The 71,613-nt window shown below is 40.4% G+C and overlaps 1 protein-coding gene across 2 annotated transcripts; it reads right to left on the bottom strand.

The window, feature by feature from the left end:
- Window positions 1-14,516: 14,516 nt before the first annotated feature.
- rlim (ring finger protein, LIM domain interacting) lies at window positions 14,517-69,970 on the bottom strand. Of its 2 annotated transcripts, none has more exons than XM_072595433.1 (4): window positions 69,837-69,970; window positions 48,238-48,443; window positions 37,891-37,998; window positions 14,517-18,269 (listed from the first exon to the last, which is right to left on the bottom strand). In XM_072595433.1, the coding sequence occupies exons 2-4, from the start codon at window positions 48,419-48,421 to the stop codon at window positions 16,570-16,572; spliced, it is 1,992 nt and encodes a 663-aa protein (XP_072451534.1). In that variant the 5' UTR covers window positions 48,422-48,443; window positions 69,837-69,970; the 3' UTR covers window positions 14,517-16,569. The 2 variants fall into 2 exon arrangements, with proteins under 2 accessions (XP_072451534.1, XP_072451535.1); XM_072595434.1 differs by lacking the exon at window positions 69,837-69,970 and adding an exon at window positions 68,986-69,072.
- Between the last annotated feature and the right edge of the window lie 1,643 nt (window positions 69,971-71,613).

Raw genomic sequence — 71,613 nt, 5'->3', positions numbered from 1 at the left:
TAACCCTCTGATTATTTTATATGTCTCTATTAAGTCACCTCTCAACTTTCTCTCTAACAAAAAACAGCCTCAAGTCCCTCAGCCTTTCTTCATAAAACCTTCCCTCAATACCAGGCAACATCCTAGTAAATCTCCTCCGCACCCTTTCCAAAGCTTCCACATCCTTCTTATAATGCGGTGACCAGAACTGTACACTATACTCTAAGTGTGGCCGCACCAGAGTTTTGTACAGCTGTAGCATAACCTCATGGTTCCAGAACTTATCCCTCTATTAATAAAAGCTAAAACACTGTATGCCTTCTTAACAACCCTGTCAACCTGGGTGGCAACTTTCAAGGATCTGTGTACCTGGACACCGAGATCTCTCTGTTCATCTACACTACCAAGAATCTTACCATTAACCCAGTACTTGGCATTGCAGTTACTCCGACCAAAGTAAATCACCTCACACTTGTCCGCTTAAACTCCATTTGCCACCTCTCAGCCCAGCTCTGCAGCTTATCTATGTCTCTCTGTAACCTACAACATCCTTCGTCATTATCCACAACTCCACCGACCTTAGTGTTATCTGCAAATTCACTAACCCACCCTTCTACGCCCTCATCCAGGTTGTTTATAAAAATGATGAACAGCAGTGGACCCAATACCGAGCCTTGCGGTACACCACTTGTAACTGGACAACAGGATGAACATTTCCCATCAACCACCACCCTCTGTCTTCTTTCAGCAAGCCAATTACTGATCCAAACTGCTATATCTCCCACAATCCCATTCTTCCGTATTTTGTGCAATAGCCTACTGTGGGGAATCTTATTGAATGCCTTGCTGAAATCCATATACACCACATCAACCAGTTTACTCTCATCTACCTGTTTGGTCACCTTCTCAAAGAATTCAATAAGGTTTGTGAGGCAAAATCGTGCTGACTGTCCCTAACCAAATTATTCTTTTCTAGAGGATTATAAATCCTATCGCTTATAACCATTTCCAACACTTTACCAACAACTGAAGTAAGGCTCACTGGTCTATAATTACCTGGGTTGTCTCTACTCCCCTTCTTGAATAGGGGAACCACATTTGCTATCCTCAAGTCTTCTGGCACTATTCCTGTAGACAATGATTTAAAGATCAATGCCAAAGGCTCGGCAATCTCCTCCCTGGCTTCCCAAAGGATCCTAGGATAAATCCCATCTGGCCCAGGGGACTTATCTATTTTTATACTCTGCAGGATTTCTAATACCTCTTCCTTGTGAACCTCAATCACACCTAGTCTAGTAGCCTGTATCTCAGTAATCTCCTCGAAAACATTGTCGTTTTCTGGAGTGAATACTGTCGAAAAATATTCATCAAGTGCTTCCCCTATCTCCTCCGACTTCACACAACTTCCCACTACTATCCTTGATTGGCCCTCATCTTACTCTCATCATTCTTTTATTCCAGTTGTAGGTAAACACTTTGGAGACAGTGACCATATTTCAGTTACGCTTAGTTTAGCGATGGACAGTGATAGGTACATGCCACAGGTCAAAAGTTATCGATGGGGCAAGGGCAATTATAATGTGATTAGGCAAGAATTAAGATGCATAAAATGGAGTAGCAAAATGCAGGGGATGCAGACAATGGAAATGTGGGTTGGTTTAAGGAACAGATATTGGGTGCCCTTGATAGGTATGTCCCTGTCAGGCAGGGAAGAAGTGATAAGTTAAGGGAACCGTGGTTTACTACAGAAATTGTATCTCTTGTTAAGCGGAAGGAGGTGGCTTATGGAGTTACAGATCAGCTGGGAAGGATTTAAAGAGAGAGTTAAGTAGAGCAAAGAGCGGACACGAGCAGTCTTTAGCAAATAGAATAAAGGAGAACCCTAAAGCTTTCCATAGGTATGTGGGGAATAAAAGGATGACTAGGGTAGGAATAGGGCAGTCAAATACAGAAGTGGGAATTGGGTGTAGACACTGTGGAGATCGGAGAGGTGCTAAATAAACATTTCAGGAAAAGGAGAATATTGTGGAGGAGAAGAATGAGATAGGAGATATTAGACTAGAAAGGATCGAGGTTTGTTACAAAGAGGTGTTATCAATTCTAGAGGGAATGAAAGTAGACAAGTCCCCTGGGCTGGATGGGATTTATCTGAGGATTCTCTGGGAAGCTAGGGAGTAGATAGCAGAGCTATTGGCTTTGATATTTGAGTTATCATTGTCTACAGGTTTAATACCAGACGACTGGAGGATTGCAAATGTTGTGCCCTTGTTCAAGAAGGGCAGTAGAGATGACCCAGGTAATTATAGACCAGTGAGCCTTACTTCTGTTGTAGGAAAGGATTATAAAAGTTAGGATTTATAATCATTCAGCAAGCAACAATTTGATTTCAGATAGTCAACATGGTTTCATCAAGGGCAGGTCGTGTCTCACAAATGTCATTGAGCTTTTGAAAAGGTGACCAAGCATGTAGATGAGGGTAGGGCAGTTGACGTGGTATACATGGACTTCAGTAAAGCCTTTGATAAGGTTCCACATGGTAGGCTGTTGGAGAAATTGCAGAGGCATGGAATTGAGGGTGATTTAGCAGTTTGGATTAGAAACTAGCTTTCAGAAAGAAGGCAGCGAGTGGTGGTTGACGGAAAATATTCAGCCTGGAGCCAAGTTACTAGTGGTGTGCCACGAGAATCTGTTTTGGGACCACTGCTGTTTGTCATTTTTATAAGTGACTTAGATGCAGGCATAGGTGGATGGATTAGTACATTTGCAGATGATAATAAAGTCGGTGGAGTAGTGGAAGAATGTTACAAGTTGCAGGGGTACTTGGATAAACTGCAGAGTTGGGCTGAGAGGTGGCAAATGGAGTTCAATGCAGTTAAATGTGAGGTGATGCACTTTGGCAAGAATAACAGGAAGGCAGAGTACTGGGTCAATGGAAAGATTCTTGGTAGTGCGGATATGCAGAGCGATCTTGCAGTCCATGTACATAGATCGCTGAGAGTTGCCACCCAGGTTGATAGTGCTGTTAAGAAGGCATACGGTGTGTTAGGTTTTATTGGTAGAGGGATTGAGTTCCGGAGGTGCAATATCATGCTGCAACTATACAAAACGCTAGTGCGGCCGCACTTGGAATATTGTGTACAGTTCTGGTCGCCATAGTTTGGAAGGATGTGAAAGCATTGGAAAAGGTGCAGAAGAGGTTTACCAGGATGTTGCTTGGTCTGGAGGGAAGGACATATGAGGAAAGGCTGAGAGACTTAGGCTTCTTCTTTCCAATGAGAACAGACCTAAAAGGGGATTTGATAGAGACATACAAGATGATCAGAGGATTAGACAGGGTAGACAGTGAAAGTCTTTTTCCTAGGCTGATGACATCAGCTTGTACAAGGGGACATAACGACAAGTTGAAGGGTGATAGATCTAAGACAAATGTCAGAGGCAGGTTCTTCACTCAGAGTGGTAAGGGCGTGGAATGCCCTGCCTGCCAATGTAGTTAACTCAGCCACATTAGGAAGATTTAAACAATCCTTGGATAAGCACATGGATGATGATGGGATAGTGCAGGGGGACGAGCTGAAAATAGTCCTAATACCATAGCTGGTCACTGAGTGAGTAGATTGGTCTCTTAAGCTAATGCCCACTCTGCTCTGCCCATACTTTGGAACACTTGTGCCATTTCCAGATCATTTCTTCATTACTGCCCAACAAAGCATGAGGGGATAAATAGAATTTCACTGATTGAAAGATGATTTGTGCTTTATTCTGTATCTGTTACAGGCTCCAAGTTAAAGGAATGTAAATCAATAAACTAAATGTTTTAACTTGGCTACACTGATGCTCACTTCAAGGGCAAAACTGTTTTTTTGTCAAATGTAATCTTCTGCTTTTTAAAGATTTGAATATTTTATCTAGTTAACTATCTAAAATGATTGTGGATAGAGGTCCTATCCCTATACTTTACAATAAAAAAGTTTTGTTAAATAATGTTCATGAACTGCCCTGGGTTTTGGACTACACAAAGGGAACTGTATAAGCTATCAATATTGTCAGCCATATTAATTACTTGCATTTACCTGCAATAAAACTAACTTGTTATTTCTGAGGCCATCAGCGGAATTGGTGCCACTTAATTTGAATGTTGGCTTCACTTAAACATCAAGTCACACAGCTTAAGATAATGATTCTGAAGGAATTAAATGTTCTTGTTACAGTGAATTCCACCATCTGCAAAAAGAGACAGTGATGTATATTCTAGATTTGGGAGGCAGCAAATGTATCTGTAACACGACCATAAAAAGGTCCTTGTACTTCTGCTCAACTAAATATAGTTGCACTTACTACCATCATGCAATAATTCTTCCTGTTATCTAAGAACAGTGCCTCTTTTTTATGTATCCTCTGTTGGTTTATCTTCTACCTTAATCATTAGACAAACCCATGATAAAGCAAAGACAAAGATGGATTGGTGGCAGCAAACTGCCTCAAATAATGACCACCCAGTACCACATACTGGCATCGATGGCAATTCCACAAGGTGGTATTCCCAGTTATCATTTGGAAAATAAGTGACTGCAATGGTTAGGATCTGATCCACACCATGAGAATAAATCCAGAAGACCTAGGAGAAAATAATAACTCAAGCAAGTGAGCTTAACATTCTATGAACATTACCATTTTAAGAGTACACAGCTTAGTCAGCAGTTGAATTGAATTAGGCAGATGCTAGAAACCAGAGTTTAGATCAGAGTGGTGCTGGAAAAACACAGCAGGTCAGGCAGCATCCGAGGAACAGAAAAAAAAAATCGACATTTCGGGGAAAAGAGATAAATGGTTGTTGGTGGGGGGGGGGTGCGCGCTGGGGAGAAGGTAGCGAAGGGTAAAATAGGTGAATGGGGGTGGGGATGGAAGTGATAGGTCAGAGGAGAGTGTGGAGTGGATGGATGGGAAGGGAGATTGGCAGGTATCCCCACCTCCATTCACCCATTGTACTCTTTGCTACCTTCCCCCACCCTCCTCTCTGACCTATCACCTCCATCCTGACCCCCCCATTCACCGATTGTACACTTTGCTACCTTCTCCCCAGCCAACCCTCCCCCGCCCCCCCCATTTATCTCTCCACCCTGGAGGCTTCCTGCCTCTATTCCCGATGAAAGGTTTTTGCCCGAAACTTCGATTTTCCTGCTCCTCTGATGCTGCCTGACCTGCTGTGCTTTTCCAGCACCACATTTGAATTGAATTATCTACAGTGAAATTGCAGCAATAAGCTCAAAACTCCAAAGACAAACCTTCACCAAAAAAGCTAAGACATACTTGAAAAATTGTAGGGTCTAGGGTAAGAGCAAAAAGTTAGCCACACTTAGGAAAACACAAAGGCTTTAGGGAAGGAACAGCAAGAAGGACACTGGCATAAAGTTAGATATCCCTAATGGAAAAGCAGAAACATTTCTGAAAACAGCATAAAGATTAGAATGAGAAGGCAACAAAGTGGAGGGGAACAAAAAAGTGTTTTCATCTCTCACAATAAGCATTATTGCCATCCAAATTAAGTTCCACAGACACATCTGTAAGAGACCAGCAAATAAGCTTATACTGGGGCTACAGAGTCAGGAAAATAAGCCTCAAACTTCATTTAAAAATTGATTAAGTTAAAGTTAGAAAAATCTAGTGAAAAGAGTCTGGAAGAAAAAAAAATCAGGAAAAACTAATGATTTAAGAAAAGATCTGGGACTCAGTCATGCAACTTCTGTGGGAAAATTTATAAAGGGCACAGCCAGTTAAGTTTAAAATCATTGTGTGTTATGGACTGTGAAAAGCACAGAAAATGTTTGTTTTGTCTGGAAAGAAATGGGGAAACTCCACTTTGGTTGCAGAAGGTGGGTAAAGCCTCAAAAAGTCAGAGTTTTGACCATGAAGAAGGTGGGAAAGCAGTGACAGTGAGAAAAATATACTGTAATGAAAAGGATCAGATTTTACAAAGCTTGGAAGCAGTAAATCACTACCAAACAGGTAGTTAATAGAACTTTAAACTTTAATGAATTTATTCCAGTATTACAGCGTTTAAAAGACTTCCAGACAAATAAACTACTGAAACATTGCTGTGGTACAAAGGGTGCCAAATAGTAAAAGTATATGCTATTCAAAATCAAGACTTCCCTCAAAGGTGACTTTTCAGCCAGCTCTGGATTTGAAATGAACATTTCATTATTACTGTGGTACCCAACCAAAGTCAAATGGGGAAACCTAATGTGGGGGGGGGGGGGGGCAGATGTTTAAGTCCCTTCTGAAGAAAAATGCAGATTATTACATAGTCTTGTTAAATTACTGGTTGACCACACTCCAAGTGTGGTTTGTAGAATCACTGATGAGGAGAGACTCAATGCCCCATTCTATCAAAGACGTCAACTCCACAGTTCAATCCAATGAACTACAAAAAGATAAAGGTTTTATTTGGAGCCGTAGGCTACTTGTTATATAGAAGACACCATGCATGATTGTTGTGCCATGGGCAATGGGTACAAATAAGGGCCTTCAACAGGAATAATTTGGTCAATGATCCATATATCGATTGTTCATTTTCCATAAAGCTGAAGGGAGTTGTACAGAACTATTGCTATCTAGTTACCCAAGTACTCTACAGTGCTCTATCCTCTACATATCATCACCAGATGAGCCCAAGGTAAAGACAAGGAAGCATCACTGACCATGAACTACCTTAACAACTGTTACCCAATATAACAGACCGGGAGAGGTGATAAATACCGTAAGGTGCCAACTGTGGCCAGCTGAGAAAACACCACATGAGTGGAAAATAGACATTACAATGAGCATTCTTTGCCACATGGAGACTAGGTGATCTGGGATATTACACAATCAGGTAATGTTTCAAAAGTTGAAGAGAATTTCAAGAGTACCTGACTCTCTGGAATAGGCATGGCTTGGTGGGATGTTTTTCCGAGCTTCATTAATGCTCAGATCGTAAACTTCAATGGGATTCTCCCGCTTTACTGTCATAACCAGAAACTTTGATGGAGCAACAGTCCAACCTTTAGCTGTCAATATATTCCCAGGAGGGACTTGTGCCAAAAATATAGCAACTCAGTTGAGCCTATACACGGAGTGTCATTTGACAAGAAGTAATTTGAGATTTGTAGGACTGTAGGGACTCCAACTGTAACATGATCTTAGAATTAAAATCTATGATCACCACAGTCCATTGAAGGAATTCACTCAATACTTCAAATACTGTTTGTTATTATGCTCATGATTGTACATAGATGTTGTATAGAATTAAAATCTAAATCACCCACCTTTGCCCATGCAACAAGGAATGCACAAACCACGGCAAGTATGGGAGACTGTAATGACGAAGATGTCTGCAACAGCAGTTGGCAAAAACCAACACATTGGTTTTCTTTTTCAAGCAGTTTTCGATCCACAGCAGAAGAATACCAGCTGCACTGTAACATGCAACCTTCTGAGGCATCTCCTATACGGCATTCTTTCAAATGTTTCACTGAGAATTAAACATCCTCTGCACCTGTGTTCATGTGGGCAGCCGCTATGAGATACATTTGCAATGCTGGAGTCTTGACCATGGGACCACATGGAATTCTGTCTCCAAGAAACTAAAATTATGCTAATAAAAGAGTAATCTTTCAGCTATTTGATTCTGAAGTTTGTGTCTTTGAAACTGAATGCACCATTAGCATTGTCAGGACTCCATCTTGTGGCACAACCTTGCTTAACTGGAACCAAATTGTTGGAAAAGCTCAGCAGGTCTGGCAGTATCTTTGGAAAGAACTCAGTGAACATTTATAGTCCAGTAACCCTTCCTCAGAAATGGAGAGATCCAAAGGACCCAAAACATTAACTCGGATTTCTCTCCAGAAATGTTACCAGAACTGCTGAGCTTTTCCATCAATTTTTGTTTTCGTTTCTGATTTCCGGCATCCGCAATTCTTTGGGGTTTTTATCTTGTCTAACAGGAACTGTACAATGGTTGCTATTTACAAATTGTAGCTGCTTTCCTAGCCAGGAGGTCTTTTATTTATTTTTGTTTTACGTGTCTGAGGAACGCTCCGTGGCTTGGAACCAGCAAGCATACATTCAACTGTGACCATGGCAACAACAGCATCATATCAGCAGCAACAATATAAGTAGCATTAGGATGAAGTACAAGGCACTGCACACACAAAAAAATTAACACAAGTTTGCTTGGTAATTACTGAATGTCACACCCAGTCAGTGCTGGATTCACATTCACATTGCATGTTATTTGCAAAGCACAGGCTACCAGTCACAGTAACGTCCATTTCGAGAGGATTTGAAGCATTATAACTAACCCCTTCGCCCATTGCTCCTTAACTATTAGCTCTTCTATGACCAGTCTTGGACCGAAGGGTCTGTTTCGGTGCTGTACATCGCTATGACTATGACTCAGTCGTCAGGAACATCGTGCCTGCGACTGCGCTGTCCAGTCCTGTTAGCAATTTTTGTGCTTCTATGAGACACCTCATTCTGCTCCAGTGAATATAGTTCCACTCCCAGCTATCTTCCACCCATCCCCAACCCCTCCCATTTATCTCCCCACCCCCGCCAAGGCTCATTCCTGATGAAGGGCTTTTGCCTGAAACGTCAATTTTCCTGCTCCTCGGATGCTGCCTGACCTGTTGTGCTTTTCCAGCACCACACTCTCGACACTGATTATAGTCCTAATCATGAAGTCTTTCCATATCAGTCCTGCCATCCTAGGAATCAACCTGATAACATTCCAAGTCTATGTTGTCAGCACCATTTAGTTACCCTCAATCACCTAATGAGGTACAGCCCAAGCTTCTGAACAAAGCAAATCATTTAAGTGGAAATAATCTACAGAATTTAAAAAAAACAAAACAAATTTACAAAAGCAATACATAATGAGCAAGTCAGGGCAACATGTGAATCATCTTATGCAGCAATCGCAGTTTCTTTCTAGTGACCATCAGGGTAGGATACAATGCATATCCAAATTGAGTTAATTGTTTGGTGTTACTTCTAAATGATACAAAACAATTTCCCCATCTTTGGGAGAAAAGCTCAATTTTAAAAAAAATCACAAACAACACTCAATTTCCCTCATTATAAATTATCCTTAAGTCATGATCTTTCCTCAAAGGGCCATTAAAATCTTGCTCCTGACGTCACAAGATCAAGCAGTGGTGCTTGCTTAATTTTTAAAATCTCATCAATATTTCACTCATGCATGAACATGTTACTGATTCACAATAAACCTTTGCCCGCCATGGTTGAAGGTTCTGTTCAACAATTGATTTCATCAGACGAACACTTATGCTAATTAACCCGCTCAGACATACTATCACTCATGCCTGGGGCAGATAAGCTCTTAAGTCTTCTGGCCTATCATCACACCACAAAAGCCTCAAGTTTGGCACATGGACACTGCTCTTAGTTCTATTGGGCTGGAAAGTAAAACACTAGTATGGTTTATAGTGAGAGGTATAGATAAATAGCAGCTGTCTTTTCCCCAGGATGGGGCTTTTAAAACTAGGGGGCACTTTTGTAAAGTGAGAGGAGATAGATTTAAAATAGACCAGTGAAGCAATTTTTTTTTTTTTTACAGAGGGTGGTTCACATGTTATTATGAACATCCTTAGAAAGTGGTGGATGCAAATGCAATTACAACATTTAAAAGACATTTGGATAGGTACATGAATAGGTACTTTCACCCTCACCTTCATCTGCCTATCGCATTCTCAGCTACCACCTCCTCTCAGCCCCCTTAGCCCACAAGCCTCATTCATGATGCAGGACTTATGCCCAAAACACCGATTTGCCTACTCCTTGGATGCTGCCTGATCGGCTGTGCTTTTCCAGCAACACAGTCTTCGACTCTGATCTCCAGCATCTGCAGTCCGCGCTTTCACCTGGGTACGTGAATTGCAAAAATTTGGTGGGAGATGGGTCAACAGCAGGCAGGTGGGACTAGTTTAGTTTACGATTATGGATTGGTTGGTACGAAAGGTGTTGCAAAACCCTGTGTTACTCCTTCCCAGTGTTGATTGCCCAAAATCTTGAGGGAGAAACATTTCAGTTAAACATGCGGTTCCAAACATGCCTTTATACTTCACTCTCAAAGGGTGGAATACACAACTTTTAAAAAATTATTTGCATTCCAGATTATACAGCATCCTGTAAAAAGTTTTTTTTTGCCTATGGATCAAATTAACCGTATGAATGTGAACTCTTTTGGACACTGCAAACAGATTTTGAAAACAAGAGTCAGTTTCACTTCTAAAAAAATTTGCAGTTTTACGAGAGTATTCCTACAGTGTGCAAAACAGACCACTGACCTGTGTGACTGCAATGCCAAATGATATTCTGTACATCTGAAAAAATAGCTTGAGTTTATTTACATGCTCAGAGGCTTCTTTTACTGTATGTAGCAATCTATAATTTTTTTTTGAATTAAAACAGTCAACATTCGTGATGAAATATTTAAGAATGTAATACTGAAAATAAAAGAATTCCCAGAGCACACTGGAAGCAATTAGTTCAAAGAACAGACCTGAGAACAGATTTCAAATACAATGCTGAGAACAACTCTGATCTGTCAGTTTAGACAATGTGTCGACTCGGAATGCAAGTGTTACTAATGCAATCAAGAGGCAAGTACAAATGCACAGCAAATGAAGTTAAAATAAAGGGGTGAATCGTGAAGCATGACTAATTACGAAAGAGGATCTAATAAATGAGGCGAGAGCGCAAGGAAACAGACAGACAGCCTAGAGAGATCACAGACACCATTGCTAATCACAACACCATCATCCAAATGATAGTAGTGGACCTTGGCCGTGTGTGTATTATATTTACTTAAATCTGAGTACTAGCACAACATATGAACAAGTATATAGATAATGTATATTTCTGAACTTAGCACCTTAATGCAAAAGTTTTTAAAATTTTAAAAAATACAAATTTTAAAATAAATTAACTTAATAGCTTATAAGCAGTACATGAGCATATTGGGAAGTCTTAGTCCACAAGAACCGATCTATATCTGCTACATTACAATCATACATTTCTGTGCATACCCTAGCAATATTTTGTGCATATTTTTAACGGACATTTGTGTACGCTTATAATAGATACTGCTGTAAACATCCCACATGCCACAGTACCTTCCCCAATGGAGATATTGCGCATATATTTACAATGACAGCTGTTATAAATGCAGAGATAAATTTAAAAATGAAAAATATCCATATCTGTCACTTTAAAACAAAATTTCTGTAAATGTTATATCACTATTCCCCTTTATCAATGATTTGCAGACTCTGACTGTATAAGATTTCACAAGACCTTTTTCTAACTTCATTGCCATATTCTAATTTAAAATGAGCATTTATTTTAGAACATTTGGATCATGAGTGCAGCCATTTTCTAGTTAAGATTACATTGATCATTATGTTATAGTGGGTCACTACATAAGCATTCCAGCCAAGCTTCTTTGGGAAATAGCATTGCAAACTTACTAAATGCCATTTTCTATTTAATACCTTTGTTCTCCCAATTGTGTAAAACCAATGTTTTTTGTCTGAGATACTTCTAATTTTTAAAATATGAGGTGCTTTCTTCCACCAACATATTCATCGTTCAATAAGTTATACTACAATCTTTCCAGTATATTACCATTAACAGCTTTTGCTTTGAAGTATCAAAGACCTTTAATCACATGGACAATGCTGCTACAGCTAAACTGACAAAATATACCGACTAGCAATTTTGAATGAATTACGGTGGTTCAGAACAAAGTCAGGATTAGAGATTAATACCTCACATTACTTCTATAATCAAATCTCACTGGACAAGAGAAAAATACATTATGGGATACACTTTGATTTAAAAAAATCACTAAACGTGCCGTTCAAGATAGGCTAGTCTGCACAAGACATCTTGCCCTTTTCACCCAATTGAATTTAATAACTTCCAAGACAAAAGACGACATTTTAAAAAATCACATTTAATTAAATTCAAATCTTCTCAGACTGAAGAATTTAAGATGTTCCTAATTCAATCTCATTTATACATGCAGACAATTAAAAAAATGCAATTTTATTAAAATGGGGAAAAACTTTGTCTTTTCCTTGCCATTAACCTAATTTGTCTTTTTTAGATTTTATTTCTCAATAATTCACTCTCCCAGTGATTCTTGTTCTCTCAATATTTAAATTCCACTGTTTCAGAAGATATCCTTTGTTATTGATATTCCGCTGCTTTTCACGGTGACATGATTAACTTTTCCAGCAAGTTACATCACAAATCAAGTAGAAATGGTAATACCCCTGGGCTCTAATCCAGACAGTAACTTTCTCAATGTCAACAGACAAAACTAAAGAAAGATGCACAATGTACCCATTCATTCTTTCTCCTGCTCTGTAATCCTAATTCAATTGCAGATGTTCAAGTAAAATACTTCCTACACAGACAGGGAATTTGAATAAATGCAACTATTTAGCACCTTTCATAAATTACACTAACCTGTAGAGTTAAACCACATTAAGCGAAAGAATTCACCATTTTTCTGAACACTTGAATCAACGTTGGCACTGCTGAATGTGCAAAGCTATGATCCAAAGCTATTTTTTTACTGAAGATAATGAGAACTTTATTGACATATATACAGTATGAATGTGTTCATTAAAAGGAATACTTGATATTTTTTATTGTTGTGTTTCAGACTATCCAGAATCACGTACAAGCAAATTTCACCACTTAGTGCAGTACATTTGAGCTTTACTGAGTGATTTACGAAGTTAACCACCACCAAATGGATTTTCCTCTAACACTGGATCTCTACACAGATGTAATTTACATTAGTTTAATATCAGGCAGGCTTACAAGGCAACTTCACCAAAATGGATGCAGCATAATGTCTGCTAACTTCATGCAAGACATGATTAATTAATCTATTACAAAGGAGGTAGAAACAAATTTGAGGCAACAATTAGCACAAAAATGCTCCATCATACATTCACACCTATACCTTTTATTTCCCCTCAGTTGCTCTATTTTTATAATACGTAGCCATCTTTATTTTAAAAGAAAATATTACCTGGAATAATTTAAAAAAACTTAAAGGCAGATTTGAAAATGTTTAGAATTTGAAATTATTGCCTTGCACTGTAATTTGCAAAAACACCAATAAATAGATTCTGGAATTGTTTACACAGTTCAAAATTGCATCTTTGAATGAGGACCCCCACATCCATTGCATAAAGGCGGCATGGGAACAGTACCATGTGCAAGTTTGCCTCCAAGTCACATACCATTCAGATATGGAACTATTTCAAGTGTCAACATTTTGAAACTTACATCTTAAAGCACTGTAGGTGTAGCTACACGTGATGGTCTATAGCAGCTCAAGAAGGCAGAATATTTATTTATTTATTTATTCTTTCATCAAATAAATACCAGCTTGCCAGCAACACATTCAACCCACTAATGATTAAAAACACTGAAGAAACTCTATAAATCGCCTTTACTTCCAACTGTTCTAGTAAATTGTGGTTAATTGTCACAATGTCTGCCTTCTAACAACTAGGCATGTAACAGGCAGAGGATGACATTCGCACTTCAGTTAAAAACTCAAACATTAATCCAATTGAGATATACAAAATTATGAACAGCATAGAATGAGTATAAACCTTTCCCCTGAACACAGGGAACAATTATCGGAGGGCACAGATTTAAGATAACAGACAAGAGATTTGGAAGAATTTTAGGAGAATTTCTTTTCTCTGATGTGGTAGGTATTTTGGACTCAAAGGATGGTAGACGCAGGAATCATTATGACATTTAGATAAAGACTTGAAACATCATAGCATACAGGATCCTCGACCAAGGGCTGGGAAATGCAACCAGAGTAGTTAGGTGCTCCATTAGTAGCACGAATGCAATGGGCTGTAGGTCCTGTTTCCATGTTGTAATACTCTATGGCTATTTTGATGTCTCTCTTCTTGCATGATTTGGAGATGCCAGTGTTGGACTATGGGTGCACAAAGTTAAAAATGACAACACCAGGTTATAGTCCAACAGGTTTAATTGGAAGCACACTCGCTTTCGGAGCGCCGCTCCTTCATCAGATGATCACTTGATGAAGGAACGTCGCTCTGAAAGCTAGCGTGCTTCCAATTAAACCTGTTGGATTATAACCTGGTGTTGAGAGATTTTTAACTCTCTCTTTGCAGTTAGCTTAGTGTATCTTAACGTTAATCTTGTAAGATGAAAAAAAAGCATTGCAATAAAATTGCTCAGTTGATGATTAATGTTGATCTCACAAAAACCTTAAAAAAGGTTCTTTAATTAACGCATAAATGCAAAGATTAAATGTGCAATGTTCTGGAACATGAATAGTGTTGAGAGATTTAACAACAGTAATATTGAGACAAATTAGTTCATGAATAACTGGTGATCCAAACAGAAGTCCAAAATCAAAAGAAGCAAGAAAGCAAAAAGAATAAATCTCAGACAAACCATGCCAGTTGTTTTCTCGTGCAATATTTTATTAACATTTATGAATAACCCAACTCTTCAAAATGGTCAATGTCAAAAGATAATGCCTATTTGCATTTGATGTTTCTTCTCCCAGAAAAGTTCAATGATGACTGGATAATAAAACTTGCAATTTTGCATGAAAACTCAGTTACTAATTTACAAAAATTGGTACAACAGATTACATAAATAAACTAAATCACTTTAAACAAGCCCTGTACAGTAAACCAAAGTATATGCACTTTGGTAGGACTCCTGCAGCTGAAGGAAGAACTCTCCCTGGACTTCTTAAAGCATATGTCTCCTAATTTGCTTTGAATCTTTATTATACAGTTCGCCTTATGCAGGATTGATCACAGTCTGTGGGATTCCTATTTTGTATCATAGCATCATTCTTTTCTAATAACATTTGTTCTGTGGAACTAAACTATTTTGGTAATGCAAATGCACATTACAATATTGGCATTTAAAATTTATACAGGACACCATTAATATCTTGTCATTTTTGTACAAAAATGGGTCTTCAATACACATCAGGATAGGCAACACAATAAGTAAGGACATTACTTTCCATTATCCTGTGCATACGTATCCAAGAAAAACAGCTATCCTCCCTAAAAAAAAAGCCCTATGATTCTTCAATTCAGTTACATCAGTTATATTACAACTGCAATATTTTAATTTCATGGTTACAAAACTGCAATTTCCAGTGTGTCTTATCACACTGCAACATCCTTCCCCATACATCCTATAAATGCAACATTTTCATCTGACTGAACACTGGAGCTTACACTGCTTGCAGACCAGATCTGCAAGTACAGAAGTCACCAATATTCCATCAGGATTTCAGAGCAGTGCCACACAGCCTGCCCACAGACATACTGCTTTAGGGTTGCAATAATACCAAAATGTCATTTAAGCGGCAAGCTGTGAAGTCACAGGTCTTTTATTAGGCACAGATTACATAGCTCAGTTTCGGAAAGTGGCAGAAATGCGGCCAGCGGCTAGCGCATCCACAGTTCTGCTGCTATTCCAATTGACTGTAGAGAAATCAAAAACAGCCAGTTTCCCAAAGGCAAAAGTGCAAGCCTGCATCATTGGACTAGTGGGCCATTCCACACTTTAAAATATTCTTAAAAACCTGGAGATGAAAGGTGGAAAGGCAAAAATCAATAAAAGGGAGGCCCAGAGTAACTCCATAAAAAGGTGGAAATACATTTGAGTTTTTTTAAAAAAAAAGGATAATAAATAACTCCACTGCACCGAAGACTTAACTGTATGTCTCCAATTTGTCCCATAGACTTGATATATATTGTAGAATAAGGCAATCTGTCCATTAAAGATGTTCAGTAAATTAGACAGTTTTTTACGAGTAGTGACAATTTACATTGCAAATTTTTTATTTTAAAGTGACCAATTTCTTCGTAAGTACACAAATCCTGCAATGAACCGTGAACAAATATCCTGAATTGCTAAAATACACTAAGTGTGCACATAAATCATACATCAGAAAAGGAAATGTCATTGATCAAAAAATTACAAAAAATGAAAACCTTGAAAGTCAATATAGCTAACCCAAATGAAGCACAAACATGAAAGAAATCAGGGCAAGAATTTAACTTTTAGAAAACGAGTGAAGGATGCAGCAAAGCATTAAAGGTTAAGTTACTTATTTACCATGCTAAGAACACATCCTTAAAATAGGTTACACCAACACACACACAAATATCAGAAGCTGTGTCCTAAATGCAGGATCGCTAGTTAGTTTCGAAGCATGGTAAAATTTCCTGTCTTTAAACAGTGCAATGTTGCACACTCACAAATGAAGGAATTTAAGAAGTGCCCAAATCCTCACTAAAGATTAGCAAAAAGAGAAAAGCCTTTCCTTACACAAAGGATAGACCAGGTAAACGTATTAGGTATGGCTATTTTGAATTTCCCCACTACATTCTGAAGTACAATTTTATATGGTTCACTGTTTGGTACAGCTAGCTAATTCTACGTTACATCAATACTGGAGCACAAACCGATGGAGGTTGTACCCTAGCCAACACTTTCACCAGTGGTGCGAACTAAAACAGCCTGACGGCAAATGGGACATGTGGAGTTTTCGGACAGCCAGCGATCGATACAATGAACGTGATATTCGTGAGAGCAGGGTAGCTTGCGCAGCTTGTTTCCTGCTGTGTATTCACTAATACACACACTGCAGGTTTTAATCGCATCACTTTCTCCAAAATTTCTCGTGGACAGGTTATCAATCTGCTCTTTAGTCAGTCCCCTGGGCTGATCGTCCTCATCTTCATCATTGAGCAGAAAGAAATGAGCAAGCCTAAGTATGGGCAAAGTACCACTTTCTTCAAGACCAAATAAGCCTCGAGATTGCTGACCTTCTCTTCTCCTAGCTCCAGTTATGCTATCTGTTTCACTGCCATTCCGCTGCTCCCCTGCCTGTTGCTCACCCGTTCTGCCTTCAGAAGCCATGCCTGGGGATTCATTTATACTGTCTTGCGATTCAGAAACATCCTGCACTTGACTTTGGCCCCTGTTGCTAGATTCAGAATCGCTGTCACTGTCCACAAAGGAACTCAGTTCCCCACCCATCATTATCCGGCGTAGTATTGTTTGGAGGGCAACTGAGGCAGCCTCTCCAAGACCTGAATCAGATATCCTGCGAAAAGGAATACGAATGGTGCTGACATAAGTTCGCACCCCTGCTCGTTCAGAGCGGGAGAATGTGCGCCTGAGGCCACCCCGCTCACTTTCATATACAACAGTGTTGTCGGATGTTTGGGATCGTGACCGGGTCCTGTTAGCTATGCTATCTCTATCTGCATTTTCACCAGGTCTCACCCTTCTCACTTGCAGGTCTAACATAATGGTCGGTGGTCGGCGCCCAGCTACAGAGGGATCACTGACGACGGCTTCTGAAGAGTCAGCAGCTTCCTGGGAAGTCTCTCTAGGTTCATTTGGCTCAAGAACAGGAACATGATTTGTTATTTCAGACTGCACCCCATCTCCAACCCGACTCTGTCTGGACATGACATGCTGTCTAGTTCTGGAACTTCCTTCTGTTCCACTTTCTGAAACAGATCTATCAGACCTCTGGGAAAGTCCCTGACGTCGTGATCTACTCGTCCCCTCACTGACTTGATGCAAGGGTGACCGACTTCGATTGCTCCTCGTTCTAGATGACCTCCGGCGCTCTGGACTCCTACTTCTACCACTTCTTGGGCGACCTTGATGTTGAGCTTGGGTTTCAAGCTCATGTCTCAAAAGTTCATATCTGTTTTCATAAGATAGCTCTCCACTTGGTCCTCGACTTCGTCTTGTTCCAGTGGAAGCAGATCTTTCAGGTTCACTCTGAACATCATCTTCTGCCATAGCCATTGGTGGATCTGTTACAGGTGGTGATGGTTGCGTTGCTGTTGGTGAGGGTGCACTTGTATTTCCGGATGGTACTGGTGTCACTGCTTCTTCTGCCGCAGGTACTGTCGCTTCCACATTTGAAGTGTCCATAGGTTGCTCACTTTCCATTTCAGCACTTTGGTCAATTCTACTCCGACTGACATTAATTTCCAAGCTGAATCTAAAATCACCACTTGTTGGGTTTGTACGACTGACTGCTCTCCAGGAACGATTCCCACTTTGACCACTTCTCGTTGTGTTCCCAGTTTGCCTAAAAGCATTCAACCACTCGAGAAGAGAATCTCCACTTGATCCTTCTTCTGAACCCTCAGTACCTATGGTGCAAAACAAAAAAAAAATTCATTAGTAACTAAACAATTTAGTACACCCCTCTTGCAGGATCCTTTTGATACTCTGAATGGTGTGAACCCTCCACACTGTTGGAATAAAATCTAGCATGATTGTTTAGAATTGTACAGAAAGATTACGTCATCTGTACAAACTTTCTCAAACAGTTTTCTGATCAATTCCATTGCTACATATTATTCACTTTCCACATCCACGAGCCCTTTAAGGATTGTGCCTCCAATATTAGTTATGTAATTTACTGACACGCTTGTAAAAATAAATAATTCATTTACTTCTTCATTCTTTTGGTAAATGCCTTCTATTTATCCCTTCCAGTTATCAAGGTACTGCCCAATTAAGAGGATTCCTCCCAATTTATCACCACTCCTCTTCCACCAATTCAGAAATGCCTGCTCACAAGAAACCTCAGGTTTCGTACACTTCAAACGAATGAACAAATTTCTAAAATAAAAACCGGAAGAACTGCAGATGCCGTAAAACTAGAAACAAAAACAGAAGTATTGGAAAAGCTCAGCAGATCTGTGAAGAGAAATCAGTTAATGTTTTGGGCCTGGTGACCCTTCCTCAGAACTGATGGTAGCTAGGAAAATGTTGGTTTATATGCAGAAGGTAGGGTGGGGAAGGGGGTAAGGAGTAAATGATAAGTAAGGACAGAAACCAAAGAGAGAACAACAGTTGGACAAAGGGGTCGGTACCAATCTGGCTGGGAGGGTTAATAGCTGTTAACAGAGACTGTTTGTGGCTAACAATAGGTAGTGTGCAATGACAGACTATGTAATGACAAAAACCTGGTGTGTGGGGTAGGGGGCTGGGACATGAGGGGAGTTCAGGTCCTAAAATTATTGAACTCCATATAGAATCTGGAGGGCTGCAGAGTCCCCAAGCGGAAAATGAGGTGTTGTTTTTCCAGCTTGCAGCAAACCAGAGACACAGATGCTGGCCACCGAACAGGGTGGTGTGTTAAAGTGGCAGGCAACTGGAGGCTCAGGGTCTTTTCTGCAGGCAGAATGTGGATGCTCTGCTAAGCGATCATCCAGTCTACACTTAGTTTTCCCAATATAGAGAAGACCACATTGTGAGCAGTGAATGCAGTTGACTAGATTGTGAGAAGTGCTGCTTCACCTGAAAGGTATGTTTGGACTCTTGGACACAGAGGTGGTAAATTGGTAGGTATTACACCTTCAGCGGTTGCAGGGGAAGGTGTCGTGGGGTTTTTTTTTAAGGAGTGAAGGAAGAATAGACCAGTTGTGCCAGAGGGAACAGCCCCTGCAGAAGATGGATATGGGAGGAGAATACGTGTCTAGTCGTGGCATCTTGCTGGAGGTGGCGGAAAAGGCAGCTGATGATCCTCTGGATGTGGATGCTGATGGAATAGTAAGTACAAGGGGAACCATATCGCTATTGCAGAAGAGAAGACAGGGGCATGGGGTTAAAGTGCAGGAGATGGGTCAGATTCTGGCTGAGGACCCTATCGATAATGGGGCTGGGGAGCCCACGGTTGAGGAAAAAAAGTGAACATTTCGGAGGCTCCCTTGTCAAAGTTGCCCTCATCTGAATATACGTGACGGAGATGAAGGAACTGGGAGAATGAAATGGAGTCTTTACAGGAAACAGGTTGCGAGGGTGTATAGTCCAGGTAGCTGTGGGAGTCGGTATGTTTATAGTGCTTACTAGTGGCTAATCTATCCCCAGAAATGGAAATGGAGGGGTTAAGGAATGGAAGGGAGGAGTCAGAGGTAGACCAAGTGAAAGTGAAGGCATGGTGGAAATTGGAAGCAAAATTGATTAACCTTTCCAATTCCAGATGGGAAGGGGAAGCAGGACCAACGTTATCATCAACATAATGAAGCAAGAGTTGTGGGTGGGAGCCAGAACAGGACTGGAACAAAGAATGTTCCACGTACCAAAAAGAGACGTGCATAACTGGGGCCTATGCCAACCCTTTAAGACCTTTGGCCAACCCTCTGACCTGAAGAAAATGACAGTAGTTAAAAGAGAAGCTGTTCAGGGTGAGGATGAGCTCAGTCAAGCGGAGGAAGGTGGTGGTAGGTGGGGCCAATTCAGGCCTTTGCTCCAGGAAGCAGCAGAGAGCCCTGAGACCATCCTAGTGGGGTAAAGGGACTACACATCCATGGTAAAGCGGCAGCTGCTGGAGCCCGCAAACTGGAAATTCCAAAACTGGCAGAAAGCATCAGAGGAATTACGGATATATGTGGGCAGGGATGCGACCAGGGAGAAAACACTAGAGTCAAGGTATGAAGAGATGAGTTCTGTGACTGTGGGGCAGGAGCAGGCTGAAACAACGGGTTTGCCTGGGGAGTCCTGTTTGTGGATTTTCAGGAGGTAGAAGCGAGTTGTTCAGGGCTGGGGGACTATCAGCTTGGAGGTCGGGGAGGGGGGTGAAAGAAGTTGCTAGATTAAATGAGGTCAGTGACTGACGTGGAAGATAGGTGGTGGTAGTATCAGAGAGCTGATGCTCAGCTTCTGCAATGTAGAGATCAATACGCAAATATCTAATTTTGAAAGTCTACATTATTACAGGGATGGCTGAAGTTAAAAAAACAGAAAAGATGATTCAGGGGCCTTTATGGAACAGCATAATACAGTGAGAACTGTCCAGAAAGCGGCCATGAATGGAAGCATTTACCTTTGGATTCTCCTCTGTAACATTACCTATTAGTAAACTACAATCAATTATCAAACTATCCACCGTCAAACTCTCTTGACCTTGGGTCTTTGCATTACAGGTTACAATTAGAAATTGTTCTGCAGCACAGTAGTTTGGGACCTTCTTAGCACTTAGAAAATACAAACACATCCTTTCGATTGGCACGTCAACAATAAAAACCTCTTTAAAATAAAAACTTAAGGAGCAACTGATAGCAAACCCAAAAGAGTGCAAAAATTCCTTAATTAGGATACAAAGCAGATTTCTTTTCTTTTCAGTTTACCTACAGGATGTGTGCATTGTTGGCTAAGTCAGCAATTATTGCACATCCCAATTGCCCTTGAGGTGGTGATAACAAACTTGCAATCCAGGAAAGTCAGGTACACATGTAATACTGTTAGGACAGGAGTCCCATGATTTTTAACCTGTGATAAAGAGTCAGAACAGTAGTGGCTTGGAGGAGAACTTGCAGGTGGTACTGCACACATCTCTGCTGCCCTTGTCTTTTAAGGTGGTACCGATCACGTTTGGAAGGTCTTGTCAAATGAACCGTAGCAGGTTTCTGCATCAATGGTGAAGAGAATGAATGTTAAAGGTAATGGATGGGGTCTCGGCTCTTTGTCCTGGGTGGTGTGCTACAACCATCCCGGAAATGGAAAGTGTTCCATCACTCTCCTGATCTGTGCCTTTTAAATGGTGGACAGGGTATGGGAAGTCATTTGTCCTGGAAATCCTAGCCTCCACCTGGTTTTTACATCCACGGCACTCATATGGCCAAACCAGTTCAGTTTCTGGTCAATGGTAATGCATAGAATGCTAATTATGAGGAATTCAACAATGGCAATACAACTGAATGTTCAAGGCTGATGGATAGATTCTCTCATTGAAGATGATGGTTGCTTGGTACTTCTATGGCACAAATATTACCAAACTATGCCCGGATATTTTTCAGGTCCTGCTGAATATGGACATGGACAGCTTCAGCATGATCGTTTGCAACTGAACAATTTACAGCCACCAGTGAACATCCCAACTTCTGACCTTATGGTGGAAGGATGTTCATTGAAGAAGCAGACATTTGGACCTTGGATACTTACCTGAAAGGTTTCTGCAGCAATGACTGGAATTGGGGTGATTAACCTCCAATAACCACAATGATTTCCTTCCTTCCCTGACCTCTTCACAAAGTATTATTCCAAACGAACCAACAGTTTTCAGAGCTGTCCCACTGATACCCATTTATACCAGTTTTGCTAGGGCTCCTTGATGTCACAGTCTGTAAAATGTTGCCTTACTGTGAAGGATATTCTCACCTCATCTCTTCATTGGGAGTTCAGCTATACTTGCATCTATGCTGTAATGATGTGACCGTAGTGGAATGCAAACTAAATGCCAATGAACAGGCTACTGCTGAGCAAGTGATAGGGGGAGGTGGGCTAGCGCATGAGATTACAGATTTGTAGTTGAATACAAATCTACTTCTGATAGTTCACAGTGCCTCAGAATTGTGTTTTTTTTGAGTTCTTAAATAGAAATCTGTCCCATTTACCTCAGTGGTCCTACATGACGGAAGAGTATATTGAATATAAAAATGGGATAATCTCTACAAGAAGTGTGCAATGTTACTCCTGTTATGGACAGATGTATCTATGAAAGGTAGATCAGTAAGGATGAGATCATGCTAAGATTTTTCCTCTTGTTGGTTTTTTCACCACTTACCTGGATACACTTTTAGGATTTGGCCAACTCCTATGTATAGCTGAAATGTAAAATTTGCCCTTCAATGGTCAGTTCTTGTGATAAAAGACAGCATTCCATTAGCTTTCTTTAGTTATTTGCTGGTACTTCATTACATCCTGTTTACAATATAATTTCCTTATCTTTGTGTCATCTTCAAATAGTTGCTACTGAACCAACCCCAATGATAAACATTGATGTCCTCAACCCAGAGTACATGCTGTGCCCTTGTCACCCTCACACTCTTTCCAGTTGTTTTCAATATGGAGACTCATTAGCCGAAGGTAGATGGTGGGTGGTATCCAGCAGGTTTTCATGCCCCAGTGCTATGTAACTTCATGGGGCCTGGTGTCAATGTTGAGGACTCTTGTGGCAAAGCCCTTTTGACTGAACATGTCTTCAATTCTGATGGGTTATACTGGCGGCAGGACAGTTGCAGGGACGGCCATGATGTTTTGGATACAATCACACACAAGGAATCCCATCCTACAGATAACATCAAGCTGCTGTTTGATTGCTCTGTAGGACAGCTCAACCAATTCTGGCACAAGTCCCAAACGTTAGTCAGAAAAGATAGCCAAGGGCTTGCTGCTACCATTTCCTGTTCACCTGGAATAATGCCAGTCAGTGTGGCCATTTTCATTCCTTTCTTTCAGGCCTTCTACCAGTTTGATACAGCTGACTAGCTTGCTAGACAATTTTAGGGGGCTTTCAGAGGCAACCACATTACTGTGGGTCTGGAGTCACATGTGAACCATCCAGATAGGAAAGCAGAATTCACTTTGTTGCAAGAACCCATTGGATAACTAATCTACAGATTCACAGTTGGCATTAGATTAGACTTCAATTCCAGATTTATTAATTTACCTTCCAGCATCTGCCTGGACCTCTGGATTATTAATCCAATAACATTACCTGCTAACTACCACTTTACACCTGCAGTTAAAGAGGGGAGCGAAGGCATGGCAACTATTTGAAGATGACACAAAGATAAGGAAATTATATTGTAAACAGGATGTAATGAAGTACCAGCAAATAACTAAAGAAAGCTAATGGAATGCTGTCTTTTATCACAAGAACTGACCATTGAAGGGCAAATTTTACATTTCAGCTATACATAGGATATTGGTGAGATGACACATTGAATACAGTGTGTACTTTTGGTGCCTTTATTTAAGGAAGGATAAATTGGTGTAGGTTCAAAAGAATTTTATCACATTTATACCTGGAATGAATAGGTTGTTTTACGAGGAAAGGGTGGACAGATTGCGATAGCATTCACTGACATGAAGAGTGACAGGTGACCACAGTCTCAAAAAGGTGGATATTGAAACAGTGTTTTCTTTGTGGGAGCAAGCCCAGAACTAGGAGTTTTGCTTATCATCCTTTCAGGAGAGATTAATAAAATGCCTTTTTTCTCTCAGAAGGTTCTGTGAATTTGGAACTATCTATCGTAGAAAAAATGAGAGTGGGATCATTGAATATTCTTAAGGGAGTAGATAGATTTTTGTTAGGTGAGTGAATCAAAGGTTACTTGGTGTAGATGGGAATATGGAATTTGAGTCACAAACTAATCAGGCATGATCTTGTTGAAAGGTGGTGCAGGTTTGAAAAGGCAAATCATTTATTTCTGCTCCTAATTTGGGCATTCATATTAACACTGCAGAACTGTAAAAGAACGTTCTAATTATTAAAAGGAGCAAGCATAGTCATTGATAAGGCAGTTGAAGATGGTCAGACCTAAGACACTACTCAGAGGAATTCCTGCAGTTTTACACTAAGGCTGAGATGACTGGCTTCCAACAACCACAAACATCTTCTTTTGGGCTCGATATGCCTACAGCCAGTGGAGGGTTCCCCACCCTGCAATTTCCATTTACTTCAATTTTGCTAGGCTTAAGAGGGGTCACGTTTGGTCAAATATTGCCTTGAGTGTATGCAAAACCAAGTTTGGTAAGGAAGTCAGATGAGGAGAGGAGTGAAGTGCTCTGTTCCTTTTCTAACTTTATCAGCATTAAGGAAAACGACTGTCTGCACAGGGGGTGTCAGAGAACCTGCAGGAGGTCAGGTCTGAGCACACCAAACCTCAAATTGTATTATAGTAATAACATTTGGAGACATCATTTGAAACAGATAATTGGCGACTTGGCAATATTATGTGCAATCACCTTATCTTTTAAAATCCAGGACATTTATTGCAAAATGTAAAGTTTCATTACTATCAGTACAGTTTGAGTAGCAGTATTTATTTATTAAAAATTAATAAGTTGAGACTACACAAGCCGCACCATTGCTAGTTCCTAGGATATTGATAGTGAAAGATTCAATGATGGCAATGCCACTGAATGTCAAAGGACAATGGCTAGATTCTCTCTTGTTGGAGATGGTCATTGTCATTTATGCAGTGTGAATGTGACTTGCCACTTTTCAGCCCAAGCCTGGATGTTGCCCAGGTCTTGCTGGATTTGAACACATTGCGTCAGCACAAGTCATCATGAATGGTGCTGGACGTTGCGCAATCATCAATGAACATCCCCATTTCTATCCTTACGACGGACAGAAGGTCATTGATGAAGCAGCTGAAGATGGTTGCGCCGAAGACATTACTTTGAGGAAGATGCAGAGATGTCGTGGAGCAACAAATCTCCACAAAGGAAGATGGGAGTTTTTGTTGTTGTTGCTGAGCATGATTGCCAACAGCAGTTTCTTTAATTCCCATTGATTGTAATTTTGCTATGGCTCCTTGATCCCACACTTGTTCAAACATGGCCTGTCAAGGATAGTCACGTTCATCTCATCTCTGGAATTTTGTCCATGCTTGGACTAAGCTGTAATAAGACCATGAGCTGACTGGCGCTGGCAGAATCCATCTGCCCATCAGTACATAAGTTGTTGTTAAGCAAGTACTGTTTGATAGTAGAGTCAATAAATCCTTTCATCATTTTACTGATCAAAACGTGATTGATGAGGCAGCCATTACGCTGATTGAATTTTTCCTCCTTTGTGGAGACAGGATGTATCTGAACAAATTTGCCAGGTTGATGCTAGCGTTGTAGCTGTATCAGAAAACTCAGCAAATGGGGTGTGGAAGGTTCAAGAGCACAAGTGTTCATTATTGCTGAAATATTGTCAGGGTACACAGAGTTTGTAGTATCTAGTGCCTTCAGTAGTTTCTTGATATCATGTAGAGTGAATTAAATTGGCTGAAGACTGACAGCTGTGATGCTGGGAACCTCTGGTAGTTGCCAACATGACTCACTTGGCATTTCCAGCTGAAGATTGTTGTAAATGCTTCAGCCTTCTCTTTTGCACTGATTGCTGGGCTCCCACATTCCTGAGGTTAAGAATATCTGTGAAGCCCCCTCCTCCAGTGAACTGTTCAATTGCCCACCATCATTCACAAGTGGACGTGTTAGGGCAGGATGCAGAATTTAGATCTGATCCATTGATGACAGACATCCTCCAAGCAGTGTTCAGTTGGAGGACTACTGATTAATCAACTAAGGGATGGCAACACTTGGTAATCAAGAGATTCCATTGACAACGTTTGACCTGGTGCCATGAAGTTTTACAGGGATTGAAGTCAATGTTGAAGGCTCCCAAAGAAACTCCTTCCCAACTGTATACTACTACGCTGTCACCTCTGCTGGGTCTCTCCTGACAGTGGGACAAAGCATATCCAGGGATGGCAATGGTGATGACTAGGACATAATCACAGTCATGGAATCATATCTTAGTCAATTTTAAGGTGTTGCTTACTAGACAGAGATAGCTTTCCCAATTTTGGCACTAACCCTCAGATGTTAGCAGGACTTTGGATCAATATCGCTGAACTTGCTGCTGTCATTTCTAATGTTTAAATCAATATGAGGCACTCTGCCCGGTTTCTTCCTTTTGAGGTTTTGCAATGGCTTGATACAACTGAGTGGGCTGAGAGGTCATTTTACAGGGCAGTTGAAAGACAATTACATTGCTGTGGGTCTGGAGTCACATGCAGGCCATATCAGATAAGGACAGCAGATTTCCTTCCCTAAAAGGGCATTAATGAATCAGATGGGGTTTTAAAACAATCAAAAACAGTTTCACCATCATCATTAATCTCTCTCATTAATCTTGCTTCTCAAGTGGGAGATATTACTCGACTCCAAATTAAAAAGTGGAACTCAAAGAAAAGAATCTCTGAATGATTACCTGAGCCACGAGCAACTGGGGTAGATGAAATAAGGTTAGAGAAATAAATGCATGACTCAAACACTGGTGGGGGAGACATAGGTTAAGGTTCGTGGGGTCTGGGCACAGAGGATCTGCAGATCTAGGCAATCTGTAACTTAATTGTGCTGGGACAGGTGCTCTAGCAAGCATCATAACGAGGTCAGTAGGGAGGGCGTAAAACAAAATAGTGAGGACGAGGGATCAAATCTGGGAAGATTTGGTAAACCAAAGAATAAAGGAGAGAGAGAGCAAGGTATTAACATGGGAAATTTAGAGTGTGATGGAAAATTAGTGAGTATATATCTTAATGTAAATCAAAAGCCAGGTGATAAAAATAATAAAAATAGCAAAATTAAAGGCTCAATATCTCACTAACAGCATTCAAAATGAGACAGAAGAACTAATTGTACTTATTTCTGTTGTGCTATCAGATATCCATCGCACAGAGTTGACTGCATGATGGTATAGAAGGAGACCTGAAGCTTGATGGGTACAGGACATTTAGAAAGAACAGGAGGCTAAAAAACAATATAGGGATGGTTATATTAATTATTGGTGGCACGAGCTCAATAGAGATAAATGATCCAAGTTCAGAAAATATATCAGGTAGAGGTGAGAAATTATAAGAACAGCATTAATGATTAAAGTACAAAATATTAGAAGTGCATGGTAAAAATCGGTTGAGTCAGCATGGCATCATCAAGGGGAGGTCACGTCTGACAACTCTGTTAGGAGGTGGTAATGAGCAAGTTTGACAAAGGAGAGCCAGTGGAAGTGATCTATTTGAATTTCCAGAAGGCCCTTGACAAGGTGCTGCACAGGAGGCTGCTAAATAAGAACCCAGGGTGTTAGGGACAAGGTGCTGGCATAAAGGATTGGCTGACTGACAGAGGGAGGGAGTAGGGACAAAGGAGGAGTCTTTTTCAGAATGACAGCCGATGACACGTGGAGTTCCACAGGGCTCTGTGTTGGGACTACAACTCTTCACATTATACAAACTGGATGAAAGAAGAGAGGGCATTGTTGCTAAGTTCGCAGATGACACAGAGGTGTGGATGGAAAGGCAGTGTTAAGGATATAGGGAGGCTGTAGGAGAACTTGGTAAAAACAATGACTGCAGATGCTGGAAACCAGATTCTGGATTAGTGGTGTTGGAAGGGCACAGCAATTCAGGCAGCATCCAAGTAGCTTCGAAAATCGACGTTTCGGGCAAAAGCCCTTCATCAGGAACTTGCACTGGCTAGGAGAGTGAACAAAGTAGTGGCAGATGGAATACAACGTGGGAAAGTAAGAGGTTATTCATTTTGGTCAGTAGAATAGAGCTAAATGGGGAAAAGCTTTGGAAATCTGAAGCACAAAGGGACTTTGGGAATCTTAGTTCAGTATTCTCTTAAAAGTTAAGAAGGTTCAGCTAGCAGATAGGAAGGCAAATGCAATGCTAGTAGTCATTTCAAGAAAGCTAGAATGCAACTGCAGACATGTAGTTTTGAAATGTTTAAGGGTCTGGACAAACTATCTGGAATAGAGAGCAGTTTTGGGCTCTGTAGCTAATAAAGAATGCACTGGCTTTGGAGGGGGTCTAGCTGAGGTTTACAAAAACGATCCTGGAATGAACAGTTTGCCATATAAGGAGTGGTTGAGGACTCTGGGATTTTTGAAGGATGGGGGGGGGGAATCTGATTGAAGCAACCGAACATGGAGTGGCCTCAATAGAGTGGATGTGGAGATGATGTTTCTACCAGAGAGACTAGGTCCCAAGGATACAGCCTCAGGAAATGAGCAGGAATTTCTTCAGCCAGAGAGTGGTTAATCTGTGGAACTCACTGCTACAGAAAGCTGTGGAGGCCATGTAATTGAAAGTATTTCAGACAGAAATAGGTTATGGGGAGAGGGCAGCAGAATAAAGCAGAGATCACATCAGCCATGATTGAAGCTGACTTGATGGGACAAATGACCCAATTCTGCTCCTATATCTTATGGTCTTAATGGATAGAATGCTAGCTAGCTAATAGGAAATAAGTGGATCTTTTTCTAGCTGGCAAGATATAAATGGGAGTTGAAAAGGGTGGTGCTGGAAAAGTACAGCAGGTCAGGTAGCATCAGAAGAGAAGAAACGATTGAGTTTTTTGAAGAAGTAACAAAGAGGATTGATGAGGGCGGAGCGGTAGATGTGATCTATACGGACTTCAGTAAGGCGTTCAACAAGGTTCCCCATGGGAGACTGATTAGCCAGGTTAGATCTCATGGAATACAGGGAGAACTTGCTCAAAAGGTAGAAGACAGAGGTGGTGGTGGAGGCTTGTTTATCAGACTGGAGGCCTGTGACCAATGGAGTGCCACAAGGATCGATAATGGGTCCTCTACTTTTTGTCATTTACATAAATGATTTAGATGCGAGCACAAGAGGTACAGTTAGTAAGTCTGCAGATGACACCAAAATTGGATATGTAGTGGACAGCGAAGAGGGTTACCTCAGATTACAACAGGATCTGGACCAGATGGGCCAATGGGCTGAGAAGTGGCAGATGGAGTTTAATTCCGATAAATGCGAGGTGCCGCATTTTTGGAAAGCAAATCTTAGCAGGATTGATACACTTAATGGTAAGGTCCTAGGGAGTGTTGCTGAACAAAGAGACCTTGGAGTGCAGGTTCATAGCTCCTCGAAAGTGGAGTCACAGGTCGATAGGATAGTGAAGGTGGCGTTTGGTATGCTTTCCTTTATTGGTCAGAGTATTGAGTACAGGAGTTGGGAGGTCATTTTGCAGCCGTACAGGACATTGGTTAGGTCACTGTTGGAAAATTGTGTGCAATTCTGGTCTCCTTCCTATCAGAAAGATGTTGTGAAACTTGAAAGGGTTCAGAAAAGATTTACAAGGATGTTGCCAGGGTTGGAGGATTTGAGTTATAGGGAGAGGCTGAACAGGCTGGGGCTGTTTTCCTGGAGCTTCGGAGGCCGAAGGGGGCCTTATAGAGGTTATGGATAGGGTAAATAGGCAAAGTCTTTTCCCTGGGGTCAGGGAGTCCAGAACTAGAGGGCATAGGTTTAGGGTGAGGGGGGAAAAGATATAAGAGACCTATGGACAACTTTTTCACACAGAGGGTGGTATGAGTATGGAATGAGGTGCCAGAGGAAATGGTGGAGGCTGGTACAATTGCAACATTTAAGAGGCATTTGGAGGGGCATATGAATAAGAAAGGTTTGGAGGGATATGGGCCGGATTCTGGCAGGTGGGTCTAGATTCGGTTGGGATATCTGGTCAGTTTGGACCGAAGGGTCTGTTTCCATGCTGTACATCTCTATGACTCTATAAGAGTCAATGTTTCAGACATAAACCCTTCATCACGAAGGGCTTATGCCGGAAACATCAACTCTCCTGCTCCTCAGATGCTGCATGACCTGCTGTACTATTCCAGCACCACCCTTTCAACTCAGACTTCTGCAGCATCTGCTGTTGTCACTTTCTGAAAGATGCAATTGGGAATTGTATTACAATGAATCATGAGGTGGTTGAAGGGACCAAATGTACAGTTGCTAAATTTGGTGGTATGTAAGATAGGAACATAAGTTGTGAAGAGGACATATAGAAATTACAAAAGAATAGAGATCTAGGAAATAGAGTACAATGTGACCAAACGTAAAACTGGGCATTTTGGCAGGCGGAATGAAAATGCTAATATATGTTTGCACAGCAGATAATTAGGAAAACTAATTGAATGTTATTATTTGTCATGAGTGGATATGAAAATAAAAGTCAGAAGCTCATGTTTCAGCTGTACAGCATTGTTGACACCACATCAGGAGTACTGCATACAGTATGGATCTTTATATTTAAGGAAAGGGTGTAAAAATGAACTGGAAGCAGTTCAGAGAACGTTTACCATACCAACACCTGGAACAAGTGGACCGTTTTATGAGGAAAGGCTGGATGGGTTGGGCTTGTCTCTGCTGGAGTTTTACAAGAGTGACTTTACTGAAATTTACAACATCTTGTAGGGTGTTGGTTACATGGATGTGCAGAAGATATTTCTCCTTGTGGTAGTAACTAAAGCTTAGGCTACAGTTCAAAAATAAGGGGTTGCCGATTTACAACTGACAATATTAGGAGAAAGCATACCGGATGGTCTCCGGTCTATGGAAAAAAAGGCGGAGGAAGCAGTTTTTGAATATTTTTAAAGTAGCTGTAGATAGATTCTTGACTAGCAGAAATGTGGAATATGTAAATTAGCTGTGGTCTTACTGAATGGAACAGAAGGTTTGAAAGGCTGAGTGGCCTACTTTATGCACCTAACTTTTATATTGTATGTCTATGATGTCAGGGTAGTCACTCATACATTACAGAGTTCAGATCGTCAAGTTTAAAATCGTGGCTGTAATGAGGTAAGGAGCCAGATGGCCGTGAAAGAATTCAAACTGAACAGCGAGTCAATTGTTACTGTGCAAATTCTACCTGATGTTACTGATGATGGGGATCTCCCATCACTTTGTGGATGACTCGAGTCAACAGATGAGGCAGTAACTGTCCGTGTTAAATTTGTCCTTCTTTCTAAGGAAAATGACCTACCTCGGCAATTTTGCAAATTACCAGGCAAATGTCACTCAAACAGACTGGCTCGGGACATGGCTAACTCTGGAACACAAAGTTCAGTATGACTGCTGCGATGCTATCAGAGCCCATAACCTTTCCTTTATATCCAATGTCTTTGGCAGTTTCTTGACATTAATCGAGTGAACTAAATTGGCTGCATTTGTAATGCTGAAAACCTCAGAAGGATGAGGAGACATGACACTTTTGCCCGAACATTGTTGCAAATTCTTCAACTTTGTCCTTTGTACTGATGTGCTAGGCTCCCCATTCATTGGGCATGCGGATACTTATGCTGCCACTTAGTTGTTTAACTGTCCACCACCATTCATAAGTTTTACTCTGACCTGTGGTTTTGGAATGACTTAACTCTACTTAATACGGTTTTCACTGCAGAAGAGCTTCTGCTGCTTAGTATACATACTCCTGTACTATAGCTTCACTAGGTGAAGATCTCCACAGATGTTGTCAGACTGAATACTCTGAGTGTTTTCTATTTGCATTTCATTAAACCTACAAGCTGAGTCATTACAATGAAGTAAGAAATTTAAGTGTATGAGCATTACTTAGGGGGAGACAATGGCCTTGCGCTATCTTCACTAGACTTTTAACCCAGAGACCCCAGTATTGATCTGGAAACCAGAGTTCAAATCCCGATATGGCAGATGGTGGAATTGAATTTAATTTTAAAAAAAAACCCTAGATTTAAGAATCCAATGATGACCATGCAACTGATGTCAATTGTTGGAAAATTCACCTGGTTCACTAATGTCCTTTAGGGAAGGAAACTGCCTTTCTTACCTGGCAAGAATGGCCTACATTTGATTCTAGACCCACAGCAATGTGGCTGACTCTTAACTGCCCTCTGGGCAATTAGGGATGGGCAATAAATGCTGGCCTAGCCAGCGATGCCCACATCCCGTGAATTAATTTTAAAAACCTTTGCAGTTTGCATCTAAGCAGGGGGTACTGAAAGGCTTTTCCCTATTTGCTTATGATGTGACATTGTCCAGTCATGCATATATTAACTTACCCCATATTAAAAACTGGAAGTCTTCCATAGTCAACCTGATCATCCCAAATCCCAAGGATGATGTGCTCAGTGGACTTTTCTGTTATCCATGTGCTATAAGCCCAATCCCTTATAACTGGGCCATCCATCCAGACAGGGACATAATCATTATCATTGTGACCACCAAGTCAGATCAAGAGCAAAGGCTTGGTCAATCCTTACCTGTTGAGAAATGGACATTCACTGGTTGAACAGTTTGATGGAATCTTGCAAGCAAGGTTTGAGAACCACAGAAATGGCAGCCAAATATTTGTAGACAGCTTTTCATTGAAACCAATTATCTCAATAAAAAGAAAACCAAAATCGGAGTAGCACAAACCAGCCAGATAGTTCAAGATAATGCTCTTAAGAACATTAATTGATTATGACTCCTGGACTGTATTGATTACCTGCTGCATGGCCATGCCAGTGGACTCCAAGGTGCTCTGATGAATCTGTCATCCAATGCAGATAAACGTGGCATCCTTGATGTGTTGTGAGTACAGACAGGCACTTTGTAAAACCTTGGGTGCCAGACTGGCGCCAAATGGCATGTCCTTATACCGACAGCTTTGTCTTTTGAAACTGAACCAGAATCTCCAATGACATTCCTAAATAGCGATATAAAATTAGTCATCTTTCACATCCACAGCTGCTAGCTTGTCTCCTATTGCCTGTATAATCTCAAGAACTGTAACCACCTCAAATTTTTTGAGGAATTAATTTAGAACACTGTACTGGATGCAGTTAACCATGCTCCCACACTTTCTACTAAGTCCAATCTAGCTTATGTAGAAGCTAGGTTTCTTTTCATATTTTCCTCCCCAAGTTCTTGAACACACTATTGCCTCCCAAATCTCTGCTCTTCCTGCAACGCTAAGTTTGATTCATCCAATCACGTCACCATCCATGACAAAGCATCTGAAATGTCCCTAATCAAAAGTTACAAACAGTATTTTTTTTGACTTCAGGACATTCTTTCTCAATCCTCTGCAACCTTTAGTTACAGCTAACCATAATACTGTAAATGGACCTAGGAGATGAAAACACACAAGGATTTTACAATGGAAAGGAAGACTGGGAACAGGGCGGTAATTTGCAAGAATCAAGGGCCTTTCTCAGAGAAATAGGGCATCAATGGGAAGCTTGAGAAAAAGTTTACTGCATTCAAAGAAAGGAAACAATTACAATGCCAACTTGTATGGGGGTCAGAGGGAGAAATGGTTGATCAGCAGTTTAATAGAAATGAAGTCAAGGGAATTGTACATGGGTCTCAACAATATAAGTTAGTTCAAAGGTGCAAAGAAGCATTCTTATCTTGCCCCTTCAGTTACAAATACTTCTGCACATTCCACAAGAACTCTCTGCTCCTGCATACTTTGTACAAATCGCAGGCAATTAATGAAGGTTACAATGAGGTGATCAGGAATGGCTTTATGTCCACCTAAAAAGGCAGTCTTACACAAAAGCATTTTCAGCTATTCATGCAAAGAGAAACATATTACTCATTAAGTGAAGAACAAGGAGGAGATGTCAGAGAAGAGCAAACCCAGAAGTAAATTGAGGTACTTGCAATGTTGAATACAGCTATGGGCACTCACAAAAAGAGCACTCAACTTGAGTGATAGTTATAAAGTTTGAGTGGACACAGTAGACATTCTAGAAGCAGAATATCAATATCGTGCTGCTAGAGATCTGCCATTGGAATCAAAGGGATGAGAAAAGAGTTATTAGAAACTAAAAGATGATCATTCAAGAGCAAAGTAGAGATGCACAATGGTGTCAGTGCTAGCAGAGTGGGAAAGTATAACAATAATAAACGACATTGTAGCTGTGGGAGTGAAGACCTGGACCATTACCAGTAAAGTTAGTGGAATAAAACAGAGAACGATAGATCCATGTGATCAATGTAGTTGGGAAGATGATCAAGAAACAGCTGTAGGTACATGAAAAACACACTCAATTTGGGTACAACAGATAAACTTGAGAAGCCACTTCAGCAAAACTGAAAAGGGAAGCTCTGAAGATATCTTGACAAAAAGGAGCATTGTTCCAGTAAGCATGGGTAATAAAGCAGAATTATAGTCATTTACAGCAGGTATGCGCAAGTATCTGTATGAATTATTCAAGTACACAGTTTTGAGAATTAAAAAAAAGCTTTTGATGGACTAACAATCAACAAATGAGGTAAAATTGTCAAGAATCTTTAAGGCTCTTTACTGACATTAAGGGATAAATAAACATAAGTAAAATTGAATAACCTTGCTTTTGAGGGCAAAATTAACAAGCTTGGACAGATTAGATTTAAAGATACTGCCTTGAGCAACAACGTTCATTTCCATTGCACCTTTACTTCAGTAAAGCATCTAAAGGCACTTCACAGAGCATTGAGAAACAAAATGACTGAACCATGCAAGGCAAGATGCTGTCTAAATTGCCAAAAGCTTCGTCAACTGGGTAGTTTTAAGGAGGATCTTAAAATAGAGAAAGACAAACATTTACGGAGGGAATTCCAGAGTTTCCACTGATGCCAAAGATAGTGTTATTAAAGTTTGGGATGCTCAAGAGTTCAGAATTAAGAGCACAGATACTCAAGAGGATTTTTGGCCTGGAGGAGATTATGGATATGGAGCAGCTGACATCATAGAGGGGTCTGATACAAGATGAGAGTTTTGCAAACAAATGTTTTGAACCAGCAAACACATAGGTGAACAAGCATAGATGCTTGAATAGGATGGGGCAACATAGGCCATGGGCAGAATTTGGATAATCTCAAATTTACAGAAGGTAGAAAACGGGAGGTGGCCAGGAGTGCTCGGTAGTCAATTCCAGAGCTAACAAAGATATGGATGTAGCAGATGGGTGATGGAAGGGCAGATGTGGACAATGTTTTACAGCTAGAAACAGGCTATCTTAATGTGCTGTGGATGTAGGAGGTGGTCAGAGGATCAAAAATGACATTTAAGTTTGTGAACAATGTGGTTCAGGCTCAAAATCACCAATGACGGGAGTTTGATGGTGGGGCCTGAAAATAAATGCTTTCGTCTTCTCAATATTTAGTTCAAGAAAATTTCTATTTAGCTACTACTGGTTGTAAACAAAATCCTTAAAAATGGAGAGAGGAGCTATCAAAAGTGATGGTGAGGTAGAACTGAGTGTGGAAACTGACACCGTATTTTCCAATGATGTGAAGAAGCAGCATGCTGATGAGAAACAAGATGGGGCCAAGGATTGATCCTTGGGGAAAACCAAAGATAATTTGGCGAATAGGGAAAAATGATACTGCTGGCGATTTTCTCCCCTTGATGAGCTGGAGAGGAATGGAAACAAGCAAATGCAGCCTTCTCTAGGTGAGGAAGGTGGAGAGGCCTTGGAGGGAGCTGCTATGAGCCTACCATGTCAAAGGTTTTTATACATAAAGTTGAGAAGGTCAAAAGGAAGATTGTTTTCACTCATCAGCCATAGGATGTCATTTGCCCCACATAGAAGAGTCATGTTATATGTAGCAAAAACAAAAATCTGATTGGGGGCATTCAAACCTTGCTTTCTAAGAAAGATACACATCAGATAGGAAGCAAACATCTTGTTCAAGGATTTTAGCATGAGGAGATAGAAATTCGTAGCTCACAAGGATACAGCCTTCAAAGATCGGTTGATTAGGAGTGAAGATATCAGCTTTTAACAACTGGGGAACAGTATTTGATGGAACACACTTTGTTGTTTCACATGGTATTTGGATCATCCAGGTAAGAGCATAGCATGAAAGGTTTTTGGTATCTATGTGGCTTAGAGGTAAGTTTCTGGGAATGACCAGAATCAGAGTGAAACTACATTGATAAATATTGTTTCTTTCTAAAGGTGTCTAACGTGTCAACAGTAATAACAAGCAAACAGCCCCCAGTGCCAAACTAAAAGTTGATAAATCTTAAATATTGCATGACTGGACAAGGTACTGTAAGATTGGTGACTCTCATCTAAAAATTGTCATCTTTGAGCATTTCCTATCAATTTTGTGTTCAACAGCATTGAACAACAACATAATTTGCCCAATTACTTTTTTCAGTCTTCTATTACCAATCATACAGATCACTGATTTTAGTGGGTTGATGTATTCTGCAGTGTTTCAGCCTCTGGCAAACATTGATATCAAGAGTGTTCAGCACTGCTTCAGAAGTCCTTTGAAAGTATTAGTTGCAGTATATTTACAAATGACAACAGTAGTTCAACTGTATCTGTGCTAAAGTGCTAATTTTGTGCCCCAGTTCCCTTTTGTGTGTTTTTCAAATAACTATTTAGCCATTTGGAGATTTGGATACTGATAACTGTTGCCTTAAGACCGGATGAACACCTGCTTGTAAACAGGTTTGTGAACAGGCCAACATCTTCAATTAACTCATTTTGTTAAATCAGACATGCACCAAGATGGACAATATTATCCCCTTAACATTTGTTCTCAGATTTTGCCAACTGATCCAGAAAGCTAAATTCCTTAGAAAGTTCCAGCGTGGAAATCCTGAAAAAGAAATCGTGGACTGGCCGTTTTTGGAAATCCAAAACAACTTATGAGTTAAAACCAACGAGAATTATTTGTGGAAAAGCTATACATTTTGCCAACTTGCAAGGACACCATAAAAAGAGTAAGTCAACATAGCCTTGGTAACCATGGTGAAATAAATAGGCTCAGTGGTTTAAGATGGGACTTCAAAGAAGGCAGCAATATCTACTTTACATTGTCACAATTTCCATGTGCTAATAAATTAAGAATCCTCCACATCCAATCCAGCCAAGCATTATCCGACAAAAATGTGGAGGATACTCAAGTTAAACATCTTATTTTGAAAGCACGAATATAGATGTGATGGTCAGTTCAGAGATGGTACAATTTAGCTTTTTCTTCTGGATATTGCATGAATTTGAACAGTGAGCAAGAGACAGTGTCAGCTCTTGCACTCCTGAAGAACAAAAGGTTACTTAGAGGAAAGAATGGATACTGGTGGGAAACTTAGCCTGACCACAAAACCGATTAGTTAGTCCTGAAGACAGAAATTGTCAAAAAGGTTAATTGTCCAAATTCTACTTCAAGCTGGAGGAAGAGGGACAGGGTTCCAGGATGAAAATTTTTATGGTTAAGCCCTGCCAGGGAAACAGAAGCATCAGATTGTAACATTTGAGTAATGTATTGTCATCAGTAAGCTTAAATAATGTTGCTAACATATTTTTCTTCTATGCCCCGTGCATATTATGTTGACTCCAAAGACACGGCAAGTGGAAAACTGCCAGAGTTCTTACATTAAATTTATACACCACACAGGTGGCACCACTATTTAATTGCCTACCTCTGTTGTCACCAGAGCCTTCACTTCTCCGAGTATCAGGGTTGTTCTGAATAACGCCGTCCTTCACCTGCTGTAAACGCCTGCTAAGTTCCTCTTCTGTAACTTCCCCTTCAAAATACAATGAGGACAAGTACCATGAACACTGCCAGTAAATTGGAACATACATTTTGGTGACTGACTTATACCCAGGAGTCACAGTCACTGAGAAGAAACTGTCTTTTCATTTGTGATTCAGCAAAATTGAGCGTCCATCTTCTGTTCTTGAAAGCACTGTCTCTTAATAGGTTACAATGGTGCAGGATCCAACAACTCTGCTAACTAATCATTCATTTGAACCATAACAGCATTGCGTTAATCAACTAAAAAAAATGAACCATAGACAAGCCTGACATCTAAACTCATGCACACTTTTTACCAACAAGATGGTCTATATTGCGAGCAGCACTGGCAATTCTTACTGCTTAACTCTTTCTGGACACAGGTACCAAGGCCAATCTCAATGATGTAATTACTTCCCCAGTTGAGATTAGTTAATTAACATAGATTGGGAATTAAAACTGATACCCTCAGGCCTTTTATGGATTGCATTGTGAGAGGCACAAATTTTAATCACTAAGCCTCTGTAGCCAATGCACATGCTTTTCCAACAATTTCTAATCTAAATTTTTATTACGTGCAAAATACAATGATGTTCTCCAAACACACCAAATAACATAGAACAATCTTCCTTCTTAACCAGGGCAGAATTAATGCATTCTGAATAAGTAAATTAAACACTTTTACTGCTGAATAATATTTTCTATTATTAAAGTCCTTTCAAGCCTCTCTTTCAGGAAACTTGGCATATGAATTACTCAAGTCTGATCACCTCTGGTAAATGGTGGATGATTGGTATTAATCCCATCAATGGGACTTTGCAGAAGATCATAGATGAGACACTCGGAGGGGTAGCTGAGCAGCCGTCTAATTTCTGCTTTCTTACTCTAACTAGAACAGAAATTTTTTAAAACAAAGCAGAGTCATCTCAGGAACACATTTTAGTATGTTCTGCTACAGGAACTAAGCTTTGTGAAATCTAAAATTTCTCAAAAGATTAGACATCAGTAGCCACATCATAGAACATAGGGCCTGTACTGCGCTGTAACATTCTTCGACCCTCGATGTTGCGTCAACCTGTGAAAATAATCTGATGCCCATCTAACCTACAACGTTCTATTGTTATCCATATGTTATGCCCAATGCCCATTTAAATGCCCTTAACGTTCACGAGTCTACTACTGTTGCAGGCAGGCCATTCCACGCCGTTACTTCTGAATGAAGAAATCACCCTTAATATCTATCACCCCTCAATTTAAAGCTATGTCCCTTGTGTTAGCCTTCACCATGAGGAAAAAGGCTCTCACCCTATCTAACCCTCTGATTATTTTGTACGTCTCAATTAAGTCATCTCTCAACCTTCTCTCCAACAAAAACAGCCTTAGTTCGCTCAGCCTTCCCTCATAAGACCTTCCTACCACACCAGGCAACATCCTCGTAAATCTCCTCTGAATCCTTTCCAAAGATTCCACATCCTTCCCATAATGCAGTGACCAGAACTGCACGCAATACTCCAGGTGCGGCCTTACCAGTGTCTTGTACAGCTGAAGCATGACCGTGTGGCTCTGAAACTCCATCCCCCTACAAATGCCAACACATCATATGCCTTCTTAACAACCCTATCAACTTGGGTGGCAACCTTTAGGGATTTATACACCAGGACATAGACATCTCTGTTCATCTACACTTGCAAAGAATTTTACTATTAGCCGAGTACTCTATTCCTGTTATTTCTTCCGAAGTGAACTCTCACTTCTCCGCATTAAACTCCATTTGCCACTTCTCAGCCCAGTTCTGCATCTTATCTAAATCCTTCTGTAACCCACAACATCCTTTGGCACTATCACAACTCTGTCTTAGTGTCACCCGCAAAATTTACTAACCCATCCTTCTACGCCCACATCCAGATCATTTATAAAAATGACAAACAGCTATGGCCCCAAAACAGATTCCTGCGGCACACCACTGGTAACTGAGCTCCAGGATGAATACTTCCCATCAACGACCACCGTCTTCTTTCAGCTAGCCAATTCCTGATCCAAGCAATTAAATCACCTTCAATCCCGAAACTCTGTACTTTGTGCAAAAACCTACCACACAGAACCTTATCAAATGCCTTAGTGAAGTCCATATACACTACATCACCAGCTTTACCTTCAACAACTTATTTTGGCACCTTCTCGAAGAACTCAATAAGGTTAGTGAGGCATGACCTACTCTTCACAAAACCGTGTTGACTATCTCTAATCAAATTCTTCCTTTCCAGACGATTATAAATCCTTTATCTTATAACCTTTCCCAACACCTTACTCACAACCAAAGTAAGGCCCACTGGCCTATAATTACCAGGGTTGTCCCGACTCCCCTTCTTAAACAAGGGAACAACATTTGCTATCCTCCAGTCTTCTGGCGACAATGATGACAAAGATCAAAGTCAAGGGCTCTGCAATCTTCTCCTTGGCTTCCCAAAGAATAAGTAGTTAAATCCCATCTGGCCCAGGGATCTTATTTATTTTCAGATCTTCCAAAATTGCTAAAACCTCGTCTTGGTCAACCTCAATCCCATCTAATCTTGTAGCCTGCATCACCGTATTCTCACTAACATTGCCCTTTTCAAATGTGAATACTGACAAAAAGTATTCATTAAGCACTTCCCCTATGTCATCAGATTCCACACACAACTATCTTTGATTGGCCTTAATCTTACTCTAGTAAATTCTTATGAGAATGCACTTCTAACTACTAGTTGTCATATTAATCCTTAGCCTAAGAACACTCAACATTACTGATTCACTGATCAACAAATGCCATTCTTTATTACTTACCCATTTAAACTCTTTCAACGTTTAAATACCTCTCTAAGCCACTTAAATCTTTCTGCTCCAACAAGTACCGTTCCAGGCAAAACTTATCATAACTACATATACTGCAAACTCTAGAAAATAGGTTTGCCTTGTGAAAACAAGCATTATGTCTACAGCAAATGATGCTAAAGCAGCTTGCACACAGATATAAATCACACACAACATTCTTACATTTTCATAAAGAATATGTCTTGGCTAAAAATCAAAAACTGCAAATGGATTATTTTATGTGTTAGAATAAACTTGATGCTACTTCACAGTTAACATTTTGGTTCACATTCTCTAGATTGCAAGCAGCTAGTGTCTGTTGTCCTGCCAGAATTAAGGTAGTCATTCCAGCATTTCAAACACTCACCACAAATGGTGAATGAAGAAATAAGTTTTACTTTCGCTGTAAAATAGTACCTAGTCATGCACCAAAACAATATTATAGACAATGAGGGCATCACCTCTTCAAATTTAAAGAGCAACTGACTTTGATGAAGTGACTAACACTTAACACACAAGCATACAATTCATTTTACCCCAATGTACCAAAACATTCCAAATGACAGTAGAAGCCTCAATAAAGATTGTAGTCTCCCAAAGAGAATATACTTTATTCCCTTTAAAAATGCAGGGTAAATATTCTTCCTTGCCTCCACTGGCAGCACCAAGCATATGAAAATCACACCGAAGTATACAGAACAGAATGAGAGATATCAGTACATAAATCTTTGCATGAAATGCTTTTACTTTCAAGTTTTTACACCAAGTAGATTTCTCTTAAACCTTTCAGATATCAGCATGCATACTTACCATACATATTTACCTTTCAATCCTCTCACTCTTCAACATATCATATTGTGCTCCACATGCCAGCCACCTGACTTAAAATTTTGTGGTATCATACTGATCCCACTATCCAGTGTTGACCCACTGCCCTGGCTAGACTCTTCACACGACCTGAAAGTTGAACTGTGCCCTGGTCAGCTCACTCTTGATCTGTGAGCTAAAAGCTACCCCCTGTGGAGGAAATCAGAACAGAGACAGAGGGAAACAAAAAACAGACAAAAAGCTGAACCAATAAAAAAAAGAGCAAACTAGCACACGTAAAAGGGATGGCTGCAAGAAGAAAGCAGCACACACAAACAAAAAGCAAAAATAGAAAGAGTGTATTCTCAGACACGTGAGCAACATTGGGAAAGAGAAAGAAAAGATCTAATTTTTTTGAGAAACTTGGTTTTTTTGTCATACTTCATGCCCATTGGATAGAAGACCATAAGACATAAGAGTGGAAATAAAGCCATATATCTTCAAGGTCTTAGCACCAGCTTATTTCAAAACCATTTCTCAGGGTCCAAATTTCAAGTTTCATCCAGGTGTACTTTTTTGCACAAACTACACTTGCAGTTTTCTCAGTGTAACTTTCAGAAACTGCCCTACGTATAGAGAAAGCGCACACTTTGCCTGACCCAGACTTACTATATCCTGTCACCATACATGATTTTCAGATTAAAAGTTGATTTTCAAAAGCTTGTCAGGCAAAGAAGAACTGGCGATCCTTAACTTTTTTGTTGATAACTGGAAACATTCCTACGTATGATAGCTTCAAGACATAGATATACACAAGAACAGTGATTTTAGTATCTGTAAGGATCCTAGGAACATTGCAGTGAGTAACACCTTCTGACTGCCCAAAGTCTGTCCACTATCTACAAGACACAAGTCAGGAGTAGGAGGAAATATTCTCCTTTTGCTTGAATGGGTGCAGCTCCAATAACACTCCCAAGAAGCTTATCACCACCCAGAACAAAGCAGTACCCTTGATTGGCACATCCACATGCAACTGCTCTCTCCACCACTGACATCAGAAGCAATGTGTACTATTTACAAGATGCACTTCAGAAATTTAACGACAGATGTTATCTAGATTACGTGTTTGTTTATGGGCGTTGTGGTTGGAGAATTCCTAGAGGCCTGCCACTCCAACCACAACGCCATAAACAAACACATAGATCTAGATACCATCTATCAACCCCTCAGAAAACGAACAAGAAATGACATCACCACAAACCCCAGGAACTTCATCCAGGACAAACATATAAATAGAAAACAGGAGACAACAGCTTCACTTCACTTGGAGGTCACCACTGATGATGTTACCTAGCCAGGTAATGAAACATCTGGATACCAAACCTACAGCTCAGTGAGCAAACCTACACCCTAAACCTCAACCTGAGCTACAAACCTTCATAAACCTTGCAAAAACCAGTTTAAAAAAAAACAAGGAAACAATACCAATTCAAATATTTTTGCAAATGATTTTGACCATGTTTCACTTTCTGCATAAACAGTTAAAACATTGGAATATTTCTTGCAACACATTATAAAGATGGCAAAATTCACAATGGGTAACTGTGAAGCTCTGCTTGAAAGGTCAGTGTTGTCAGAGTCCAAAGGCCCTCATGGGAATACTAAGACTCAAGCTCATGGAACTTTCCACAGTGATTATTACCTGAATAAAAGCCAAAATTAAAAGACAAACAATATTACTGTAAATCCCAGTATTGGTGTTTAATTACTGACAGCAAGATTGGCCATTCACAAAGCCCACCAAGACCTGCTATTTATAAGCATCACCCTTAACAATGGCAAGCTACCAAAGCGAAGAAATCCCCAAATACCTGGAAATGTTTTAAAACAAAGTCAAACAGAAAGCTGTTCAAATTATAACAAAAAGGATTGTTGGGAAGTTGCTGTGTTCTTTGCATAACATTTAGTAGTGGCTGTTAGATTTAAGTTAGTCCCAAAATATATTGCTATCTACATTTTGCACATAAGAAATTAGATATGGAAGTCTGACCTAATTCCAGAACAGGGTGATTCTTGTGGGGAGGGTCACATTTTGATTTTTCTCTTCCAACAAGGGCTCGTGAGCAAATTTCAGAGGGATAATGCTTGTCACAATATTAAACATAAATTTCATCAAAAAATTCAAAAACAATAAATTGATCATTTAAATGAATAATTATTGGAAATGACCACTAAAACACACGATGCAGCAAAAGCTCAATAAAAGAGTGAATTTTAATTTTATTGTTGAGACGCTGAGCTAGAGAAAAACAAAACAGCTCTGCCATGATCACGAGGGAAGGTGCATTGACTGGGGTTGAGCTAAGGAGTTAGGTTTAAATAATGCTGACCTTGGGTCGTCTTTGGTAGGGCACATTTCAAGTTGGCCTCTGCGGAATGCACAGATAAGTGGGGGTTAAAGAAGAGTTGAATTTCAGTCCAGGGTTTCCTCCTCACTCAAATCTGTTTTCCTTTCCCCCTTTCTCTCTCACTTACCTCTTTCGCTCACTTCTACATGTCACCCCACCCCACCTCCTAACACACACAGGCACTTATCCCTCTCTTTCTGTATGGCTTATTCTGCTCCTTTAACTTTCAAGAAAATAATTCATGGGGAACTGTGCTTCAAATATTTCCATCATTACCACTTCACCAGTTGAGATTAAAGTGGTTTAACAAGCCACATTCAAACATCACAATATCCCCACCCACCAAAACCATATTTAAATATAGACTTAATAATTATTAACTATTTTTAAAAATATTTAATAGAAAGAAAGAATAATTTGTGGCAGAGACCCATCGGCCTGACTATCATTTCTCCCTACGCTGCTCACCTTTATGGCCTGACTTTCTTTTAATTCACACTTGGGATATGGGCAACACTGGCTTGGCCAGAGTTTAGTCTACCCCTAAGTGTCCTTGAGAAGATAGTGGCGAGCTGCTTTCTTGAACTGCTGCAGTCCAAGGGCTGTCAGTAGACCCACAATGCCACGAGAGAGGGCATTAAGATTTTGACAGTGATATTAAAGAAACAATGAGTTATTTCCAAGCCAAGATGGCGAGTGGCTCTGGAGGGGAAGTTGCATGGTTCCCATGTATCTTTGGTCCTTGTCCTTCTAGATGGAAGTGGTCATGGGTTTGGAAGTGCTATTTTCAGGGCTTTAGTAAACTTCGGCGGTCCATCTTGTAAATGGGATATGCTGCTTCTGAGTGTCAGCAGTCGAGGAAGTGAATGTGGTATAAATCAAGTTGGCTGCTTTGTTCTGCTTGCTCCCAAGTCCCTTGAATTCTGTTGGAGTTGCACACATCCAAACAAGTGGACAGCATTCCATCACACTTATAACTTATGCCTTGTAAATTGTCAATAGGCTGTGGAGAATCAGGTGATAAGTTATTCGCTGGAGTATGCCCAGCCTCTGACCTACTTTTGCTGGTCCAGTTCAGTTTCTGATCAATTGCAACCCCCCTCCCCAGGATGTTAATAGTGGGGCGTTCAGTGCTGGTAATGCCAAATATCAAGGAACATTGGTTAGGTTGTGTTTAACTGCGATGCCATCGCCTGGCATATAAATAGCACAGATGTTACTTGCCACTTTTCAGCTCAAGCTTGGACATGAACTGCTTCTGTATCTGATGGGTAGCAAACGGTGTTGAACATTCCATAATCATAAGTGAAAATCCCACTTGAATTAGAATTAGAACCCCAACAATGTGGAAATAGACCCTTTGGCCCAACACGTCCACACCGACTCTCCGAAGAGTAATTCAGCCAGACCCACTCCCCAACTCTATATTTACCCCTGACTAATATATCCAGCCTACACACCCCTGGACACCATGAGCAATTTAGCATGGCCAATTCACCAAAACTGCACATTTTTGGATTTCTGACCCTATGATGGAGAGAAGATTGTTGATGAAGCAGCTGAAGATGGTTGGGTCTTGGACACAATGCTGAGGAACTAAGAGCTCTTGTGGTGCAGTTGTAGTGTTCCCAACTGTGAGCCAGGAAGCTCAGGTTCAGGTCCCATCTGCTCTAGATGTGAATAGTACCTCTGAACAAGATGATTAACAATATATACACCACTGAACTGAAGGCACCTGTAGCACAGTGGTAGCGTCCCTATCTTTGAGCAGGAAGGATACATTCAACTTTTATCTACTCCGGTAGTATGTCATAACATTTTTGAACAGCTGAATAGAAAATATTTATCCTAAGCAACTCCAGCAGAGATGTCCTGGAGCAGAGATGATTAACCAACTACCAAAACCCATCTACCTTTGTTCTAGGTATGAGTGCAACTGGTGGAGAATTTTTCCTGATTCCACTAACTCCAAATTTGGTAGGATTCCTTGATGTCAGACCTGGTCAAATGCCGCATTGATGGCAAGGGCAGTAACTTTAATCTTCCCTGGGTATTCGGTTCTTTTGTCCACGATTATATAGGGGCTGTAATGAGGTCAGGTGCTGAGTGGCCCTGGTGAAACCCAAACTGATCAGTGAACAGGTTATTGCTTAGCTGGTGCTGCTTGACAGCACTATGACATTTTCGAATACTTTATGAATAACTAACAGATTAAGAGATGGTAATTGGCTAGGTAGGCGTTGTCCTGCTTTTTGTCTACAGGATATACCTGTAGCAGGTATACACCGTCCTATATACAGTATCCCTCTGCCATTAGACGGTCATTGTTCTTTCCACATCATATGACGTTCATCACCTTCCCATCTTCCTTAAAAATCCTCAAGAGTCACCCATTCCCAGACCTAACAGCAGATTTAACAGCATTGATCAACACTTTGGGTTGCTCACTGCTCCTCTAATCACAGACAGATTCTCTCCCATTTTTGCTCCTGATAGGTTCACCAGTAAGCCTGCAACAGTGCACATTAAGGGAAAGGCCATCTGATCGGAGGAGCAGCACTTCGCGAAATCCTCCACACATTCTTACCTATAGTATGCTCTGGCTTCAAACAACACACAAGACAGAAAAAAAACAATGCAAAGAACAATTAACATGCACTTAAAATCATTATTTTCCTGATTATTACCCTTCTCACGTAAGGGCATGCAATTAATAATTGAAAATCTTATGAATGGGCTGTAAATTAGTCTATCAGTAAAACAGATGTCAGGGTGTATGAAACACTCTGGAGTACCATGTCATCTGCAAACTAAGTTGGGCACCTCTACTCTAAACATCATGCCTTAAATGATAACTTTGCTAGAGCCAGCTGGCGGTGTAGATAGAGGACGACACAATTTATGGTTATCAGTTTGATCTCTTAACTGTTACGATTTCTTGTCTGTGACAAAACAATATTTGCAACAATAGTAAAATTTGTTCCATTGCAGCTAATAACTCACTCAACTCAATTTTGAGTGTAAAAGCCTTTGTATGAAAGAAAAACTTGAAAAGAAATGGAAACATATTAGCAAAGTTATAGAACAGTAAATGCTCAATCTTTAGTAAAAGTATTGTCTCCCAATTCTGCAGATTTGTTATGCAATTGTTGGGTAGATGCCATCAAAATGTATAAAAGAAAAATACTTTAAAAATTCATTCACAGAATGAGGGCACTGTTGGCTACACCGGTATTTATTACCTATTCCTAATAAATCAGAGGACAGCCACATTGTTTTGGGTCTGGAGTCACGTATAGGCTAGACTAGGTAAGGAGGACAGTTTTCTTCCCTAAAAGACATCAGTGAAGCAGATGTGATTTCCTGACAACTGATAATGGTTTCATGGACATCATGTGACTCCTAATTCCAGAATTTATTGAATTCAAAATCTACTATTTGCCGTGGTAAGATTCGAATCTGGAACCGCAGGACATTACCTGGGTCTGTGGATTCCAGCAATCAGACCACCAGGCCATTTCCTTCCATTAACACTACTTTCCAGAACAAAAGGAAAATCACTCTCCAGCAGTTATATCTCCTTTTTATCCAACCTCTACTATTTTCTTTGCAATGTTCACTCGGACACAAGCAATGGCATGGAAAGCCAGCTTGGAAATGATGGTATTGTACATTCACAGTCAATACTTGGTTTGGGGCAGGGGGAAAACAATAAAATGCAGTGTACCAGCTCTCCTTCAAAACTATGAAATTTTAAAGCATTCTACAAGTCTACTTCCAATTGAAAATTCTCAGAACTTTTGATTATTCAAAGTATTCAAAATTGAATCTATTATTGATAAAAACCTACAATTTTGCGAGGAACACATGCAAACCTACAAAGCTAGCTACTCTCAACATCTATTGACCATTAACAAAAGCATTCACAAAGTGATTGAGTGATTCTATCTATAGTAACAAGAGTACCAGCCTATACCTAAACCTCCTTAATATAAGATAACAGTTCAATAATAGAGGAAATTCAAACTCCATTGAGTGTTTCAATAAAAACGAAGTCTAAAATTACATTTCCTGTCTAGATATCACTGTACAGCACAAAACCAGTGAGGCAGTGACATATTTTTATATCTTCATTAAGCTTTCTCAGAAAATACGGATATTCATTTTTTGTTAAGGTTGCCCACCTGGTGTACCAAACAGGTTATTATCCCTCATCAGCCTGTACTCCTCTTCACTCAGGTTATTGACAAAATGATAGAAGGCTTCCTCCCGATCCAGGCGGTCTGACTGACGCCTGCGCTGATCTTCGTTAGAAGACTGAGTATCAGCCTGATCATTTCCTCCATCTTCATTAGCAGCATTTTCCATAATGAGATAAAACAGATTTTACCTAGAGAGAACGGTGTGAAAACAGGATTGTAATGTATATGTTTTAATATTATACTTGATCCCAGCTATCAATTTCACATTTTCCTGTCAGCACTTTAATTCCCTAGTAATGCTATAAAACACAAAAACAAAGCCAAGTACTCGCAATGTCATTGTTACTCCAGCCTTGATTTAGTAATGTAGTACACTCATTTCCTGAGACAGACAGACACTCTACGTTCACATCACGTTACTTAAATCCCATATTGCGGGTAAATTCTTGTCATGCAGTGGCAGTATTCCTGGATCATAAGCACCAAGTTCAAGTTACATTAATAACCACAAAAACTGAGTTAATAATGTTGCCAAACAGGTTATCAACTTGTAAAATCTTCTGATATGGCTTTGGTAATTAAGAGATTCCAGACCAGCCATCTGCAAAAACAATGGTAAGCTACTGTAGTCCCTCGCCAATCTTGGACCAATACAGAAACACAAAGTCACCAATGCCCATTCAGTGCATGGCAATTGAAAGGATTTATAAAGATAGCAAAGCAAGAGAATGTGAAAGTAAGAGAGAGAGAGAGAGAGAGAGAGAGAGAGAGAGAGAGAGAGAGGGAGGGAGAGAGAGAGAGAGAGAGAGAGAGAGAGAGAGAGAGAGAGAGAGAGAGGGAGAGGGAGAGGGAGAGGGAGAGGGAGAGGGAGAGGGAGAGGGAGAGAGAAAGAAAGTGCACAATACACAAAGAGGTGGTGAAGAGCTTTAGGGAAGGATATATACCTTGGGTTCTAGATATCTGAATGCATGGCATGGTGGAGAATGTGCAGGAATATACATTTGACAATTACAGGTAGTGATGGTACTGGAGCAACTCAAATCCTACTATAAGGACATAAGAAATAGGAGGTCATATCGGAGAATGTTCGGCCATTTGATAAGATCATGGCTGAAGTTCTACATCAACTCCCATTCGCCCACCTTAACCACAATTCTCAATTCCCTTAGTGCTCAAAAGTCTAACCAATGTCAGTCTTAGATATATTCATCCTCGACTTTCTGGAGTAGCAAATTCCAGAAGCTCTCAATTATCCCATGAAATAATTAAGTAGAATTCAGTTAATGTCACAGTACTTTCACGGGCTAACAAATTAGTATAAGGGGAAAACAAGAAGCCAACAAATTGTTAAAGACCTAAGCAGCTCAATGATGTTTAAAGATCGGAAATAGTATCCCATAGTCTGGACTTCACTTATTAGCCACACAACTGTCCAACATAAAAGGGGAAAGTGTGGGTTATCAAGCTGCAACAAAAGCAAGGGAATCTCCTTTCAAAGCAAAGCAAAGAATATTTTCTAGAAAAGGTTTTTTTTTCACCCAAAAAGAAACTGTCGTAGCTGGTGTTTGCAATTTAGTTCAACATTTGCCAAAGACCCCTTCTTTCAAATCCATCTTCGCCCTCAGAATTCTATTTACACCAACTATTCAGTACTGAACATCTTTCTGGATCTGTTTGCTACATCATGATATATCTGAGACTAGAAAACTAACTGCATCTTTCGCGAAAAGAAATCCTCAAAATGCCTGGATTTTAAGATTTTACAAAATATGAACTCCACACTACTTTGCAGGCCAACAGTGTTGGACAATAGACAATAGGTGCAGGAGTAGGCCATTCTGCCCTTCAAGCCAGCACCACCATTCATTATGATCATGGCTGATCATCCTCAATCTGTATCCTGTTCCTGTCTTAGCCCCATGACCCTTGATTCCACTATCCTTAAGAGCGCTATCCAACGCTTTCTTGAAAATATCCAGAGACTTGGCCTCCACAGCCTTCTGGGGCAGAGCATTCCATACACCCAGCACTCTCTGGATGAAGAAGTTTCTCCTCAACTCTGTTCTAAGTGGTCTACCCCTTATTTTTAAACTGTGTCCTCTGGGAATGAATATGCACTGATTTAGTGTACACTAAAGCAGCAATGTTAGCAATGTTTCCATTTTCAATGCATCCAAAACTGATCATTCACATTTCAGTGATAAGAGCAAAAGGTTATTGTGTTCTGACCAAGTGTTCCCATCAGCAATCGAAGGGAATGCACCAATCAAGATCAAAACCTCCCCCTTCACTTATTTTGTAATTCAAAACTGTTGATTGATATCCATATAAAAGGCAATTGCGTATGAACTTCTACCTGAAAGAATTTTGATCAGGACTCCCTAGTGTCTTACAGCTGATAAAATGGGTTTGCTTTCAAAAAGAATGGCCTAGCATTATCTTGATCTGTCACTGTACAGACTTGTAACCAAAACTTAGTTACTTCAGATTGAAATCAAAAGAAAACACAATGACTGTCTGAAATATTACATAAATTAGTTGTAATGCACAAATTGATTATTTTCATTTTACATATCACATAGCTTTATGTTTGTGGTTAGACACCTCTGAATCCAGAAATTGAAACTTTTGTGTAAAGCCATCTCATCCATCACTATGTATAACATTCAGTCTAGACTACCGTAGCCACACTTAAAAGATCAATCTTACGAACTCTCTAGAGCATATGAAATTCTGAAGCAATGGGTATCCAAATAATTTATTTTGGGTTTTAGGCAATATTTACAGAACAGATTATTTGAAAAGGGACATTTCTGTCAAAATCAATTTTCCTCGTCTCATCTTGTCCAAGGAGTACTGGTCTTGCTCCCAATCACTTTGTGCTCTTAAGTGTTTGCTCCTGACTTCACTTTTTATGTAAAATATTGATGCACATCCTCATGCTCCACTCAAAAATTCTAATCACCTTGCTTGGCATGCAAGTTAGACTCAACAGACCTCAATATGATTTGCCAATTTCTACATTTTCTGGAACACGAAGCAGAAAATAATGTATTCTTCAGTTATGTCAGGACAAGCTTCTTCAAATATTATTTACTGAAATAATTGCTTACAGTGAAGAATTAAGTAGTAAATTCTGTAGGTCTCATATCTTAAGGATCTTGGGAGATGAAACACTGAGTAACGAGTGCAAACTTGGTTAGGAATTCAGGAGTGTGGAAAATTCAGAATTGAAGTCAAAGTAGTTAGCCTAAATTTACATTCAAATAGGCTCTACAAATGCAGAGTAACTGGATAAATTCTTAACTGCTGTAAGCAACAGTACATGACAGCTTTGCACTGGTTTTCATATCTTCTAAACTTGATTTAATTTGCAGTAATGGGAACAATTCCTCCAGGTAAGAGGTCCAAAGATGCATTTTGTTGCGAGCTTCTCTGTGTCTGTATATTGAGTAGATTACCACATTCAAAAATACATTGAATTTACATGGGAGCATACTGGTCAATTCAATTAATCAGTCTCAGCATTAATAGTTTGAAGTGTTCTTGAAGAATGCCTATTATCAGCTCTGGATTTGCCTTTCACTAGCTAGTACACAAATCCTACTCTCACTGTTTAAACAATTTAACCTCTATTTTTAATCCTGCAATAACATTTTTACTCCTATTTACAACACTGCCTTCCAGATACTCCAAGGCTAAAGACAACCAAGCTCATGCAAAATTTTCTTGTAACTTAGAACTCATCCTATGAATCTTTTCTACTCAAACACAATGGAGAGATCAAAAGGAGGATGCAAGGAGATTTCCATGTATTTGCCCACTTGCTCAAATCATGTAGCAGCTTTAATACAATGGCAAGTTATATATATGTGTCAAAAAACAGAGTATTATTTCAATGATGCTATATTGGGAAGGATGGACATATAGAGTGATCTATCTGGGTGTCTTTGCACACCAGTCAAATAAAAGTATTCCGACAGGTGGAGTAAGCAATTAGAAAAGGTAAATAGTTCAGAAGTAGTGATGTCTTACTGCAGTACTACACCTGGAATAGTGTGTGCAGGCTTGGTCTTCCCACCGAAGAAACAAAGGAATGCAGCAGAAATTCACTTGGCTGATATAGAGGATGGAAGGACTAACCTATGAGCAGAGACTGGGTCTGTAATCAGCAAGGGTCAGAAGAATGAGGGAGAGCTGATCGAAACATGTAAAATTTTAATAGGGCTGGACACACTAGAGGCTGGGAGGATGTTTTCTTGGTTGGGGCAGTCTTGAACCAGGGTGACAATCTCAAGTTACAGGGCGAAGGGTTTTGAAATGTGTGGACGTGCATGCAGTGGTAGGTAGCGATCGCGTTGCATTCTCTACCCTAAAAGGCTGTGGAATCCAACCATTGGAGAGAGAGATTTTTAGATCTTAAAAGCATCAAGGGATTTGGGAGAAAGCAGGAAAATGGTTTGGGATAGAGGATCAGTCATGATCATATTGAACATCAGAGCAGACTCAAAGGATCAAATGGCTCACTTGTTCCTGGTTCTATGATATTAAAATGCCAGAAGCTGTGATCAAAACTGTCAATACAAATTTTATTTATATATTAAGTACTCTTGACATTAGTCAACTATAACTACACAATTAAAATTTTTGTATCCAGATTAGAATGCAACCAGATTAGAATGACACATTAGAATGTGTCATTTTGCTGTATGCAGTGTATTAATATGGGTAAATGCTGCTGGCAATTGTGTTCACTTTTGGGTGTGAAAAAGAATGCTGCAGTATACTGAGTACATTTCATAATAGACATGAAGAAATATTTTCTGTTGAGACTGAGACAACTCAGGCACACCTCAAACACCAGCTTGATCATTGATAACATGAATGGGGCTAGTCACAAACAAAGATTAACAGTTCCTCTGCTGCAAAAAGATGAGTTCTGTTTATTAGCAATTTGACCTATGAACTAAGATATCTAACACAATAAAAGTCAACGTTAGAACAGTTTTATCAAAAATGCCACAAGTTCTGTATGTTGAATAAGCCAAATCTTCTGGCTGCCCATATCTTGGTCTACAAGAATAAAATAGGAAGTTGGTGCCAATGACACCGAAAACAGTTATTGAGTTGCAACAGTGAAGTTGCTGTCAGCTGTGACATCTGGAGCATGATTTTTGTGGAGGGAATTGACAAATAATGGAAGCTTAAATTACAAGATTTTCTTTCCAATTGTTTAATTCCTGCAAACATTGTCAATAACAGTGCAACTAGCATCTTCACTTGGTGAAAACAAGCCAGCAGGTAACTGCCTTTCGCAATCACAGCAATACATAGGTTACCTTATTCAATCAAGATACTACTTTTTTTTAGGATACAACAAGTTTTATTGGTTTATAATTTGAAATTGTCAATATACCTTCGAACACACTGCGCACCACTGATAAGCAGATGGTAAAAGGTGAGAAGAGACCATCAGGCCTTAACAAACCTTTCCAATAAGACAAGCAAAAACCTGAAGTAAGTTCATGATCTCAAGACAATCAAGACGATCAAGATGTCCTGAATGTACTCCACTGAAAATTGCAACTATATTTATTTCATTTTAATTAGCCAATTGGAGAAATAACACAAGGTGTGTACATCCTTCAAGTACCAAGTTGGCTTAATTGATACTGGTTTCACCCGAGTCAAGAGGTCCTGGGTGTAGGCTCAACACAGATACTTAAAACAATAATCTACAACATCAATATAGAAAAAGAGCTGCAATGTTGGAGATAAGATGTTAAAACAAATTCTTCTTACATTTGCTCAAGATACCTTTGCAACATGTGAGAACTAGTAGTGAATTCTGCAAGATCCTGGTCAATCATCTCACTCAACAGCGCCACCAAAACATTTATGTTTTAGGTATCTCAGACGAGCAACTACAGTTGACGAGTGCTCTCAAAAATTGAGATTATGTCCATTGGAGTCAACTTAAAAGGTTTTTAAAATAGTCAAGAATTTTGATTTTGAAAAGGCATTATGAGGTTTGGAATCAGTGAAAAAGCCATTAATTTATCATCACCTCTGTTTCCTCAGGTACACTGTTTCTTTTGTAAATCAGCTTAAACCCACATCCTCTTGCTGAGGGCCTTTCTTACAGTGGATAGAACTACTCCCTATTTACTCCATTTAAGCTTTTCAGTTAGGCTGGAAGACTGGCTTGCAATGCAAAGTATGATAACGTGGGTTCAATTCCCGTACTAGCTGAGATTACTGTGAAGGATTTGCCTTCTCACCCTGATGTGTAGCACTAGGAAATCCAGAGATAGAACAAAGGATAGAACAGCACAGGAACAGGCCTTTTGGCCCACCAAGACCGCACTGACACATAATGCCTTTCTAACGACCTCCCCTCACCTTCACTGCTCCAAAGTAAACAACGTTATCTTGTCCAATCTCTCTGCTTTGACAAAGCTTTCTCTGGCATCATTAAAGCAAAAGACGTCAAAAACAAGAAACAAAATATGGAGGAGGCCAATCAGCATCTCAAGCCTGCTATGCCATTCAATAAGCTCAGGGCAGATCAGATTGTAGACTTAAAGCCACTTTTCTGCCTGACCCCTCCCTCCCTTTATTATCTGATCCATGACAGGTCATCTGGTAGTGGTATTCCCCTAATGTTTTTTAGCCCACAATTCTGTCCTTGCCAATATTTACTGTGCTCCATTACAGGTCCTTCAAACATTGATGCATCCCTTAAATATTTTGCCAGGACTTGCTCACCCTGCCACAGTACAATGCAACTTTCTCTTTACCTAACCTAGTCTTCCCAATGCCTTGACATCGAGGAACGTTACATTTTCAATGGACTGTTTGATTGAAATCAGGTCTCTTGTCCCATTCTAATACAGACCAATGCGGTGACATACGCCTATTTCCTAGCAATTTTATTTGCTACACTAACTGCACTTGCACAAATACACTTGGATCGTAATTGGCCTGACCCCTCCTAGTTCTGAACTAGTGTAATTTGTCTCTCCTAGTTCATTGGGCATGTTTTTCCTCTGATATTTCTTCCTGATGTTCACAACCTCTTAAAGTTAGTTTTAGACCAACACCCCTCAGCACAGTTAGGCTGGAAGACTGGCTTGCAATGCAAAGTATGATAACGTGGGTTCAATTCCCGTACTAGCTGAGATTACTGTGAAGGATTTGCCTTCTCACCCTGATGTGTAGCACTAGGAAATCCAGAGATAGAACAAAGGATAGAACAGCACAGGAACAGGCCTTTTGGCCCACCAAGACCGCACTGACACATAATGCCTTTCTAAACTAAAATCCTTTTATCTCATGCTGTCAGATCTCTCTATTCCCTCAGAGAAAGGGAGGACTGCAGATGCTGAAGAGCAGAGCAGAGCAGAGCGAGTGGTGCTGAAAAAGCACAGCAAGTCAGGCAGCATCCGAGGAGGAGAACAGACGTTTTGGGTAAGAGCCCATGCATACTGATGAAGGGCTCTTGCCCGAAACATTGATTCACCTGCTCCTCGGATGCTGCCTGACTTGTGCTGGTTCTCTGTCTATTACTATGCAATATCATTTTTGTATCTGCCTGCTATGAGGTACTGTAATGTTAAAAGATTAAAATGGGAACCTCTCTGGACAATGTAACATTAAAGGGTTAAACTACACTATCTTTGGGTGGGGACAATCATGAATTTTGGATGTAGGTTTGCGCACTGAGCTTGAAGGTTCATTTCCAGCTGTTTCGTTACCCTACTAGTAACATCTTCAGTGGGCCTCAGGCAAAGCACTGCTAAGAATTCCTGTTTTCTATTTGTATGTTTGGGTTGGTGAAGTCACTTCCTGCTCCTTTTCTCAGAGGGTGGTACCTGGGGTCTAACTCGATGTGTTTGTTGATAGAGTTCCGGTTGGAACGCCATGTTTCTAGGAATTCTCATGCATGTCTTTGCTTAGCTTGTCCTAGGATGGATGCGTTGTCCCAGTCGAAGTGGTGTCCTTCCTCATCCGTATGTGAGGATACTAATGAGAGAGAGTCATGTCTTTTTGCGACTAGTTGGTGTTAATGTATCCTAGTGACCAGTTTTCTGCTTGTTTGTTACAGTCCTTCCACGGAATTTTGTAAATGACATTAGTTTTGCTTGTCGTCTGTACAGGGTCTTTCAAGTTCAGATGTTGTTTTAGTTTGTTGGTGGGTTGTGGGTTACCATGATGCCAAGTGGTCCGAATAGTCTGGCAGTCATTTCCAATGACATGACCCCATCACTTACATACGGATGAGGAAGGACACCACTTTGACTGGGACAATGCATCCATCCTAGGACAGGCCAAACAAAGACACGCACAAGAATTCCTAGAAACATGGTGTTCCAACCGGAACTCTACCAACACATCGAGTTAGACCCCATCTACCACTCCCTGAGAAAAAGGAACAGGAAGTGACATCACCAACCCAAAGAAACCCAAACATTAAATAGAAAGCAGGAATTTTCAGCAGTGCTTCGCCTGAGGCCCACTAAAGATATTACTTAGTAAAATAACGAAACATCTGGAAATGAACCTTCAAGCTCAGCACGCAATCCTACATCCAAAACCTCAACCTGAGCTACAAATCTTCTCAAAACTTGCTACAATCATGAATGAACGTGGATGACTATTCATTGTAATTTACACTTCAACTAGACAGTCATTTGCTATTGTCAAGTTAAACTCTAAATCAATCTCTTCCATCCAGGAATGCTTTCTGGCCAAAGGTATGTCGCGCTTGTATTGTCTTGAGGAATCACTTAAGCCAAGAAATCATCTGCATAACGATTCCCCAGGATTAGGGCATTAGCATTAACTCCAAGGATGATCTCATCCTGCCACTATACCGGGGGTAACATGTGACTGTGAGTAACTGGTGATTGTCTTTAGTGGCATGTGACTGTGGGGAGTGGCCAGAGCATCTGCAGGCAAGGCCAACTGACCTGTATAAAGGGGATGTTTTTTCTTTGCTCAGGACCTCGCTGACTCAACCTTGCATGGCTGCAAAGGGGTCACCTAGCTCGTACAAGCTTTAATAAACTTTAACTCTTTGCAGAGGTTGGTGTATGCAAATTGCATCTCATGTGTGAAACCTTGGGAAAAGAACCTAACAGTACCTTGTCAAAGGCCTTCCTTAAGACCATTATCTTTTTCACCACCTCAAGCAATTCAATCAAGTTTGAGGCAGATGACCTTCCCTGCACAAGGCCTTAAATCTTATTATCTTTTTATTGACTGACTTGACGGAGGTCATATTTTAACCAAATATCAGTCTCTACAGGGGTTGCAATACCAAAGATACAGAACTGGCACTTAAATACAAAGCAAAATAACAAATCATTATAAAGCAAAACCACAGATGTTACAAATACACTGCAGATTAGTTTGCATCAAGAATGAACAATTGTCTGATGATTGTTTTGGACATGAACACTTTAACAAAATCAAAGACAAGCACATTGATAAAACCATTTTACCAAAAAGTGAAAATCACCAGATACTAGAATTAGAGTCGAGTGTGTGGTACTGGAAAAGCACAGCAGGCCAGGCTGCATCCGAGGAGCAGGAGAATCGATGTTTCGAGTATAAACCCTCCCCCCTTAGGAATTGGGGTTTATGTTCGAACCATTGATTCTCCTGCACCTCGGATGCTGCCTGACCTGCTGTGCTTTTCCAGCACCACACTCTCAACTCTAATCTCCAGCATCTGCAGTCATCACTTTCTCCTCGATACCAGAACCTCAAGAATAATCTGAATAATCTGTTAATTGTTTAAAGTAAGGTTAAAAGATCAGTTAAACAAAGACAAAAAGATCATAATACAGAGACACTGAAAACAACCACAGCAACAAGGGTGAAATAAAATAGGAAAAGAAAGTAAAACAAAGTCATTCTGCAGACAATGTAAAACTGACAAATTGTTTGCCAGTTGACTCTCCACTCCTTTCTTCTACATTTGACCATTCTCTGGGATTTCATAGATCCTGACTAAACTGTGTCTTTTCAGCATTTCCAGTTCATACAACACAGATTCAAGCACAATTGTACAAATGCAGCAAAATCTTAAATCACATAAGTAACTGGGACAGGTAACCTTAACTAGCAGATTCGAAAGTTGCATCCTCAAAAAAGGTTGAAATTACCAACTTAGAAACTCCCCAAATCTGTCTAATTTCTGCACTTTCCAATAGATAATTTAATCAAATTCGTAATTGCCCTTGTACTTTCATTTTGGTTTGCCAGGAGAGAATGGGACACTGACAACATTTACAATTTAGAGCTCCAAACTACTGCAGACCATTCAATAACAATTTCTGGTATACCCATCTTGCCAAGCAGATACTGAACAAAGGTAACCCCATTACTCAATCATCAGCATTGGAGTTAAATGGTTCTGGGTGCAAATATTTATAAGTTACACTATGCAAGGACAAAATTTATATTTATTAACTTAAGGCAGCTTTTCCTCCTTACAGGAAACACTGGCTTGGTAGTTAGGAGAAGAGGATTCCTGGAAATGTATAAATGTATCAATTTGGTCATTGAGGTGTACAAATTGTTGGGAGGTTGCCACACAGAAATATTTGAAAACAGTCACAAGAAACAGAAACTGAGAAGGGAACATTGCTCTCATTGGTAATCATTTCTATGTTTGCAATACATTCCCCACTGATTATCCCTTTATACCCAACATTCCACTTTTGTAAAACATGTTCTAAAGCCATTCTTCGCTATTCTTATAGTCACACCTACTCAAATGACTTCATCTGTGCATTTATGGCCATTGCAACATAACTGGGCTTTAGCTTTGGTTTCCACTTTCAACACTGAGCTACACTTTAGCGTCATCATCTATAAGCACTGAGCCATGAAACGCACAGTCAATACCACATTTTGAAATATTCATGTCAACAGGATCACTGACACCCCATTTCAATCATGTCAGGACTTGTTTCTCCAGTTCCTGTTCAAAATCGCCCCACCCACCTGCTTGAACTGAATACAGCGATACAACTTGAGCCTGAGCTATCTTAACAATTAGGAGAAAGTGAGGACTGCAGATGCTGGAGATCAGAGTCAAAAGGTGTGGTGCTGGAAAAGCACAGCAGGTCAGGCAGCATCTGAGGAGCAGGAGAGTTAATGTTTTGAGAATAAGCTCTTCGTCAGGGATGAGGAGCAGTTTATGCTTGAAACGTAGACTCTCCTGCTCCTCTGATGCTGCCTGACCGACTGTGCTTTACCAGCACCACATATTTTGACTCTCTTAACAATTATAATAGTTAACAAAATATCATTCTCCACTTCCAAACACCTAGCTCATACTCCTGCAGCTTTCCTTACACTTTGGAACCAATGAGGCATCTAAAGCAACATCATAAATGCATTACCCTGTCGAGTGTCCTCTTTTACAATTTAATTCATGAAAACTGTATCCTCCTTCATTTAACACACCATTCCTTTCTGAATCCATTATTTACCTTTATCTTGTGTTGATTTTAAAATGCATTGTCTTTGTCACCAAATCTCACCACAATTTCCTCTAGCTATTGGATTCATCCATAATCTACTACTGCCACAATCCACCCAGGTTAGTGCTCAATGTTGTTCCCCCATTCTAAATGAGAGCCAACATCTCTGCACTTATAAACACTTCCTGAAAGTTATTCTCTTTTCCTTCCTTGTCATCTTTAAAAAAAACTTCTACATCAACGACTTTGGTTCTCACCTAACCTAGAATCAAAATAAATTATTAAAGGCTCTTCCTGAGCAAAAGAAAACTACTGAGCTTCATTCCATTGAGGGCTCCTTCTAAGGGTGGGGACAGAATGTGATGATGATCATGATTTCAGAAAGAGATATGTTGCAGAGTTCAGAAAACACACCAAAATGAGCTGTAATTATCAGTAAAGAGATCATGCCATTAAAAGAAGCAAGTCTGATCTTAAGGTACTTTGATTCTACAAACCTAATTGTAGAAACGGTTCCAGATTATCACCATTGCTGATATGGTCAGCTACACCTGGGCCTGTTATTTATAAAAATCACTGTTCACCATCACCCAAATGCAATTCCTTAATTAAAATAAACTAAGATCGCCTCTTCACTCACCAACACATGATTTACGAGAAATTAAAATGGGGTAGATATGAGTACTGAGGAGGGGTCACTGGACCAAAAACATGAACTCTGATTTCTCTCCAGATGCTGCCAGACCTGCTGAGCCTTTCCAGCAAACCTATGTTTTTGTTTCTGATTTCCAGTATCTGCAGTTCTTTCGGGTTTTATTTAGTTTGGAATTGACATTCATGATAATCTTTCCTTGAACTCCAATCAGGTTTCCTCTCTCACACCGTTGCTGCTCCTTCAATTATTAAGTTGCATGGCTGGAGGAGCAATGAGAGCAAGAGAACCTGTGCTTAGATGAGCTGCAATCACTATTCAGATACTGTTTCTCCCCAAATTCACTTTCTTAAATCAAATGCTTCAATTTCCCACTCTCACTACGATATCTGTGCATGTGCCAATCTTGTGGTCTGTTTGAGAAGTTGGGGGGAATGTGTCCGTCATACTCTTGCATTGTGAAATCTGCCCTGTCCCTTCCCATTTCACAAACAGTTTGATAGAGTAACAGGAAAAATAAGTAAAAATTTATCAACTTGGGTTGGCTTTCTGGAGGTTACAAAGTACCTGATACCTCTGTGGGACTAGCAGTTATGGAGGTGTGTCTCAGTATACTGAAGCTGATAAACATTTTTAAAAAGTGACTAAATTAAAAACAGAGCTGGAGAAACATAGGTCTTGAAGCATCTGTGGAGAGAAAAACAAAGTTACCATTTTAAATATGATTTGACCTTTCTTTCCAACTCCATTATTTGTAGCTCTTTCTTTTTACTTAAAAAGCTCAAGTTAGAGTCCGAATGACATCCAGCCAATAAGTACATTGATGTGTATAAGGACTGAGCCAGATGGTGACTCTCACCATCTAGATTCAAAAATCTGAAGAATGGTAATTAGGGTGCAATATAAGGGGGTTACTGGCACTTGCATTTTTTTCCATTTTGTTTTCAGAAAGGAGAAAATTATCAAAATTATGCTTTTCTCTCTCAGTAAGACTGAGTCAGGTTCGGTGCTGGTGCTTCAGCTAGTTACAAACTATTAGTAACTTGGACAAAGAAACAATTTGTATCATAGGCAAATTTACTGTTGACACAAAAAAGTTTGGAAAGCAAGCTGTGAACAGAATACAAAACATTTCCAAAGAAATATATCAATGCATCAAAAGAATAGGATATCCAACCCAAAGCCCTTTCACCTTCCAGACTTACGTTAACAATAAATTAGCCAATTAGAATACAATGGAAGGCTCCAGTGAGTATAACTTTGTTAAGTAAAATATGTTTTGGGCAATCTGAACCTAATTTCATGGTGGGCATTCACAAAACTACACTTTGTACAAATACCAGGATGCCTGTAGAGACCAAAGATTTCAGCCAAGAAACAGTTCTTCCATGGCACAAAACAAAAACAGGAAAGTGGCCTGATCATGGCTAACTAATGAAATTATTGATAATATTAGATCAAAGGAAGGGACATACAAATTAGCTAATAAAAGCAGATTCAGAGCAGTTTAAATTTCAATAAAAGACAAAGGGAATAAAGTCATGCTGAACAGAAACAAACTGATTGCAAACACAAATGAAGAGAAGATTGGAGAAAACAAATGCAGGTCCTTTCCAATCAAAAGCAGGCAATTTATAATGAAGAACAAAGATACAGACCAATTAAATACATACTTTGGTTCGGTCATCACAAAGGACGACACAAATAATCCTGGTGGCAAGGACCCAGTAAGACACGTGAACAAATGGACATAAATATTATTAGAGAAATAATGCTGGGAAAATTGATGAGATTAAAGGTTGATATATCCCCAGGGACCAATAATCCATATCCTAGAGTTCTTGAGGAAATGGCCCTAGGAACAGTGGGCATTTGGTATTTACCTTCCAAGATTCTATATACTCGAACAGTTTCTATGGATTGGAGAATAACTAATGTAAACCCACAACTTAAAAAGGAAGTGGAGACAAAACAGGGAATTATAGATGGGTTAGTCTGACACTTGTAGTGGGGAACATATTAGTATCCATTATCAAAGATTTAATAGCATAGCACTTGGAAAACAGTGACTGGATTGGACAAAGTCATTACGTATTTATGAAAGGGCAATCCTTCTTGACAAAGCTACTGAAAATTTTCTGAGGATGTAACCAGAGGAATTGATAAGGAGAAGCCAGTGCACGTGCTTTACTTGGACTTTCCAAAAGCTTTTGATAAGGTTCCACACAAGGGATAAGCACATAAAATCAAAGTGCAGGGAAATGGAGCTAATGTACGGATATAGATAGGAAACTGGTTGGCAGACAGGAAACAAAGCATTTTTTTCGAAATGGTAAACCCTGAATAGTGGGTACTACAGGGATTAATGCATGGAAACCAGCTATTCACAATATTAATAATTTAGATGAGGGAACTAAAGGTAATATCTCCACATTTGCACATGACATCAAGCTGGCTGGGCAGCTGAACTGCAAGGACAATGCAAAGATGCGAAAACATGATTTGGATGAATTGAGTCACAGATTCACAGCATGGAAACAGACCCTTCGGTCCAACTTGCTCATGCCGACCAGATATCCCAACCCAATCTAGTTCCATCTGCCAGCACCCGGCCCATATCCCTGCACACCCATCCCATTCATATACCCATCCAGACACCTTTTAAATGTTGCAACTGTACTAGCTTCAATTACTTCCTCTGGCAGCTCATTCCATACAGGCATCTTTCCCCTCTCACCATAAACCTATGCCCTCTAGTTCTGCATTCCCCCACCCCCACCCCAGGGAAAAGACTTTATCTATTTATCCTATCCATGCCCCTCAATTTTATAAACTTCTATAAAGGTCACCCCGCAGCTTCAGACGCTCCAGAGAAAACAGCCTGAGCCTATTCAACCTCTCCTTATAGCTCAAATTCTCAAATCCTGGCAACATCCTTGTAAATCTTTTCTGGACCCTTTCAAGTTTCACAACATCCTTCCGATAGGAAGGAAACCAAAATTGCATGCAATATTCCAACAGTTGCCTTACCAATGTCCTGTACAGCCACAACATGACCTCCCAACTCCTGTACTCAATACTCTGACCAATAAAGAAAAGCATACCAAACGCCTTCTTCACAATCCTATCTACCTGCAACTCCACTTTCAAGGAGCTATGAACCTGCACTCCAAGGTCTCCTTGTTCAGCAACACTCCTGAGGACCTGACCATTATGTCCTGCTAAGATTTGCTTTCCCAAAATGCAGCACCTCACAGTTTATCTAAATTAAACCCCACCTGCCACTTCTTAGCCCACTGATCAAGATCCTGTTGTAATCTGAGGTAACTTTCTTCACTGTCTACTACACCTCCAATTTTGATGTCATCTGCAAACTTACTAACTATACCTCTTATGCTTACATCAAAATCATTTTTATAAATGACAGAAAGTAGTAGACACAGCACTAATCCTTGTAGCACTCCACTGGTCACAGGCCTCCAGTCTGAAAAACAACCCTCCACCACCACCCTCTGTCTTCTACCTTTGAGCCAGTTCTGTATCCAAATAGCTAATTCTTCCTGTATTCCATGAGATCTAACCTTGCTAATCAGTCTTCCATGGGGAACTTTGTCGAACGCCTTACTGAAGTCCATATAGGTCACGTCCACTGCTCTGCCCTCATCAATCCTCTTTGTTACTTCTTCAAAAAAACTCAATCAAGTTTGTGAGACATGATTTCCCACACACAAAACCATGTTGACTATCCCTAATCAGTCCTTGCCTTTCCAAATACACATACATCCTGTCCCTCAGTCTTCCCTCCAACAACGTGCCCAGCACCGACTTCAGGCTTACTGGTCTATAGTTCCCTGGCTTGTCCTTACCACCTTTCTTAAACAGTGGCACCACATTAGCCAACCTCCAGTCTTCTGGCACCTCACCTATGACTATCAATGCTACAAATATCTCAGCCAGAGGCCCAGCAATCACTTCCCTAGCTTCCCAAAGAGTTCTAGGATACACCTGATCAAGTCCTGGGGATTTATCCACTTTTATGCATTTCAAGACATCCAGCACTTCCTCCTCTGTAATATTGCCATTTTCCAAGGTGTCACCACCTATTTCCCTACATTCTATACCTTCCGTGTCCTTTTCCACAGTAAATACTGATGCAAAATACTCGTTTAGTATCTCCCCCATCTCCTGCGGCTCCACACAAAGGCCGCCCTGCTAATCTTTAAGGGGCCCTATTCTCTCCCTAGTTACCCTTTTGTTCTTAATGTATCTAGATGGGTAAATGCATGACAGATGAAGTACATTGTGATTAAACATGATATCAACCTTGGAAGTAAAAACAGGAAAGCAAACAGGGAAGGGCGGGGGTGGGGAGTGCAATGGGTGTTCTTATACACGTCACTGAAAGTAAACATGGAAGTCCAGCAGATAGTAAAAGCAGCAAATAGCATGGTGGCCTTCATAGTGAGGATTCGAGCACAGAAGCAATGATGCCTTGCTACATTTGTACAAGACCTTGGTGAAACTATAGCTGGAGCATTGTGTGCATTGTTGGTCTCCCTGTGGAGGAAGAATTATCTGCAACGAAGATTTACAAGACTTCTTCCTAGCTTGGCAGGACTGACATGGAGAAAGATTGGAATGGTTAGGACTACATTCACTGAAGTTTAGAAAAATATGGGGATCTCAAATCTATAAAACTCTAACAGGTCTTGGCAGGATAAATGCAGCAAGCATATTCCCAAGTCCAGAGGTCCCAGGTTAGGGATGTTGGGTAGGCCATTTAAGACTGTGATGAGGAGAAATTTCTTTACCCAGACAATAATGAGCCTGTACAATTCTCTGTTACAGAAGGTAGCTGAGTCTAAACATTGTATGAGTCGTGCAACATAGCTCTCAGGGCTAAAGGACACAGGAAGAAAGTGGGAACAAGGTTCAGAGTTGAATGAACAGTTATGGTCATGGAGTGATGGAGCAAGCTCAAGGAGCCAAATGGGTTACTCTGCAATTTTTAAAACATATTTCTATGTAGTTAAATGATAAAGGATATGATCACACAAGCAAAGTCAGCATGACCAACACTGTAACCAGGAAGTTTCCATTCTTGACAATGACAAATTTCAACTGGAGAACTAGATCCAAAGATTTCAGTGTTGGGTGAAATAGCAGTATTTAAGAAGTGTAATCAGGCATCCAGTCCAAATTAGCACAAGATATTGTTTGTCCATGCTCTAAAACAGAGCAGAGTAGGTTGGAGAGGAGCACGCAGGCGGTGGGGTTCTCATTATCCGATGACGTTGTCCTTCTAGATGGTGGCAGTCGTGGGCTTGGAAGGGGCTAAGAAATTTTGTGACTTTCTACAGTGCATCTTAGATGAACCTGACTCACAAGGACAACGACAAAATTAAACAACACAAGGGAAGCCAACCACGTATTGCGCATCTCTCATTCTTACTTTGGACTGATTTCATCATTCTCTACTGACTTGCTGTACCCTTCTCCACTTGTACTTCATCTTTCTGTACAATGTTGCAAACTGATTAGGATAATGCAATTTTGTAGCCATCGGCATCCTTCCATCTACGCAAGACAACGGACATGCAGTAATTCAGCGCTGGAGTGAGGTAGCCTTATACAGTATATTTTTGTCAACAGCAGCAGAGGCCAACCTGAAAGAGGCAGATTCTGTCCCAAGTGCCACATATGAAGTGGTTATCAGATGTGTCAGTAAGTTATCATTTTGTGTTGGTGCCTGTTGCCAAGTTGTGGTAGCCACTGTGTCTTCATGATATGTTAGCTCACCAGTAAAGTTGCCATTTCCCTCTGACTCCAAGTTGTGACAACCATATCACACTTGCAAGAATTCTAAAAGGACAGCTTTGGGCATCTTGCTGATCTTCTGGCTCCAGTCACTTCTGATACCAAAACATCCTTGGGAATGTGTCTTCCAATTTCCAAATTCCTTCTGCCTAATGTCAACGTACTTGGATGAAATGCCCTGCTGAAACTGGTTAACAAATTCTGCTAATTCGGGCCCACAGGTGACAAAATCTGCCTTGATGCAAAACTTGATATACCATAGGGAAAACAGCTACTATCTTTAGGTATCTCAAAAAAAATTACATAGAATAATAGCAAGTGCACACTCATAGGACTAAGCAGCTATTTTTAAGAGATACACTCTTTCAGCATCTTGTTGCATGAGCTGTTGAACACAGACAACACATAACCATCAAGAAAGGAGGTTCAAGTATCCTTATGTTTTCACCATCTCACGAAAGGACAAAATCAAATGTTGCCAACCCCTCAGAAATAAATCAGCACCAAAATTGAAGTGTAGTGGATAGCCAAGTAAGTTACTTTAGAGTACAAGTGACCTTGATCAGATGGGCCGAAGAGGGGCAGATGGAGTTTATTTTAGATAAATGTGAAGTTTGCATTTTGGAAAGGCAAATCAGGGCAAGACCTCAACACTTAATGCTAAGATCCTGGGGTGTGTTGCTGAACAAAGAGACCTTGGAGTGCAAGCTCAGAGTTCCTTGAAAGTGGAGTTTCAGGTAGACAAGATAGTGAAGACAGTGTTTGGTATGCTTACCTTTACTGGTCAGTGCATTGCGTATAGGAGTTGGGAGGTCATGTTGCAGTTGTACAGGACATTGGTGAGGCCATTTTTAGATTACAGAGGAAACTCGATTACCCAAAGGACACTGGCAGGGTTTCATCTGGTTAATCAAATGCCAGATAACATATGTTAGCCAAGCATCAGGACCTTGCAATCTTGTCAGATAATCTGAAATTCGGATAATTGAATGCTGGATAATAGAGGTTCCTCTGTACTGCATGCATTTCTGGTCTCCCTGGTATAGGATGGATGCTGTAAAGCTTGAAAAGGTTCAGAAAAGATGTATGAGGGTGTTACCAGGGTTAGAGGGTTTCAGCTATAGGGAGAGGCTGAATAGGCTAATTTTCCTGGAGCATTGGAGGCTGACGGATGACCTTATGAAAGTTTATAAGATCATGGGGGCAGAGATAGGGTGAATAGCCAAAGTGTTTTACCCAAGGTAGGCAAGTCTAAAACTAGAGGGTATAGCTTAAGATGAGAGGAGAAAGATTTAAAAAGGGACTTAAGGGGTAACTTTATCACACAGAGGGTGGTGCGTGTCTGGCATGAGCTGCCAGAGGAAGTGGTAGAAGCTGGTACAATTACAACATTTAAAAGGTATCTGGATGGGTATATGAATAGAAAGCGTTCAGAGGGAAATGGGCCAAATGCTGGTTAATGGGACTAAATCAAATTAGAGTATCTGGCTTGCATGGACTCGTTGGACCAAAACGTCTGTTTCCATGCTGGATAGCTCTATGACCGAAGTATTGGATTGCCCTAGCTGCCAAATTCTTTTCTAGTTCAGAGCCAGAAGTTTCTGGTGAAGCCTAGCAAGTCTGGTAGCATCTGTGGGAAGAAAGCAGAGTTAACGTTTTGAGTCTGGATTGAGTCAGACCTGCTGAGTTTCACCAAAACCTTTTGTTTTTGTTTCATAACTGCGACATCTGCAATAAAGTGTTTTATTTTCTTTTGCAGTTCACCAATTATGGAATTTTTCAATCATTTTTAAAAGGGAAGAAAATCTACCAATTTATTGAATTTTCTTGTGTTGCATTTCCCAATTTTATTCTGTCTCATATTAAAAGTAAACGTCAGGACACAGTATCCTGTAAGACTCCCTTACCCAATAGCATAGACAGTGATTCTATTTCAACAGAAATGGCAAGAATGCTAAAAATTCCAAGTCAGACAAATTAGCATGAAAACCTTACACCTGCACTTGATTATCTTGATTTACAGAATAATCAGAAGAGGTCCCTGAGATCAGAGAAAAATTCACAAATCAAAGACTTGATGAACAATTTCCTGTCAAGAAAGCCTGTAATACATCCTACCAATGAATAACATGTAACATTGTGCACCTTTATTGCAGGCTACTGAAAGACACAAAACAGCTTGTTAAATTTGTAAAGATAACCATTTACAACAATAAGGATCACTAGGCATTTTTGACCAAGTGCAAGGATATCAATATGCACATACTTGGGTATATTACACCTATTCTAAATAAAGAATTTTTAGTACTGTATATTCATCACCCTATGTGCAAGTCTGCTGCCTCTGTTGATGACCCAACTTAATGTTAATAGCCACTAAACTATGATGGAAGAAATGGCAACAAATCGACTAAAATCTTTGGTACCTCTGTAACAATGAGTATGTGTAAAAGGGAGATAACTTAAAAAGACATTTAACATAAATTCAAAGGCTATCAGGAAGTTTGACTTACTCCACAGTACATGCCCAAATTGCTCCACTTTTCTTGTACATATCAATCTTAGCTGTTCACTGTATTCTCAAGCTTGGAAAAATAGCTCAATCTGTGCATTGAAGTTTTCTTTTTGCAAACAAACAGATTCTCAATTAATTATATTGCAATGCATTTCATAATATCAGTAAACTTCGCACCAAGCGTAACGAAGGCCTCTGTTTCACGGAAGTCTAATCTCCATTAACATTAAGTCAAAACGTACACCAACCTGATAAGGAAGGAAGCTTCAACACATCGTCCAAAAGCATCTATTGGTTTCAAAGTACCAGTGCATTTTTATCTTCCGCTATATCACACTATTGACCCACATAAAGCCACTTACGCAATCACAAAGATCGTGATGCGCCAGATTTCAACTGTAGCTCAACTGGTGACTATTACCAGGGAGATAGAGAATGGGGCAAAAGGAGGGAACAAAAATAAATTCGCACTAAGACACGATACTGAACCTACTGGCGAACCCTGCCAGCTAAAACAAAAACTCATTCTTCCCTCCACCACTCCCTCCCAGTTTTAACGGCCAGGCAGTGACACTGAAGAAAATACTAAATTAGCTCCAAATTATTTCATCAAGACAAAAGAGAAAGTGACCCCCCCCAAAAAAAAACACAAACCTGGGAGTGATCAAGCTTTAAAAACACGGACGCACCTAATGATTTAATATAAAATAATTGCGCTGAGAAGGAGGCTATTTCAAAAGGTGCTGATTTTTTTTTTGAAAAAGGGATTTTTTTTTTGTAAACCGGCGGGAAGAATGAGCGGCCCGGAGTTTGGGGGAGATGATGAGAGATCAGGGTTAAACCCTGACCGGCCCAGCGGAATCCCCTGCCCCTTCTGCCTGGGACTCGGCTGCAGCACTAGGCCGCGGAGCCTGGGCCTTTCCCCGAGGCCGGGTCCCCACCGGCCTGTTCACAAGCTGCCGTCCTCCACAGGGTGTGCACCACCGGGGACAGGGAAGAGACAGAAGGGCCGGGGGGTTGGAAGAAGGCCCCCGGCAGCTCCGACCTGCCAGCCCCCGCCCGAGACACCCTCCCCCGCTCCGTCCCCGGGCGCCCTCACCTGCTCACGTCGAGTTCGATCCGCTCGGGGCCAGGCCGGGCCGGGTCAGGCCGCTCACACCGTTACCACCATTGTTAGAGTGGGAGAGACAAGCGGAAGCCGGAAACCAGCGCAGTGTCCCGCCGCTAACGCTGTCCCCCGGCAAGTGGGAACGGCCGACCGAAACCATTCCCTCCCAGCGCAGCCGCTCAGCCCCTGGAGAAAGGTTCCGGGCAGCACATCATTGCCCCTGCAAGAGGAATAAATCAAAGCAGGTCTTGAAAAAAAAGTACTTCAGTTCATATCCAAACGCATTTGATTATTTTTACTGCCACAGTAAAGATGTTTATATGTACAACAAAAAACATCGAGGAAATTCTCTGCAACAGTAATCTGGCTGACTCTTAACTGCCCCCTGGACAATAAATGCTGGTTAAGCAAGAGGTGACATCATCCTGTGAATGAATAATAATAATGAAAAAGGTTAGATAGTAGCTGCAGAGAGAGAGAGAGAGAGAGAGAGAGTATGATGAAATCCTCTTTTCTCGTCTAAATATTTTCCACCTGATCAGAGACACATCTCTGGAGCAGGTGGCAGGTAAACCTGGGTGTCCTGGCATAAGAGCCCTGTTATTCCCAGTGAACCCGAGCAGGTTGTGAACATTGAAGGAACAGACAGACATGAGCACTTACTGCATTTGAGTTCCACTATTTAAAATTCAGTCCTGCCAAGGAACAAGATCAGGTTTATTGCAAGGTTTTCAATGAGTTACTCAGAACACTTCAAGGGACCCAATAAACGAAGAGTTACATAGAGTCATAGAGATGTACAGCATGGAAACAGACCCTTCGGTCCAACCTGTCCATGCCGACCAGTTATCCCAACCCAATCTAGTCCCACCTGCCAGCATCCAGCGCATATCCCTCCAAACTCTTCCTATTCATATACCCATCCAAATGCCTCTTAAATGTTGCAGAGGATGTTACCAGCCTCCACCACATCCTCTGGCAGATCATTCCATACACGTACCACCCTCTGTGTGAAAATGTTGCCCCTTAGGTCTCTTTTCTATCTTTCCCCTCTCAACCTAAACCTAGGCCCTCTAGTTCTGGACTCCCCAACCCCAGGGAAAAGACTTTGTCTATTTATCCTATCCATGCCCCGCATAATTTTGTAAACCACTATAAGGTCACTCCTCAGCTTCTGACGCTCCAGGGAAAACAGCCCCAGCCTGTTCAGCCTCTCCCTATAGCTCAAATCCTCCAACCCTTGCAACATCCTTGTAAATCTTTTCTGAACCTTTTCAAGTTTCAAAACATCTTTTTGATAGGAAGGAAACCAGAATTACATGCAATATTCCAACAGTGGCCTAACCAATGTCCTGTACAGCCGCAACATGATCTCCCAACTCCTGTACTCAATACTCTGACCAATAAAGGAAAGCATACCAAATGCCTTCTTCACTATCCTATCTACCTGAAACTCCACTTTCAAGGAGCTATGAACCTGCACTCCAAGGTCTCCTTGTTCAGCAACACTCCCTAGGACCTTAACATTAAGTGTATAAGTCCTGCTAAGATTTGCTTTCCCAAAATGCACACCTCGCATTTATCTGAATTAAACACCATTTGCCACTTCTCAGCCCATTGGCCCATCTGGTCCAGATCCTGTTATAATCTGAGGCAACCTTCTTCGCTGTCCACTACACCTCCAATTTTGGTGTCATCTGCAAACTTACTAACTGTACCTCTTATGTTCACATCCAAGTCATTTATGTAAATGACAAAAAGTAGAGGG

The sequence above is a fragment of the Chiloscyllium punctatum genome, chromosome 25 (assembly GCF_047496795.1).
Source record: "Chiloscyllium punctatum isolate Juve2018m chromosome 25, sChiPun1.3, whole genome shotgun sequence".
Taxonomy (NCBI): Eukaryota; Metazoa; Chordata; class Chondrichthyes; order Orectolobiformes; family Hemiscylliidae; genus Chiloscyllium; species Chiloscyllium punctatum.
The sequence above is the reverse complement of the archived record's forward strand: the minus strand, read 5'-3'. Positions and strand labels throughout refer to the sequence as shown.

Excerpts from the sequence above, each read along its gene's own strand:
- rlim (XM_072595433.1), bottom strand. The coding sequence starts at position 48,421 with ATGGAAAATGCTGCTAATGAAGATGGAGGAAATGATCAGGCTGATACT. Across the intron at positions 37,999-48,237 it reads TAACCTGTTTGGTACACCAG|GGGAAGTTACAGAAGAGGAA; the intron begins GTGGGCAACCTT and ends TGTATTTTGAAG. Across the intron at positions 18,270-37,890 it reads AGGCTCTGGTGACAACAGAG|GTACTGAGGGTTCAGAAGAA; the intron begins GTAGGCAATTAA and ends TTTGCACCATAG.